A 71,108-nucleotide genomic window follows, 5' to 3' on the forward strand; every position below is an offset into this window, starting at 1 on the left:
CTCGTACAGAAATGAATAAATCCTCGAAACGTAGGAAATCGTATAACATTTTGCGGTCACAAGACCGAATTTGGTATTGGTCTATTTGCTCCATAGTCAACTGGTTCGTGCGACTCCTTCTTAATAAGTCAGTCTAAATGCCTTTCTTTATACTCAACCTCAAAGTTGTGTGTTAAATAGGTTACTCTATTAATCAAGGGCTTCCGCGTACTTTATGCAGTCTGTTATAGGCAATAGACCTACACAGCTTGAGAGATCAACGAAAATAAATTGCTGTTCGGTTTAACATATAAAGCTATTATACATACACTGTATTGCCGAAAATACACAACTACAACGAGTGCAGGGAAGAGACAAAATAGTCTCCCGTACTCGATTAAAACGTTACTTTCTATTTTTTGAGCAAGTTGTAACACCGTTAAATTGTGTTAGATATAACTACCACGATTGCCTTCTCGGTACCGGAAACGTACATGCTTACAGAGTCGCTGGTTAAGTCAGTACAATAATAGCTTTTTGGTTGACATGAAACAACACGACACGACAGAATAATCAAGATGATTATCTGAGTTATCGTAAATCGCTTTTATGTCAACATATTGATGTAAAATGTTAAATTGCGAGATAGTACTACGACGAGACTACTAAAAGACGGTTTTATAAGAAAATTGACATTTGAAAGAAAATGCTGAGTACGGAAACCAAAACGACGATTTGTGCTCACCAGTCCTTGTTGCTAAGAATCATTTATAGAAAGTTCCAACAATTTTTGGCTTATCGAGATATTCAAACTTTAACACGGCCACTTATAGTAAAGCAAAGTCCCATATAGCATAATAGTGGCCTTCGATAAAACCTGGTGATAGAGCTATACGTATATTTACAGTTCAATACAGTCTACAATTACGCTATTTACCAGTGATATTGTGACTGATCATCAACATTTAAACTTGAGCAACGGAAATCTAGACATGGGGGTCGACAGTGATTGCAAAACAGTAATCAGCAAAAGAAAAATCTTTACATATTTACTTTCTTCTCAGGGTGAAACACTTTTGCACGTTGTTTCATGAATAGAAATGCTGATATTTTCTACGCGTGACTGTTTTGAATATGGGCAGCATAAGGTTTTCTTTATGAGTAGCACAACGGCTCGCCTAAATGAAGAGTTCATTACGCTGTAGATGATGAAGTTCCAGAAACTGTTTGATGCTACAAAGCACGATGCCAGTCTCTCGATCCAGTCGGCTGCATCCTCAGAGTCTTTACCAGATTTCAGGTAAAACAAAATTAAGCCTCCATAAGGTGCCCATGATATCGCAAAGGCAGTTGTTACTGCGATAAATATTTTGACTGCTTTCAAGTTTTTCGCATCTGCGGTGTTATTTCCGGTGGACCGTCCGTTTTCTTGACGCTTTGGTACATGATTGCCGATTCGTTTGATCTGGTTTCTTGCGATAACAAGTATTCGGGCGTAGAGCACAATAATAACTCCGAATGGGACAACCTTACACATGATGGCGGTGAGTATCACCATATCATGGCCACTGTAAAGGGGTATGCATATATAGGTTGGGGTGTGGTATTCATAAAAGTCGCTACCGATGATGAATCTCAGAGAAATCGCATACAACGCCAGGAAAATCCAACCAGCCAGAGCCATCACCACTGCTCTCTTCTTTGTCATCAAGATGGGATACCGAAGAGGCCATTGTATGGCAAGGAATCTGTCCACAGCAATGAGTGTCAAAGACATGGTAGATGCCGTCACAGCTGTGTGATACAAAGCGCCTAATGCAGCACATACTGGGCGGACAGAATCGATTAGAGGCTCCTGTGTCACGCAGCCGACAAGAGATGTAAGAAACAAAATCCCCATTATGAGATCGGCAGTGGCGAGAGAAATCGCGAAACATCGACCTCCAATTGGAAAAATCTTGTCATTTTTGCTGAAAACGGCGATGTTCAACACATTACTGATGATAATTAGAACTGCAATGACAGAAATTGGCATCGCCTGTGTGACGATAAGAATAAGATCAATGTCCCGCCTTCTGATGTTCACTGTTGAGTTCATGTTGCCGCAACTGTGGTGTCGTTCTCAAGTTACTCTGGGGCTCACGGTATTACAATAAATATAAGGTAGGACATTCACAAACACTATTGGCTGTAATGGTGTAAAGAGTGTCGTGTGCAGAGCGTATTGATAATGCAAATTTGTGTTAATCTTATAATCCGAAATGAGTTTACGATATGCATATACTCATAAGCTAATTAAAAGCGCTAAGTTTTATTCCTGTCAGGACAATGCCACATGTAATGAGATCAGTTATTGAGGTATTAACGTGGTTTCTTTAATTTTTATTGAAGTATTTCAAGCATTCGGAAACAAATGGACGCATTATCAAAGGTATGAAAATTTGCATTCCGCATTCGGAGAATAATGCGATCATACAATTGACAAGTTCCAAATCTCTCCTGTGTCAATTCCTTCTGTAAGACAAGCAAATTATACGATAAATATGCAAATTAATAATAAATTTGCATGACATTGCTAAGAGTCTTTGTACACTATAATGAGACAGTGTGCTAATTATCTCTACCAAGTTTCATGAAATTTGCTGCAATATTACAAAAAATCATGAAATGTACAAATTAGCAATTAATTGATGCAATACTGATGTATCTCATACTATGTTATAACAGCTCTGTGTGACGAACATTTTTACAAAGTTTCATTTAAATTAGTGCAGCCGCTATAGAACATAGCTCTTTCTCAAAAAGCCGTTGACAATGACAAAATCCCCGCTTAGTTAATAAAATGGCCGTCGCACGACCATATTGGATCAGATTACAAACAAATCGACGTGCATATGTATAACATAGGGAGTAATATTTGTACTGAATTTGAATGAAATCGCTTCAGGAATCTCTGAGATATCTGCGTGAACGGACGGACGTACGTACTCAGGGACGCACGGACGAACCGACGAACGGACATGACCGAACCTATAAGTCCCCACGTACATCGTCTCAATGGAGTCGAAGTGTCAAACTGAATCATATTTACATACAGACAGACATACGTACGTACGTACGTAGATAGATACATAGATAGATAGATAGATAGATAGATAGATAGATAGATAGATAGATAGATAGATAGATAGATACATACATACATACATACATACATACATACATACATACATACATACATACATACATACATACATACATACATACATACATACATACATACATACATACATACATATTACATACATACATACATACATACATACATACATACATACATACATACATACATACATACATACATACATACATACATACATACATACATACATACATACATACATACATACATACATACATACATACATACATACAGATTCGATGGGAGCTATTCAGCTAGAGATCACACTTTCCGTACACCAGTAAAAATTATACATTTGTACACCAGTAAAATTATACATAATCTGTTAAAACTCTGACAATCGCGTCTGCAAAGCTGATAGCCGTTGGTCATACATTTTCAATCATCGATTCACATCCATATAACCTAGAGCAAGGTCCATGTTCTGCGAGTATTTACGGATTCGAGGATTGATATTGAAACTGGTGTATTTTTCATTTTTCAGACTTTTTGTTCGAAGTGTAATATATAAAAACGCAGAAAATGTATATTCGGAAAACGCGCAATACGCAAAAAGTGGGTGTAAAAGGTCGCCTGTGACAGAGATCAGTGTGGCTAGGTTATAATTATCCACGCCGCACTACAATCTCTGTATGGAGACTGGTATTCATACACATACACTGGCATCTGCACGTATTCACGTGTATTCACATACAGACAAACCATATACCCTCTAGAAAAACGCTTTCTCGAGGGTCTATGGACAAACACACAAACAACGGTAAATGCGTCAAAAAGACAAACACGTATCACGGTCCCACCCAGAGGGAACTTGCAGTATAAGGGACTGGTCAGTTTCTTCGGCCTGGGGGGCGGTGGATTCATGGGGGTCACCCTGTTTTTGACTTTGGTGATAGGGGGGTCATCATGTTTTTGAAATGCCCAATAGGGGGGGGGGTCAGTGTGTTTTTGAATTTCGACACAGGCTCATCATTGCCTAAAATGCATCGTGTCAGCCACAAATTTCATCATTCAGTTGCATTTTTCGGCGCGCCCTTCGGGCGTGTAACTTTAATAATCAGACATATTTTTCAGCACGCCCAACTTTAACATATCAGGCATACATATATCAGAGATATCTGTATGTTCAATAGTTTTCAGCGTGCTCTTCGAACGCATTACTTAAATATATCAGACATTTTTCAGCACGCCCTTCCTGTGCATGACTTTAATATACAAGACATATATATCAGAGATATCAGGATGTTTCATATTTTTCTCCGCGCCCTTCGGGCGCCGTACGTTAATAAATCAGAGATATATGCCAGAGATATCTTGATGCTTGCTAAGTGAAAGTGTACCGTTATGAAATCTGCATTCATATGAAAAGCATGACAAATTCCTGATACTTTTCTGTTCTCTCTATGAGAATTCAGTATGAGAAAGCAACATGCACAAATATTCACAATATACAGTTGATACAGTGACTTATTTAAGAGATAGAAAAATGGCAAGATATCTTTCGTTCTCATTGGTGCAACTGTTTTCCTTTGTGGTCTCAGGTTTCTGTAGAATGATGTTTTTTATGACCAAAATAACAGTTAAAAAAGGCAGTTTTTGTCATTATTAGCTGTGCTTTTAAGGTTTCAGTGTTACAAGAAAAGGTCATCTCAGACACTGCACACATCAGATTTGGCTAAAATGCCTCTCTATGGCTCCTCAGGAGATTTAATTGGATGGCTGGCAAGTCTTAACACCCATCAAAGTTTTTGATTTACTGCTTTTTCCTCTTTGATATTAATGATTAGCATTCATTTCTGTACAACAGTTCAGGACATCTGGTTCAGCATAGAAAGTGTGAAATACATTCACAGCTCATTCAAAATGTACTGTATTCAAACTTTAAGATTAACACTTTGAAATTCCTATCATACAACTGACATGTCAATCATTTCATTAAAACACAGAATGACTGTTAAAATATAAATGTATGTAAAATAATATATATATATATATATATATATATATATATATATATATATATATATATATATATATATATATATATATATATATATATATATATATATATATATATATATATATATATATATATGTATATATATATATGTAGAATCCCGCGGGATCCGTAGGTTGAAAGGTTAGGTGATGAGTTTAGCCGCCTTACTCACCATCAACGCACAACGAATGAAAAGCCCCATCTAAGAGTCAGGACCGCCCACATTGGACCGACTGATCCATTAGCTCAGTTGGTAGAGCATCCGTAATGTCTACGGGGGGTGTGGGTTCGAGTCCCGCATGGGTCACTTTTCATTCACCACTGTATTTCATATAAAAAAATCGTATGGTGAGTCATTTCAAATTTACCCTTCTCTGGCTTTGCATCATTCATAAGATTGATCCTCATTACCAATAACTGATTCCTAAGTTGGTGACTTGTGTGCGAGGCCCTGTAGAATCCCGCGGGATCCTTAGGTTGAAAGGTTAGGTGATGAGTTTAGCCGCCTTACTCACCATCAACGCACAACGAATGAAAAGCCCCATCTAAGAGTCAGGACCGCCCACATTGGACGACTGATCCATTAGCTCAGTTGGTAGAGCATCCGTAATGTCTACGGGGGGTGTGGGTTCGAGTCCCGCATGGGTCACTTTTCATTCACCACTGTATTTCATATAAAAAAATCGTATGGTGAGTCATTTCAAATTTACCCTTCTCTGGCTTTGCATCATTCATAAGATTGATCCTCATTACAATAACTGATTCCTAAGTTGGTGACTTGTGTGCGAGGCCCTGTAGAATCCCGCGGGATCCTTAGGTTGAAAGGTTAGGTGATGAGTTTAGCCGCCTTACTCACCATCAACGCACAACGAATGAAAATTGAATTCCACATTGGACCGACTGATCCATTAGCTCAGTTGGTAGAGCATCCGTAATGTCTACGGGGGTGTGGGTTCGAGTCCCGCATGGGTCACTTTTCATTCACCACTGTATTTTATATATATATATATATATATATATATATATATATATATATATATATATATATATATATATATATATATATATATATATATATATATATATATATATATATATATATATATATATATATATATATGTCCACCTTTTGTTTTACAGTTGTCGCATACGGGGGGGGTCACCCTGTTTTCGAAATTTGGAATAGGGGTCACCCTTTTTTCAAAATTTGGAATACGGGGTCAGCCACTTTTTGACGTTGGCAAAAAATAATCACCCCCCCCCCGCCGAAGAAACTGACCAGTCCCTAAGTGCCACGGAGATGGAATAGCATGTTCCGTTACAGCGATGTGTAATATGTTCCGTAACAGCGACGTGTAAGAGTGTGATTTCTCAAACACACGAGTGAGTTTAGTTTCACCATACATTGTGTATGATCCGCGACTGACATGTCAAAACACTTACATGTATCACTGACATTGATCGCGCGTCCGTTGAAATAGCGACGATTACGAGTAAGATTCTCAAACACACGAGTGATCAAACACACTAGTGAGAAAGCCTTTTAGTGTTGTAAGTAAAAATACATGTTTCCAAATCGTTCAAGCAACTTTCGATCTGTTTGGTCATTGCCAGAAAAATTTGACGACTTTTTATCGGTTGCTGGCGTTCTTTTCTGGCGAGGTATATTGACTGCAAACATTGTTTGGCATCAATTTCATTCACAGATAACAAAGATGCAAGGCTATTTGTCAGTTTCCTCTTTTGGCAAAACACGCGTTTGACATTAAGCCTTACTGATATGAAGACTTGTCAAGCATAAGTAATCGTGAAATATACATTAGCAATTCCACACAACGAACGATTTTGCGTGCCACACTTTGAACATGTTATTAACCAAAAGGACAATGCCTTGAGAAATTAAAAAGTTACTCATTGAATTCGACGACACTCTTATCGGATGCCATTCGCATTGCTAAATGATAACCAGAGACAAACTCAAGAGCTATTTAGGAGTATTATATTCGTGATATTTCCTACTCCTTTAGAAATCAATGTTTGCCTTCCGTGCAAATAAATTATGCACAACCACGGATGGCAGCCACAACGTTTACAATTTAACGTCGTATGTTAATTATAGGTGATTTGATAGGGAATCGTATACATTGAACAGTTTATTAACATTTAATCGGTGAAAAAACCAACAAGATTGTGGAGCGTCACAAACTTGCCACTCGAACCAGTTTCAATCACTGAAGACTTCGAGATGTCAACGGTTACAGGGAAAGGCTATGCAAGGTCCACGTAGAATAACCAGTTAAGCAGACAGGCATGCACAAGAGTGGGCTGTACGTAACTCTTGACGCGTAATAAAGTAAAGCACAATTTTAAAAGTTCAATCCTGTTTTTCGTTTAGACTTAATGTGGTCAATTGAATAGTGCGTATAGGTGCAGAACTCAAGTCATTCCTTTTTAAGCTGACGCACTAGAAACGTAAACTAGGAGCCTTGGCGAATAGGGATATTTGCCCCTATTGTTTTACAGGAGATCAGATTTCTACTATTTCAACTTTTTCTTCCATAAATTCTTTGCCCTTCTAGAACTCAAAAACCGCTGCATGTAACTATTTCAATCTTGCAGGGCTTATTGAGACTTATGAATACTCATGCCCATGATCTTCTTTCAATTAGGTAGGTCATGTGACTTAGCTGCCATCATGGGTTAAATAGTCTCGTTCCCTGAAACATTTCTACTGCTGACTGCGCTGCTTAAAAAATAGAGTCAGGTATGGCCTATCGTAAGTATGGCTATCATTGGTCAATAGTACGAGCGCAGTGATTGCATTCAATTTATTTCCAACTTAGAGCTCCCTTCGAATTTAGATTTCGTATGCCCATGGAGTCATTTTACCTCCATAGCTTCCCGAACCAAGCATCCTATGTCGAAATTGAATGTCGGAAAAGAATGAAAAACGGAAAATCATTTATTTTTGAGCCATTGGCGTACGTGGTTTTATATTTCGGCCACGCGTACGTTAGTCCATAGTGTTAGAGAGTTCTTTTCAACCTCCATGGTTAGTCGCTCTCTACGACATGGAGCCAGGAGCGGAGCTAGCACCTCCTTGCTATACGGCAAGCATCGTGGAATACCTTGGTCATTACTTGCTCACAGTGTTTCGAATGTTGTTAGTTTTCCATAGTTTTCCCTGTTTGATGAACATTAGTATCGTATTTGAAGGGAAATTCGGGAAGGCAACAAATTTGTCTTGCTTTATTCGGAATCGTGACTGTCTTACAAAGAGAAATCTTAATTCACTGAACACACGTGGGGGATTTCAATCTGATGTAATAGCCATTCCCCAGATTTCCAATCGAAATGAGTGTCTGCATACACAAGAAAAGTAAACTCATGAATTGTAATAGACGTGGTGGGTATGACCTATTTGCCCCAAATAGGCCATACCCACCACGTCTAAATCTGTGTGGGAAAAAGCTGCCATGTGTGAAACTTTGAAAGCAGAGCTAAATTCGTTTTAATGAATTCCAAAACAGTTTTAAAACACAAACTTAGAAAAAACCTATTATAAATTTAAACGTCTGTCTCTCCAATGTCGAAACCCCCGGTCCCAAAAAAACAAAAACAATGCTAATATGTCGGCCTGCAGTTCGTGTATTCCTGACCTCTGAAGCAACAATCGATAACTCTCGTTGATGAAAAAAGAACGCGAAAAACTGCGGAGAGTCTGGCACAACCGTCGATCGTAACGCAACAAACTCTTGCCACATGACGTCACTTGTTTTGACCCTACCCAGCAGATGGTCGCCCCAATCTTGTGTGCTCAACTTAACTGTGATGGATCACTTGGAACCTCAAATCCTGATAATCACAGCAAAATTTAGTCTACATTCACTCAGAAAACTGTGTAATTTAATCAGGGAACTCTCGCCACCACCTCCATGAAGTAATCGAGCAATGGTGCAGAGTTCTCCGACCTTAAATTAAAAAGTCAGCGTTGGCAACTATGGCATACTTCCAGGGAAAGTTGTTTTTTCTCTGTTGATTTCTCTTTTTGGCACCAAGGTTTTAGGAAAGACTGTGTCAAAGTCATCGCAAATGCAGTTTGTGTGAAGTCTGAAACTCAGTGCCAATGGTGGCCTATCTGCACTCGGCAAACAGGAAATATACTGAGGTCAAGCACATGCCCATCTCATTGCACAGAGCTTGCTGAGGTCAGATTTATCCACACACTATGTGTGTGTTTTGCCGTTCTGCGAAAACGGAAGTTTAGTGCAGAATGAATTTCAAACGTATTCCGCTTTGAATAAACTCCTATTCATCTTGGGTCAAAAGCTAAAACAGACAAGGCCAATACAGACGCCGAGCGGACAAGAACCTTACTGTGAAGACACAATTTGACTGCGCGCCTCCATCATTTGAATGTGATATCATTACGCGCAGAGTGCCGTCTTTTAGTTCGCCTATTATTGATGGGAAATTACTGACACCAATCATTGTAATGATGCTCGATTTTGCAGTCCAATACCTCTGTAGAGCTGCAAGAACCTTACTTAAAAAGTTACATTTGCGGAGCTATCCTTTACTTTGAAGCGATAAGTTCGATGAGTGTCAAAATTTATTTTGATGCCTGATGTATCTTAGTCCTTCTTTAGGCATAAACCAGGCACCACCTAAAAAGGAAGCAGAACCAATGGAGGAATTAGATAACGAAATACGTTGCCGAAACTTTCGGCCATCATTGACTGTATGTAACGGATATTACTAGTGTTCTTCAACTACGTCAAAGGTCGTGGCATTTCAATATTTGACTACACAGCCAACAACTTCCGCTTGGAAAGTCTGAGCGTTGCTTACGAATGAAGATGGCGGTGTGGCAGCGCGTTCAGGGAACAGCTGTTTTACACCTCTGTGACTGTAGTACTCCCCGCTTCACACATACAAGCCAGTTTTATGTTAATTTTAGACATTGCTTGCCGACTATTGTACGTCTTGGTGTTTTGTTGACACCTTGCTTGCGCTTCGGTACTCGAGTTGGCACGCGTCTAGTGACGTCCATCTCGACCGTAATGTAAGTATTACAATAAAGATACGCTGTTATGATTTATAAGTATAAATCTTTAATCTGTATTTCACCTTTTCATTTTACCTGAATTTCGCAAAGCACGACATCAATTATGGTCCTGACAGGAATAATATCGAAGCACAAAAAAAGTAAAATACGTCATGATGGCTTTTGACTATGCCGCACTCAAACAGTCCGAAAATGTTGTTTCGCGTATTAATTGCAAGGTTATGATTCTCATAAATTCTCACAAATATGATCATGGCACTGGATTGACGTAAAAGAATGTAGCAATTTTTCATAGCAAAAAACAATACAGTAAGCATTATTTTCATACAGATAGTTTATGTTACACTCCATTCGTTTGTCATGGCGATGGCGTAACAATAGTAGACTGTCGATCATACTCGAATTATTCGGAAAGGAGCCCAGGATTGATTGGTCGTCTCACTTCGACCGTCCATGATATACGCCTGTGGCTTATACAGCCATTTCATTGACAAAGATTTTCAATACGCGGATGATCGTGTCTTGTCAAACTTTTTCAAACAAAATCGACGATGATGTAAATCGTGTCCGATTTCAAAACTAGGCGGCTGCTTCTTTGATGTATTTACGATATAGACGACGATTCGCGGGCCCTCACTATCTCCCTTGAATGCGCGACTTTGCATTAAAAAGAGTTCGATTTTCAATGTCAAGCACCGAAATTCTGTCCAGTATCGAAGACTTCCCACATATTTGTGCATTTAATGCCAGACAAACGTTGACTCTGGGCAACAATCGATATACATCGGCGATTTTCTGTCTTTAATATTGATACTAGAGTAGACTTGTAGACTTTTAGGAGGATGTAACCCTATCATCAACTTACACTTGCTCTTTCAAAAGCTTGGAGGTGTGAATATCACGATAATTCGCTTGCCTACATGATAAAAGATGCCAGCGTATGCCATGTGTTTGTACAGTTACAGAAACTTTGCCACACTTTGTCGAATTTCTAAGGTAAATTCAATGCAGAGTATAAAACACAAAATGGCACAAAGAGATGAACGTATTTTTTCGGTCACTGGTGATGAATCAAATCACGATATCGTGAAGGATCTTTCCTCCACCTTATATATTAGAATGCATGCGAGGTATTCAAGATCGTGTTTCATCGAAATACCGTACAGCGAGGCCTACCTCAGGGTAAGACACAGCTGGCGGAAGGCGAAGGGGAGATAGGGTGAACGGTATTCATACTTGAAGGGATAGCGAATCGTAAACAATATCGGAGTGGTTCTTCTAAACAACTTTACGGTGTTATACAAAAAGGGGGCCTGTCCCATTGTCACTATGATTGAAAATGGGAAACACTTATTTACATTCACATTGATATTGGGTCGACCTTCGGTCGATCTTCGGTAAGTTGAAAAAGTCGACAGGTCTAACGTGACAAATTTCAGGTCTTTTTTATTTAATAGCGAGCAAAGGCTTGTAATAAATGACCGCCAAAATGAACATTGCATCCGGGAAAAACAAACTGGAAGGGATCCTTATATCTTTTTGAAAACAATTTTATACCCTTTCCTTATATATCTACATTCTAACGTGACCGATTTTGAAAATCTCCCATCCAGCACGAACGTTAACGATGAAAGTTCGTTTCGCTTAAAGTGAGTGCGTTATTTCCGACGGATTGACCAGGCACGCTCTCTCAAATTATCTGACCCTGTATTACCGCTTTTCAAACATGACGTGTGATTTTACCAACATTTTCAGTTTTTGAAGGGTCATGATCAAGTAACACTGATATAAAAACGCCTAAGGTTGCGTTTATTCTCTCATTTCACACAACGAATAGCCGAAGCTGGGTTTGTTAATCGTGTTTGGCCAGAATGTGCGCATGCTTTCATGTATTAAATTTCCCGAGTAAGTGGTGGCACATTTAATGGGTTTGATGGGTCATGAACTGATTGTTTCGATTATGTTCAGTCAATCACAAGAGTGTTGATATCAGGCCAATCTGATTGAAACCAGCTGCAGGATATGGTCATTTTCCATAGCAGTATTTGCTTTGATGTCTGCTTTTGTCGAAAGTTGTACCCCAGATCGGCTACCCTACATTTGAACCTGCACCCTTGGAAATCACATGACTCCCGTGTTTTAAATTGCTAATCAGAAAGTTCGTCAGATATATTCTTATTTCCTAAGAAATAAAGTACAACATAAGGAGGAAATACTCAAGAATACCGATACGGCTGATTACTGTGTAAAATAAATAAGAATTTCAGAGTGATATGAATGTATGAGAGAGAGAGAGAGAGAGAGAGAGAGAGAGAGAGAGAGAGAGAGAGAGTGTATGTGTGTATGTGTGTGTTTTGATGTATGTCAGACGAAGAGTGGACGTGCATTGATAGATGACTTCATGTAGATTTTGTTTTCGTATGAGATGTGGTCACTGTTGATTGTCGAATTATAAAAGAATCAATGGCAAATGATAAGTAACGTTTAGTGATAATAGGGTGAAGACGATCATTCTTCACCGCTGAAGATAATAAAATAACATTAACCGTTTTGGCGTCAAAAAGACAAAAATCGTCTAATTTGCAAGTGGAGGACACTCTGCAAATTAATTTTATGAAGTAAAAGCAATACGCATTGCATAGGGGATCTTTCATAGCTTCCTGTATGAACTTGACCTTGTTTTTTTTTGTAAATTTGACTAGTTTACTCTTCGTTCTTGTAATTGATGGATTTTACAAATCGTCTTAGCAATTTTTACCACAGAGCTACCTTTCTTCGGAGCTACTGGTAAGATATTTATGATAGAAATGGGTAAAGTATCGGTTTTCAATACGTGATATACCTTGCAACAGGTTTCTTTGCACACATGAAATCGTCGTGAAGGTAGTATGCGCCTCGAAAGTGTAATACTTAAACTTTTAAAACTTTTACTCCAAGTATCTTTCAAACACCTCTCTTTCACAATCAAGACTAAAAATCGAGGGTCACTGTGCAAATGCTGATACAGTAGAAACGAATTAACAAAGATTTACTGATATGTAAAATTCAAAATGGCCACCATCCCTGTCTAACTCTATTGAGAAAAATATTTGTTTTTTTCGATTTTCGAAAAACTAAGAAAGTGAAAACGTTTCTTGCGCAGAGAGTTTTAAAATGAGCCCTCACAAGTGGTAGATCAAAGAAGAATTTTAGAAGTTTGAGAGTCAAAACAGTTGTCCCAGAAGTTTATTCTACCTTAACAGCCAAGCAGTAACTTTATTCTTATGCAGCTTAAAATGTATCACCAACCTTCACAGTTGACCCCGCTAAGCCTTGGATATAACTCTAAACTGGTTTTCAATGGTCATTAAATTTTATTGTTGCTTTCAATGTTTCGGTCATGGTACGGTGGGAGAAATCACCAACGGAGACACGAACAATTTCCGTCACCGGATAAATCAATCAAATTATATTTAAATGTTAACATGTCATCATACGTAAACATACTTCGTATAAGTTAAAGAATCGACGCTTAACCCACAGAGAGTTCCGCGTCACGGCGGAAGATGGATCACTTGTTGCTTGCCTTGCTTCTCCTATCTGTTTGTGTGTTTGAATCTGTTGACGCTGCTCCCACAGAGACAGGAGATCGTGCATCAACAAGCAGTTTTGAGGGAACGATAGCGGATATAGAATATCTAGAAGACTTTACTCTGGTAAGTGTATCAAATCAGCTGTAACAGTGAACAATAAATAGGTGCCTTCGCATTAAAAGCATGACAAGTTTTTTATACTTCTCATGTTATGATTATTCGGTAGAGAATTTCCAATAAAAAGATTTAATTTCTTGAGCATTTCACAAGCCCAACCCTGATACAACCAGCGAAGTTGATTACGTTTTGACTTCGCTGTGTTTCATTCATCTTCGATGAAAAGTTCGTTTGAAGAAACCATGGTCGACGTTACCCGGCCATGTATCCAGCCATTACACCTCTAAGTGACAGAAATTCTTCTCTTCGATTTAATTATTACCCCTCGCTTGAGAGAATTTTACTATCGTCATCCGTACAGTTACAGTGGAGGTGAAAATAACCTATTACGCTCTACATCGAGACATGCACATTGAAATTTCGGTGATACCTGACAGCGAAAGTCAAATAGTTTATCACACACTTTGCTAAGAAAAAATAATTTTTTTGCACATGTTGTGAGCCATGAAGCCTGTGACGTACATTCAGACGATGTAGTTGTGTGGAGGGGAAAGGTTACCTGTTTAACATAGTTTGGAAAAAAGCAGCTAAGTTACTGTCGCAAATGTGTCGCGGTAACAGAAAAAAAAGCAATACATTTTATTAACGTAGAATACGCAGATATTCGGACTCTCAAACCTTTACAATTATTTCTGATCTAACACTTCAAGGAGCTCATTTTTAACTCTTTGTATAAGAAAACTTTTCAACGGCTTAGTTATTTGATAATTGAAACTTGTATTTGTCTCCATAGAGTTAACACAGGGGTGGCAACAATTTTAAATATCACATATCGCTACATCTTGGGTAATTTGTTTCGCTAGTACCAAAATGCGCACGATCATCCCCGATTTTTATCTTCGATCTTGAAAGAGGATGGTTGAAATATTCTTTGAAGAAACTTTGAGGAAAAGTTTAAGATTTTACTTTCGACGCACATAATACCTTAACTCTTAAAATGAATTTCAGGTGACCAATGGGAGAACTGTGCCAGTGATGAATATCAATGCGACAACGATGAATGTATTCCTTCAATCTATAAATGTGATGGAGTAAATGACTGTGAAGACACTTCAGATGAATTGCATTGTGGTAAGTAGATAATAGGTAGAAAGAGACATATATGTATCCGTGTATGTAATATTTATGTACGTCTCTCTGTCTGTCTGTTTGTACATGTATGTATGTATGTATGTATGTATGTATGTATGTATGTATGTAGGTCTATGTATGTATGTATGTATGTATGTATGTATGTTGGACCCTTATTTTCTTCAGTATTATATTATTTTTCAGTGTTGGAAACTATTACAAATCAGTAAAAAATACATGTTTCCAAATCCTTAAAGCAACTTTCGATCTGTTTGGTCATTGCCAGAAAAAATTGAAATAAATGACGACTTTTATCGGTTGCTGTCGTTCTTTTCTGTCGAGGTATATTGACTGCAAACATTGTTTGGCATCAATTTCATTCACAGATAACAAAGATGCAAGGCTATTTGTCAGTTTCCCTTTTTACAAAACACGTATTTGATATTAAGCCTTACTGATATGAAGACTTGTCAAGCATAAGTAATCGTGAAATATACATTAGCAATTGCACACAACGAACAGAATTTGGGTGCCACACTTTGAACATGTGATAAACAAAATGGGCTGTTCAAGGGTCATGATGCAAAGTTTGCTACCAGGAAAATTCTCTAACATTCATAGATCTTGAAATTCAAAGTGGCAACCATTTATGTTTTAAATCTCAGGGGAAAGGTGAACGTTTCAGTTTTTGAAAAGCTAGGACGGTCATTTTTTTTCTCACTATAAAAGAGCTTTTAAATGACGCCCAGCAACTGTAGGCCAGAACTGTCTTGACATAATACAGAGTCGTGAATCTGTTCCCGAGGGTTACTCTACCTGAAGGGCAGTAGATGTGGGATAGATATGGTACACATTGCCACGAAGATGGTTCAGGTGGAAGTTAGTTCCGACCTTTAGTTTTAATATCTTCATTGATGCTTGTTTGGTTTAAATTTTGATTTGAAGTTTTTTGGGCAAAGAATTGTCTGCTCGAATTAAAATGCAATGTGTCGTGATTCTGTGGTGTTATTCTGTGGCCCATGGAAATCATAGCAATTAGTATGAATTTCTGCAAAACACCACTGAGGGCGCTGTTTTCGTGACTGACTCTAAACTACCGTGGACTTGCCCACACGAAACTTCATCAGTGGTCAGGCTGGCATTGACCTAACACCTGTCAAGAGGATTTGTGCCGCTGAATGTTTTAAAATAGGAAAATTGAGCTCAACGCTACTGTGATAGCCTATGGGAGATCAATTAGTAGTCTTGTGCCATATACCAATGCCACCAAGGCTGTCAAATCTAGAATTTTGTTTCTCTCACTTGTGGATAATTAACCTTAAAAATCTTTTTGAAATGCATGATAGACGAAGACTTGTGGCAATCAGAAGTTATAGAATGATGGTATATCCGACACAGCAAAGTTGTGTAGATAAGGTGCAACGCGCGTCCATAGAGTGTGAAAATTTCTTGCCGAAACTAACAACCATTCTCTTTCATATGTAAACGGTGGTCAACGCACTGTACACAGTTTTGGACTAGAGAAACAAATGAACGTAAATTCACCGATATTTGGAATTACAAATGGCGATGTACGTTGTGTCAACTCTATGAGGGAAATTTTTAGATTTCGTCTTTTTGTGTAAACTCTTAGTCAACGGGCTTCAAAGTAAGTCTACACAAGAAGTTTTGTAAAAAAAAAACACGTGTTCCCAAAAGCTTTCCCCGGGGCACATTCTACCTTAAATGTCGAATAACACGACAAAACATGCTGAACAAAAACATTCGGATACCATCCGATACATTGTTTGGCATCAATTTCATTCACAGATAAAAAAGATGCAAGGCTATTTGTCAGTTTCCCTTTTTACAAACACGCTTTTGATATTAAGCCTTACTGATATGAAGACTTGTCAAACATAAGTAATCGTGGAATATACATTAGCAATTCCACACAACGAGCAGAATTTGGGTGCCACACTTTGAACATGTGATAAACAAAATGGAAAATGCCTTGAGATATTTAAAAGTTACTCATTGAATTCGACGACACTCTTATCGGATGCCGTTCGCATTGCTAAATGATAACCAGAGACAAACTCAAGAGCTAGTTTGAAGTATTATATTCGTGATATTTCCCTCCTTTAGAAATCATTGTCTGCCTTCTGTGCAAATAAATTATGCACAACCACGGATGGCAGCCACAACGTTTACAATTTAATCTCGTATGTTCATTATAGGTGATTTGATATTGAATCCTAAATTCACTTTATTAGCATTTAATTGGTGAAATAACCAGAAAGCTTCTGGAGCGTCACAAACTTGCCACTCGACCCAGTTGCAATCACCGAAGACTTCGAGATGTCAACGGATACAGGGAAAGTCTATGCAAGGCCCACGTAGAATAATCAGTTAAAGGGAAATTTACCCTGAAAATTAATTTTGGAATATTAAACTGATATGGTCATTGAAAGGCTTTCGAGTCGATTTTATTCACTGTCACTCACTCGCTAACAAACAGCAGTGTTCTAAAATATCGGAAGTGACATCGTAAACTTGATCATTGAAGCAGTCGACGTGTGCAACTGGAATGGCTACAGAATATAGGGGCCAAGCACTCGGTGTCGATGTTTAAGTCGAGCAGAAATAAAGTTTTCTGCGAATACCACTTTGAGGAGGGCTGCTTTTAGCGAAAGTTGCAAGTCCAACTACTGAACTACAAGCCTAAAAGAAAATTGCCCGGGCCATATTCAACCCCAAGTGCTTTGCTTGTACACATAGGACTGTACGTACACTCAGGCACTATAATCGGAACGCTGTAGACAGGACCGCTGGTTCTAGACTAATCATGGCAACATCAGGGTGTTCTGTAACACATTAAAAATGCTTGCACTTTTAGAATTAATGTCGATCTCTTTAGAGCATTGGCATTACTTCGGTGTCGGCATGATTTCACAACGAGTGGGTTGACAACGACAGGCATGATTGATCGCCGAGAGTAATTTGAACTTCGTCATCGGAGCTAGAATAGTCACTTTCCGAAATCGAGTCACTGTAACTTTCTGACGATGTCAGTCTTGGATCATCGATTGCTCGTTCAGGTTTGAAGTTAGTACCGATTATCTTCGCATTATGATTTTCAGTTGAGCGCTGAGGTTTGCGTACAGCGTACGCGTAGTAAACAGGTGCAGCCAATGAACAATGCACTTTTAAAAAGGTCCTTACTATGATAAGATATATTGTGCATGACAAATAATGTGAACTGACTAATTTTAAGTCAAGAGGGTAATTAATTAGCTGTTCATAATTTGCCTTCCCACAGAAATTTTTCGACTTACCCTCCCACACTCAAACTTCATTTTTACCCACTCCCCACTTATTTTTGCCTGTTTCCCCTCCCCACTGTGAATTTTTGAAGCTCCCTCGCCTCCGGCGGAAAAAAACTTGCCAATTTCCCCTGCCCTGGAAACAATTCCCCTCAAAAAGTTTTTCGCCAAGCCCTGTCCCCAGGACAATCAACCGATATCCGCCCTGCCCTACAAAAAAACTGAAATTTGCTCCCCTACCACCTAAAAACATGTCCCCTGCCCTAGCAAAATTAAAATTTCCCCAGCCCTCAAAATTGCTCCTGGAATAGCTTTTTCGATGAATAGCTCCGTTGGCTGCACCTGAGTAAACTTGGCGTAGAAGAGCTTGGTATAAGTGACCTCGCTTTGAACCCGCTGTGACTAGCAAGTTTGATACGTCACTTCCGGTTTCCGTGCGTTCCGCTTGTGGCTACTGCGCTAATACGCGCAAGTGAAAGTGAATGAAACCAACGCTATTTTGTTTATTTTTCACTGAATAACGACCTGATTACCTAAGAAAGTCTTGGTAAATTTCCCCTTTAAACAGACAGGCATGCACAAGCGTCTTACTGGTTTCTTCATTACTCTTGACGCGTAATAAAGTAAAGCACAATTTTATAAGTTCAATCCCTTTTTTCATTTAGACTTAATTTGGTGAATTGAATAGTGTGTATAGGTTCACAACCCAAGTCATCCCTTTTAAAGCTGACGCACAAGAAACGAAAACTAGAAAAAAGGGGACTTTTGCCCTATTGTTTTACAGGAGAACAGATTTCTACTTTTTCAACTTTTTCTTCCATAAATTCTTTGCCCTTCTGGAACTCAAAAACCGTTGCATGTAACTATGTATTATATTCTTTATTTCAGTACTCTTGGCCTCCGGCCATAAGGTACAAACATTAGCGATATATTGTAAGGATCGCTAGTAAATAACGTTATATACAACATTACAAACACTGGAAAAGTTACAGATTGTTTCCCTGATTAAGCAGGGTATTCTCCCTGAGTTGTGTGGCATAGAAAATATATCTGCTTAACTTTTTTGCATATTTGTCAATTTGCCATACATACTTCACAATGGGCGTTCTAACATTTGTATTTTTGTAGTCATCAATAGTGTTCAAAGCAACATTGCTGCAATCTGACTGATATTGCTGAGGCATATTCACATTAGAATCGAAAACAAGAGGTTGATGGTCTGATTTTATTTTGATATCTACATAAAATTTGACGATATTACAAAAATGACATGGCTGAGCAAGGAGAAAATCAATGACACTTGATCCTCTATCAGTTATAAATGTGAAATCACCACTACCCAGTTCTTTAAACAACCTACCATTAACAATACGTAAATTTGCAGTTTTACTGAATTCGAGAAATCTTTTTCCAGCAGAATTACAAGTATTATCTCTGTAAATACGAACAGGAATATTTGCATCACAATCAGTCAATATTGCATTTTCAGGACATACAAGTTTTATTACACAATCATTTGGGAGTGTCGGGTTCGTTGTCTGTACGGGCATTAAAATCGCCCACAACATAACTGAGCATGAGGAAATTCATAGACAAATCATCTAGCCAACTCTTGCTCTAAAATCTCAAAAGTACATTGCAATCTGTTATTTCTTGTATTATCTGGAGAAATATTCACAACGGCTAGCATTATTGTAGGTATATTTACAGAAATCGCATTATATAAAGACATCCAAATATTATCAGAAATACTCGGGATAGTTAACCACCAATAAAGAAAGTGACTCTTTGTAAAAAATAGAAATTCCTCCAGAACGTCTCCCATATTTACATTTTTTTAACCGGGCTTTGTGAAATGATCTGAAACCCGCTAGGTCATAATTGCAATCTATGCCCATCCAAGTTTCTGTTATCAAAATCAAATCGAAGTTTTGTACATGAAAAATGAAATCTACATCACACATTTTAGATGTCAAACCATGTATATTCCAAGAAATACAATGAATACGTACAGAATTGGTTTCCTGTGCCAAATCAGAATGTTTGTCTGAATAAGAGGTGTTCGGAATTTTGTTACTAGTGCTGCTTTCAAACTCGGCCTGGCCTTCATCCTATCTGTTGCGGGTCGACCTGCCGACAAAGGACGGATATTATCACGTGCGTTATCGTAAATCTACGTCGTGCCGTCGATTTTGATTTTGTCGTACGATAGGAATTCCCGCTTTCCCTCTGCTCTCGCCACTGCCAGATGGTGTCCGAGTTTTCGTCGTATGTTCTCACTCTTTTAGTAAAATATTCAGTTACCTTGAACTCGGTATCTTTCAAACCTTGGCTGCTTCATAAACCTGTTTTCGTTGTTGGTAACGGTTGAATTTCGCGATAATCGGTTGTGGGCGAGAGCAAGCACTTGTAAGCCGATGGACGCGATCAAACTCAATATTTTGGCCGTTAATACAAAGTTTCTCAGAGATAACAGATCTAACATTTTCTTCGGATTGGTCCCATGATTCGTCTTCATCTTGCTCGATACCTTTGAAAATCAAATTGTCCTGTTTCATCTGGCCCCTCATGAAGTTCGTTGTTCAGATCATCATCTTGTTAGGTCAATACCTTGTTCTCGTCAGCTAACCGAGCGATTTCTTCTCGTGCTTCTGTAAGTTCTTGATTTATTTCGTGAATACCGTCAACAAGGCTGTCTATTTTTCTGATCAGGTCTGCTGCAATCTTGTCCATTTTCTTGCTCAAGTCACATTTACGTGGCTCACGTAAGACATCTCCGAGTTCAGGATTTTCGCTGTTTGTAGAAGGCTTGGCTCCAAATAACGTAGTCTGCCTAGTCTGCGTTTTATCAGAGGACTGTTGACTGCTTTGGTTTGGACCAGGGTTTGTATCCACATCACCAGATAACAGTAACGTAGCAAACATTACTAGCCGTAGGGCTAAGCAAACGGCACCAACACTGACATCGCAATCATGGCAAAGCCTGTCCCGCTGGATGGAAGGCTGAACGTACAATTCTGGCTCTCCAGACGTTTATAGGGACTCCCAACTCCAAAATTACATATCGGAGGATGGCACTACCGCTTTAACTGTTGCAAAAAGTCTCTGTGGTTGAAAAAACTAACAAATATTCGGGACACGATGTGACAGTTAAGTGCCTTCACCGACGCCCTCTAGCGATATCGTATGTATGTATGTATGTATGTATGTATGTATGTATGTATGTATGTATGTATGTGTGTGTGTGTGTGTGTGTGTGTGTGTGTGTGTGTGTGTGTGTGTGTGTGTGTGTATGTATGTATGTATGTATGTATGTATGTATGTATGTATGTAAATATGGTTCAGTTTGTCACTTCGATTCCATTGAAACGATGCCCGCGGGGACTTATAGGTATTGGTCTCGTTCGTGCGTCCGTGAGTGCGTACGTCTGTGCGTGTGTCCGTCCGTTCACGCAGATATCTCAGAGATTCCTGAAGCGATTTCATTCACACTCAGTACAAATATTACTCCCTATGTTATACATATGCACGTCGATGTATGTATGTATGTATGTATGTATGTATGTATGTATGTATGTATGTATGTATGTACGTATGTACGTATGTACGTATGTACGTATGTATGTATGTATGTATGTATGTATGTATGTATGTATGTATGTATGTATGTATGTATGTATGTATGTATGTATGTATGTATGTATGTCTGTATGTATGTATGTATGTATGTATGTATGTATGTATGTATGTATGTATGTATGTATGTATGTATGTATGTATGTATGTATGTATGTATGTATGTATGTATGTATGTATGTATGTAAATGTGGTTCAGTTTGTCACTTCGATTCCATTGAAACGATGCCCGCGGGGACTTATAGGTATTGGTCTCGTTCGTGCGTCCGTGAGTGCGTACGTCTCTGCGTGTGCCCGTCCGTTCACGCAGATATCTCAGAGATTCCTGAAGCGATTTCATTCACACTCAGTCCAAATATTACTCCCTATGTTATACATATGCACGTCGATGTATGTATGTATGTATGTATGTATGTATGTATGTATGTATGTATGTATGTATGTATGTATGTATGTATGTATGTATGTATGTATGTATGTATGTATGTATGTATGTATGTATGTATGTATGTGTGTGTGTGTGTGTGTGTGTGTGTGTGTGTGTGTGTGTGTATGTGCGTGCGTGCGTGCGTGCGTGCGTAGGTAGGTAGGTAGGTAGGTAGGTAGGTAGGTAGGTAGGTAGGTAGGTATGTATGTATGTATGTATGTATGTATGTATGTATGTATGTATGTATGTATTTATGTGTATATGTTAATGGGTGGATCTATTTATCTTCTATCTATCTATATATCTATCTACTTATTTACTTATCTACTTATCTATCTATCTATCTATCTATCTATCTATCTATCTATCTATCTATCTATCTACCTATCTATCTCTTTGTATCCGTTAATAGACGAATGTATTTACCTATGTACATGTATATCTCGTTTGCATGTGATCTTAATCTGCAGATCCAGTTACGGCAACAACCGGCGAATCTTCAACTATGAACAATCTTTTGCAAACAACGGAAGTCACAGAAGACTTCACGTTTCGTAAGTGTACATTTAGTCATTTTAAATAGGGTTCAGGGTACTTGTTCGTCGATGTGTCGGTCTTACGTGAAGAAAGTTTGGTATAGCTTTCTGAAGTAATGGAAAATACATTATTCAGTCACACGACCTACTTATTTAAAGTTTGAAACTCTTTTACAAAGCCCCGGGTTTTGTTCATACATATCCATTTATTTCATATTATATTACAATGCCCTGTCCGTCGCATTTTAATTGGTCGAGCTGAGCCATATGACCGACCACAAATAAATTCGCAATAACGGTTTGTTTTTGTGCCCGTGAATATGAATAATATCGTAAACATCGTAACTTTTCAGCTGACTCGTAAATTGTAATTTGTACAAAGATCATAGTCAATCACAAAATAAATGGAGCACTTGTGGACCAAGTTTTGACTTTTTTTGAAAAAATTCCGGATTTTCAAAATTTTTACAGCGCGCACACTACTTACTGACAAGTTCTGGGGCCCCGTTGTCGTTCGCGTGGAAAATTTTCGTAAATTTTGACTGTTTTCGAGGTTCGTTGATAATATAATGGAAATAACAGACTCCGCGCTGACCATCAACGTTTATGGGCGCGGGCAAGAGGAAAGCCAAAATTAACGGACTCGGCAAGTCTCGCCCGTTAATTTTTGGCTTTCCTCTTGCCCTTGCCGATAAGTGAACATTAATGGTCAATGCGTCGCCCGTTATTTCTATAATACAATCAGTATATTGGCAACTGTGAAATTTGTTTCATTTTTTGGATATTACCTTTTCGTATGTATGCATATCATTGGGTTTACTCGGATGTGATCGTATGTAGACGCAAGTTAGCTATTTTTCTCTCTGTTCCATGTATTGTAGACCTTGTTGGATTAACATGTTCCGATTTTTATGCTATAGTGTGACTTATATATACCGAATGCATTTGATATTATACAAACATACTGTACTCTGATATAATATGCCAGTTTGTTTTTCAGTCATTGCACCAAATGCAATCAATAACTCACAAAAGTCAATACAGCGATAAAAAACGGAAAAGGGGCATTTAATAGTATGGAGACTATGACATAAACTCTATTAATACAATTCAGTATTTCTGAAAATGAATTAAGCTACATCCGTTCAATTTTCATCTTCAAATTTTGTCGGCGCGACAAAGTTGACACGCTCATTTGACACAAAATATAATGCCGACAAACGTAGTTTATAAATAAAGATCTTGTAATAATAGCTACAAAACGATTGGAACTAATTTGGGATAATTGGATCTTCATGTTTTTCAACTTTCTCAAAAGTGTTGGGTGCCATATAGCTGAATGTTGCAATATAACAAATTACTCATAAAAACAAGTGTATAATTTAAAAAGAACAGCAGATGAGCTTTAATTGCAGATTAACACGGCGCTACTTCACCATCCAAATATCCCAAATTAGTTCCAATCGTGTTCTACATTAATCTGATACCAGCGTCGACGTCACAGCCTAACATAGGTGTCTGTGCTTAAAAGATGATAGGCAAATTATGCAATTAGTGGCTAAATTTGCAGAAACTAAATTTGCTGCAAATAAATCGGATGGATAGAGTTTGTGAATAAAAGAAGACATGCATGATGCACAATGGCAAATGCTAAATAAATTCAGAAAAGATGTTTTTGTCATACTACTATAGCTATTTCTAAACTGACATTCGTTTACCACAGAATCTACTGAAGCGCCATGTGGTTAATGAGACTACAGGGCAAAGGCAGACGTCAAACTGTACTACAAGGTTCAATTTATCAGCAGGCGATGAAATGATACTAACTACCCCAAACTATCCGAATCACTATGACAGCTTGCTTAGCTGTCTCTGGGAAGTTTCTGTGCCTGATGACGTCTTTATAAGCGTCGAGTTCCGTAGCTTTCAAACCGAAACAAAATACGACGTCATGTCGGCCGGACACGGGCTCGGAACAGAGACTGGAAGCACAGAAATCTCACGGCACTCCGGCGGTGAATTACCAAGGTCATTTTCTGGATCACCAAATGTATGGATAAGTTTTACATCTGACGGATCGATAGAAGATGTCGGATTCTCAGCAAGTATTTCTGCGTACCAAGGTAGGCCTGTGATTTCATTAACTGCCCAAAAATTAAATGACTCTTCCGGCAAAACTTCAAAATACTTATAAGCGTTTGCACCTTTGTATGTTGGATTTTAAGGTATTGTAAAATTGATTGAAAAAACTTGTTTCGCTCTACGGTAATTGCACCAAATACACACAAGAACTTTCGATCAATACAGGAACCAAGCAATCCTTAAAGAATTGTGCGGTGACCCCTATTTTTTTCGTTTGATTCGAAATCTATATATTGTTGGGCTTAATTTACGAGAGTTAAAGAAAACGGTGATTTCAGATCATGACATTTGTAATGAAAATATAAAAAATTAGGCCAAACTTTGCTCTTTTTATAAAAGCACTATTCATGGAAACGTTTTATTTTCTGATGTTTTCAAAAGTAGATCACAAAACTAATATATTACAATACAAGGACTTGTGTTGATAAAATCTGTCAAACTGTTTTTACTATATTTCAGTTTTATTATTCAATAACACTAGTCAATCGAATAATACAACATTTTAATCAATTTCAGGTAAATGTTTCCGCGGGACAATATAAAGGGCGCCTTATCTCCAAAATTTACATGGGGACCCCATCTTTTTTTCTTATTTTTTAACATTTCATCTCATCCCAGACATCACCTGAAAGTTTCAGAAAAATCCTGATTAAAGTCACTGTTAGCCGCAATCTACCTTAAGTGAACATTCTGTATTCATGGATTGCATTCATTCGATTGTTCATAAATAGAAGGACCCACCTTGTCCAAGGTTGACTGTTTTGTTACTTACATACCCATCGTTAAGCGTACCATGAACATCTTGTAGCTTTGAGGCAAACGTAGAAGGTAATCAAGTCACTTATATTTGATTTACTGCTGCGTGTCTAGTGTAACATGTGCGATATAGTGATCATTACTAAATTTGCCCTGATATTTTTGTAATTGGCAGATGTATTTGAAGGACGATGCGACAAATAAATGGAATATTAATTAAAAGACAAATGAATGCAATACATCAAAGTTCACGAGCGGTATCAAAAATAACACAATATAAATATATTTGGAAAAAATATATTTTGAATATCGGTAGTCAATCCTTTTTTCCTCTTTCGTTTTTCATAGTATCTACGCAAGCTTCAACGGTTATCGAGACAACAATGCGAAGACAGACCTCAAACTGTACTAGACGATTCAATATAACAGCAGGTGACACAATGTCACTAACCACTCCTAACTTTCCCAACAACTATGATAGTCTGCTACGCTGTCTTTGGACAATTTCCGCACCAGATAACGTCATTATCAGGGTAGCTTTCCTTAGCTTTCAAACTGAAACCTTATATGATGTCATGTCGGCCGGTATTGGACTAGGACCAGAGACTGGAAGAACAGTAATCTCAAGACATTCTGGTGATGAATTACCGATGTCATTCTCTTGGCCATCGAATGTATGGATCAGTTTCACATCTGACGGATCGGTAGAAGATGTCGGATTCTCAGCACGTATATCTGCGTACATAGGTAGGCTTGTCGCTTTATTAACTGCTTTAGATTTAGTGTGTCCTTCTTTGGGCGGAAGTAAAGTAATTTTAAAAGTTTCACAACTGAAAACGGAGCTGATAGGAATTGAGAAACAACATGCCAACAGGCCCAGTAGCTGAGGACATACCTGTCACATAAGATTGATCTAGTCAACGCCTCTTACATAATCCGTACACAAAATTAACTTTTATTTAGATATCCATTCTCTAACTTCCGGCACCGACCAAGAAAATTCTACCATCGATGTTTCTCAAGAAGCTTAGGGATAGCTATGCGCAAGTGTACGAGGAGACATTATTTGGTTGTTTAGCAAAATAGCCCGTGTTAGTATTGTTTGCAGTCGGTGAATAGGGCTATTCATTGTAATCGATTTCACGTCTCCAGCGGTGACTTAGATGTGCTTATGTGGATTGGCATACACTTACGAATAAGTTCTGGTCAAAATACGATGCATTATTAGTTCCATAACTGTCATAATTTTTTTCCACGCAGACCTATCCACACCCTAAACGATAGATCACGTCGATCATTTGGACCACCATTATGTTCACACGTAAACTCCTTTTCGTGCATTACAAGTGATAAACCTTCAAATCAGCTCTTAAATCACGTTTACAAACTCAATTATCGAACGGTGGAATGTGTGTTGTAATGAACGGACCTTTGTCTTAAAAGAAATATTGTATCGATATAGACTTAAGTGACGTTCACGCGTTATAGCGGAATAACGTTGGCATAAGGGTAAACCATAAAATACGTGGACGTAATTTCTATATAGTCGCGCTTGGATTTACCATTGAAACTTGGTTGTCTATTAACCTACAAAAATAGTAATTTTTCTCATACTTGTTGATAAAGTTGTAGGAAATATTAATTTATACTTTTTATAAAACCAACGCGCCACGGTAATATAATTCACCCAGTCGAAATCCCTGCTACTGGGCTGTCCAACTGATTACTCTACGACATGCGGTGGCAAACGTATCTAGAACTTTCAGTCACATTTCTTATCGAAGATACAATTTCACTTCAGCAATTATATTGCAAAAGCAGTGTCTTTATTTTAAATGGCGCATGCCTGGCCTTGCTGAGTCAATGAATACCCACAGTGACTTTTTTTTTTCAATTTTACAGAAAGGGTGAGCCAAGCAACTTGTTATTCGCTCTAGGAATGAGTTTGTTACGCCCTTAAACAGAAACTAAAAGAAGATTATCTCTTGTCTGTTAATTGATAACCTTATCAATTGTACTTTGATGTGGAATTTTAAGAACCTCTAAAAAGCACGATTTAAAACGCCGAAAACCCATATATCATGGAAGGGACTGGACTTAAGATGTATGGCAGATTAATGCACAGCTCCTTTACCTGTCAAACAAAACTGATTACATAGTGTGAATGAAATTATGAATAGTTTAAAAACTGATTATTTTCATCAAAATTGACGTTCATTTAATAGAGAGGAGTTATTTTGTTTGTGAAAAATATTTATATGTATCAATGGGCGCAAACTTTAATATTTTTTGGTTTTCTTTGTCGTAGAATCAACAGCAGCATCACCGGTTACCGGGGCAACAGGGCAGAACTCAGACTGTAATAGAAGGTTCGATTTATCAGCAGGCGGAACCTTGACACTGACCACACCAAACTTTCCTAACTACTACGACAGCTTGCTTAACTGTCTCTGGACAATTTCCGTTCCTGATGACGTCATTATCAATGTAGACTTCCGTAGCTTTGAAACCGAAGCAACATACGACGTCATGTCGGCCGGACTTGGACTAGGACCAGAGACTGGAAGCACAGTAATCTCACGGCATTCTGGCGGTGAACTACCAAGTTCATTCTCTGGGTCACCGAGTATTGGATACGTTTTACATCTGATGGATCGATAGAAGGTTTAGGATTTTCAGCAAACATATCTGCCTATCAAGGTAGACCTGTTACTTATTTACTACATTTGATTTGAAAATTTTCCTCTTTGGAAAAAGGAAATTTGAGACTTTCAAACTTTGTAGGTGTATTTTTGATGTTTTTTTTCATACGAATTGAATTAAATGTATGCCAAATGTATAAGTATACTTCTTACACAAACAGGAAAATTCAATCAAACAGTTATTGACAAATTCTTAAAGAATCGGATTCGGTTGGCACATGTGTGTTGTAATAAAAGGACCTTTGTCTAAAAAGAAATATTGTATCGATATAGGCTTTATTGACGTTCACGCGTTATAGCGGAATAACGTTGGCATAAGGGTAAACCATAAAATACGTGGACGTAATTTATATATAGTTGCGCTTGGATTTACCATTGGAACTTGGTTGTCTATTAACCTACAAAAATAGTAATTTTTCTCATACTTGTTGATAAAGTTGTAGGAAATATTAATTTATACTTTTTATAAAGCCAACGCGCCATGGTAATATAATTCACCCAGTCGAAATCCCTGCTATTGGGCTGTCCTATTGATTACTCTACGACATGCGGCGGCAAACGTATCTAGAACTTTCAGTCACATTTCTTATTATTATATTGCAAAAGCAGTGTCTTTATTTGAAATGGCGCATGTTTGGCCTTGCTGAGTTAATGAATACCCACAGTGACTTTTTTAAATTTGATGACAAATTTTCCCACACAGACTTAGACGGGGTGGCTGTGACCAATCTGGCTTGAAATTGGTCATAGCCACCCCGTCTATTAAAATTAATGAGTTTACTTTTCTTGTTTACGTACATACTTATATCAGATGGAAATCTGAGGATTTGCGATTACATCAGGTTGACAACCCCCCACACAAGAGCAATGAATGTAAAAAGTGTGAAAGAGGCTCCCACCTAACTATCCAAAATGTTTTTGTGTCGAGTTTGTCTTTGATTCATTTCGAAAATGTGTTCCTACATTCTTATCCGATTGTTTGTGTAACAAAAATGTTTGTTTCGCCTCGGATATTTGTAGGGAAGTTTGGATCAGTGTGTACGGTTATGTTTTGTTTGTGTGGGGAAAGCTTATGGCGAGACGCAGCCGGACCAATTGTGTTACAGAGTTGATAGAGTGGCCCTTTGACGCTTATGTTTCGAAACCCGAGCTTGGTTTCTCATCAGTCGCAGTGTAGATTCTTTCCTTAGTTTGTGTTGTGAAAAATTATTTTAATGCATTTTAGTGGTCTTGCTCTTCGAGTAGCGAGGCAAGTATATTAATGTTTGGGTCTCGTTGTGAGTCCGTTTGGTGGTTCAGTTTGTTTGTTCTATGTTTCTTTACTTCAGTAAATTTTGTTTTGAATAGTGTGTCTTTTAGAATTTTGCCGAGGTTTGTGAATTTTTAGGCAATAAGTACCACTGCGGGGTACGGATTTTATGTTTTCTGGATCAAGATACTTACAAGTATCATGATCGATGTGTTTGTTCTCGTACATTTTGTTTAATAGTTCGTGTACTTTGTTTACTGTTTGTTCTGTGTCGTCACTGGCTAGTTGTGTATAATACTTAGTGTTGCGTAATTGCCTTTCGCATTCGTGTACGTAATCTTTTGTGTTGACAAAGACAAAACCCGACCCTTGTCGAAGGGTTTTTATGGTAATTTGTCTACTGTTTGCAAGCTGGTTTATCGCGATTCTTTTGGCACGCGACATGTTTTGTTTCCTTGTTTGAAAGGGTATCTCTAGAAGTGCGAGTTTAGCAGCTTCAGATAGCTTTCAGGTTTTTGTATTTTTTGCTGTTCGTGGAGTCCAATTTGACTTTTCTTTGAATTGGTGTTGTTGCGATTGTTCGTGTCTCATGATGTCTCCGGTGTTTGGCTTAATTGCTAATGAAACTTTTAATGTTATTGTTTTCCAAGTCAACTATCCAAGCAATTTTAAGAGGGGTGATCAAAAGGCCAGAACAGCCAATTTTGACCAACCGGGTTCAAGAACCCGGGAAAGGTGTTTAAAGTGTGCGATAGATGTGTTTACGACATAAACATTACGAACAGTAGGATTAAGAAAGGTATGAATAATCCAAACTGCCCAGTTTCTGTGTGGGAAAAAGTTGGATTGTTACAGAAAGGGTCAGCCAAGCAACTTGTTATTCGCTCTAGGAATGAGTTTGTTACGCCCAGAACCTCTAAAAAGCACGATTTACAACGCCGAAAAACCATATATCATGGAAGGGACTGGACTTAAGATGTATGGCAGATTAATGCACAGCTCCTTTACCTGTCAAACAAAACATAGTGTGAATGAAAGCATGAATAGTTTAAAAACGGGTTTTTTTTTTAATCACAATTGACGTTCATTTAATAGAGAAGAGTTATTTTGTTTGTGAAAATTATTTATTTGTATCAATGGGCGCAAACTGTAATAATTTTTGGTTTTCTTTGTCGTAGAAATCATCAGCAGCAGCACCGGTTACCGAGGCAACAGGGCAGAACTCAGACTGTAATAGAAGGCTCGATTTATCAGCAGGCAGAACCTTGACTTTGACCACACCAAACTTTCCTAACTACTACGACAGCTTGCTTAACTGTCTCTGGACAATTTCCGTTCCTGATGACGTCATTATAAATGTAGACTTCCGTAGCTTTGAAACCAAGCAACATACGACGTATTGTCGGCCGGACTTGGACTAGACCAGAGACTGGAAGCACAGTAATCCACGCATTCTGGTGACGAACTACCAAGTTCATTCTCTGGGTCACCGAGTATATGGATCAGTTTTACATCTGATGGATCGATCGAAGGTTTAGGATTTTCAGCAAACATATCTGCTTATCAAGGTAGACCTGTTACTTTATTTACTACGTTTGATTTGAAAATTTTCCTGTTTGAAAGAAGGAAACTTAAGACTTTCAAACTTTGTAGGTGTATTTTTTTGATATTTTTTTTCATACGAATTTAAGGAAATGTATGCCAAATGTGTAAGTAAACTTTTGTCACCCTGCGGTAATTGCACCTTATACAAACAAGAAAATTCAATCAAAACAGTTATTGACAAGTTCTCAAAGAATCGGATTCGGTTGGCACTCTGCATTTAATTATTACTTGCATTCGATGATCCATAAAAAGAGGAAGCCATCTAGTCCAAGTATGACGGTTTTGTTATTTACATGTGTTACGATTGTAAGGCGTATCATGTACATCTTTATAGCTTAGATATCTATTTGATTCATATATCCATATATTTGATTAACCGTTGCATTAAGTCCAGTGTAACATTTACAATATGATGTTAATTACTAAATTTTTTTCGATACTGTTGTGATTGATTTGTGTGTTTGAAGGACAGGACAAATAAGCTAAAGTGGGATTATTGATGAAAGAATCAATGCAGGAATAGGTGGATACAAATATTCTCAAAGTACCACAAACAACGCTAAGTAAATTCGAAAGAAATTAATTTTGTCAAACATTTTAGACACTTTAAATAGCTGTAACATACTGTTTTTCTTCTTTCTTTTAATACAGCGTCTACGCAAGCTTCAACGGTTATCGAGACAACGATGCAAAGACAGACCCCAAGTTGTACTGCACGTTTCAGTATATCAGCAGGTGACACAATGTCACTGACCACTCCCAACTTTCCAAACCACTACGACCGATTGCTCAGCTGCCTGTGGACAATATCCGCACCCGATAACGTCATTATCAATGTAGATTTTCTTAGCTTTGAAACCGAAGCAAGATACGATGTCATGTCGGCCGGACACGGGCTTGGACCAGAGACCGGAAGCACTGTGATCTCACGGCATTCCGGCGGTGAATTACCAATGTCCTTCTCTGGTTCACGAAATGTATGGATAAGTTTTGCATCAGATGGATCAGTAGAAGCGTATGGATTCACCGCTAATATAACCGCATACCAAGGTAAACCTGTCACCTTATTTGCTTCTTTACATTCAAAAATAGTCCGCTCCTAGCTAAAATCATAGGTAGATGCATGTATGCTTACACATACATACATACATACATACATACATACATACATACATACATACATACATACATACATACATACATACATACATACATACATACATACATACATACATACATACATACATACATACATACATACATACATACATACATACGTGTAAAAGACTAGCTTGATTTCATGAATAATCACAGACTTTTTCTGGTTTTTTTGATAGAACCTTCCGAAGCTTCAGTTGTATCAACAAATTCAGGTATTTATACATCTTTATGAGGTGCTTTGGTTTCGTTTATCCTCTTGACGCGTAAATTAGGAATGTTCAAATGTTTTCAACTGTAATTCTGAAAACCTTTTGATTGTTCATATATTGATTTATAAACAATTAACTTTCAGAAGGCTTCATAAGGACAGTCCAGTGTTTTAGGAGACATACTTTCCGCTCTATGCTAAATCAGCTTGTTTCAGTTTCAAAAAATTATTATTAAGCTAAGGCATACATAGTTTAGAGCTGAGCTTGCATTTCGCAATATCATGAACAGTCACACATACAGTCTAAAGCAGAGAGAGCATTTTCGATGTGCCTAAAAGAATGAGTTCGCATGAAAAATCACAGTGTCTCGTTTTGAAGCTCTCCTGTTCACACACGTGAGCTAATGTAGTAGCAGTATCTGTCTGTCTGCCTGTCCCACTTACTGCATGTGTAAATAATCGCAATCATACCAATCCATAATCCAATGACAGTAGGTCAGAATTCGCAAGACAATAGTTGTAAACATGGACACAAACAGCACAGAACAGACAGTAAATAGACGGTACACAAACAAAGTCATAATTATGAAAGAAAGATATATGGACCTCTGGCCAGAAGACCAAGAAGCGATGTCAGGTGTTTCGAAAATAGTAAGCGCATCCTGCCCCACATGTGGCACCCGCCATATATCAATCTATAAGTCGGATAGGTAGTGGTCGCTAACTAAGCCCAATGTCACCGATGCCATCAGTGATCATTTGTCGAAGAGAGATATTGTATTTATCTACCAGCTTGCGATACCTGCCAAAAAGCGTTTGTATGTAGAGACAGGTCTTGCTCTGGTGTAACCTTGATTTAACAGTTTGGAAGAGAGATGGCCATGTCTCTCTACAAAATCACCATATGAACTGCATGCTCTAGCATATCGAATAAGCTGGGAAATGTATACCCCATAAGCTGGTGAGAGTGGAATATTACTTATGAGGTGTGGAAAATTGATGATACTAAAGTTGAAATCATCTCTCTTGTCATATAGCCTAGTAGAAAGGTGACCATTAGAGTCAAATCCAGTAAAATGTCCAGATATGAAGCAGAAAAGGCCGTTTCTGTAGTTTCTTTAATCTCCAATTCTGGAGGATAAATCATAGCGAGATATTTACTGAATTCAGAGTTATTCATAGAAATAACATCGTCTATGTATCTATATGTTAGATTGAAAGTTCGAGCTACAGAGACCTTTTTCTGTTTAATTAAGTTCTGGATAAATTCTGCCTCATATGAGAACAGAAACAAGTCTGCAAGCAAGGGAGCACAGTTAGTGCCCATAGGAATTCCTATACACTGTTGGAAAATGTGTCCTCCAAATTCTACAAATATGTTGTCGATGAGGAAATCAAGCATACTGATAATGTCTTTCTCGGTATAAAACACTTTAGCGTTAGTAGTATTTTTAACAAATATGTAGAATTATACCCTAATACTACATATTTGTAACGGCGTGAACCGTTTTTGTAGAAAAATGCTTGGTTGATGATGTTTTTCAAGCGCTCTTTCAATTTATCATGTGGTATTGTGGTATACAATGTGGAAAAACGAAAGTTTAATAGATGTTATTTTTGAAACAGATCTTGATTTCAAATTTTCCAAGAGTTTCTTCGAATTTTTTAATATCCACATTTGATTTATACCACTCCGAGAAAAGACAACATCACAGTATGCTTGAAGTCCCCGTTTAACAGTACAAAGAACAGAAGTCAGTATCTTCGATAACTCTGTTGTTGAACATTTTGAAGATCCTGCGATAAACCTAGCTTTGTAAGGTGTTTTGTGGAGCTTGGTATCCAGTATAAACTAGGCAACTTATTATGGTCATCCTTTATTGTAACATTAAAATTATCCATGAATGACTTATGGTTTGCCAAAATTTCAGATTTGTTGAACATTGATTGTCTGTAAGTGGAGTTGGTGGAGGTCTTAGTTACACCAAGTTCGTCTATAAGACATTCAAAATAAACTTCTTACAGACAAATACAATGTTATTGGCAGCTTTATCAGCAGAACGACAACATATTTGTCATGGATATCATTCAAACACTTAACAGCATCAGGATCTTTAAATACAGAATAGGGTCTTCTGCAAACATGTGATCTTAGTCGACCAATACGGCCACGAACTATTTTCCTCACAGATTTGACCCATTCTGACAGTGTGTCCAACTCTACATCTTCCCTTTTAGCCCATTTCCTGGCATATTCTTCAACAGAGTCCATAACGATCTTAAAATTATGGTTCCAGTTGATCCTGCGAGGTTTTCTGAACTTGGGTCCACAAGATAATATCTTACGAAGGTGATGATGTTCAACCAAGTTCAGATCACCAGTGATGACATGGCCAACTGGAGTATATTTGAAGGGAGATGTAGAGCAGTCACAGGATACTGGTGTTTGAAGGAATTCATCAATTTTTAAGTGCCGCAATGCCTTATTGTAATTGAATATTTTTTGGAGATGTCTTGGTGTATTGATATGACAGAATAGGTACAGACTGGTTCTTAAAGTATACAGGTATAGTTGATGTAACCTTTTTGTTGTGAAGTATATTGCTGATATTAATGGCATCAATTCCTTTGTTATTAAATGGAAGATGTAGAAATGACGATGATCATCAGTCATAGGTTCAGCACGAACAGGCTGTATAGTCTGTATAGTGCAATATCAGCAATAATACTGACCAGTCTGTACGGTTGTTCGTTCGGATCTGTCAAAGACAATCCCAATGCATAGGCATGCAACCTTCTCAAGTCCTTGATGGAAAGAGCAAATAATGAAGTATGAATGTGATGGAGACCTAAATGCTTCTGTAATAAAAGAAGCAGTTCATGAAATGTGTCATGGCAGTTGGAGGTAGATGTATCCAATTTAGGCCGATGGTAACGCCTATGTCCATGACTACGTCTTCTACGGACAGAAGACTCAAATAGGCCCATCACATTCACTTCTGAACAACCAGGACTTGAGAGATTGCCTATATCTTTGATGTTGTCATTACAACCATAAGGCATTGCGGTACCTAACTGTCTAATCCAGTGGTATTCTCTCTGTCTACGGAATGGTGAACTAAGTGTGGGGCTGTTGGTTGGATGGTATATTTTTTCAAGAATACGGACACGCATAGACAAAGTGGAGTGATCGTCCTGGTTAAAATGCTTATAAAGTTGCACATCCAAAGATCGATTCACTCCACTGCGATGTCCGTTCATTCTAGATCGTAAGCTGTTTCCTGTTTAACCAACATAAATGAGCCCACACAATGAACACTCAATTCCATAGATTACGTTTTTGTAGTGCAATGCAGAAGTTTCAGACATTTGGTAGAATAGGTCTTCCCTGTCAAACTACTACTGAACTGTTCTGTAGTGATGAGCATACTACATGTTTTGCAGTTTTTAATACCACACTTTGTAATAGAACCTGTATAATGACAAGCAGGAGATGACTTTAAACAGTCCGTCAGTAGCAATTTGCATGGTTTAATTATCTGGTAGCTTTCTCCATTTCTGTGATAAAAATTGCCCTCTGATTGCCCGTATGAGGTCTTAATAACATCCCGAAGGATAATCCGAGGGACACACGGTTTTTGAGCTACTGTGTCCCGTGTAGCTGGTCGGGACCTTGTTAACCCGGGCGACGTCCCAGCCGGTATGAATATATCTCTTATACAGTCTTTCATTATAATGTACAAGTACCAGGTGGATGATGCCCTCGGGGACAATATGTCCACCAGCAGAAGCATCGACCTGGTCGTAGTAAAATAATCGCAATCATACCAATCCATAATCCAATGACAGTAGGTCAGAATTCGCAAGACAACGTTATAGTTGTAAACATAAACACAAAATAGCACAGAACAGACAGTAAATAGACGGTACATAAACAACGTCATAATATGAAAGAAAGATATATGGACCTCTGGCCAGAAGACCAAGAAGTATGTATCTGTCTATTTGTGTGTTTACACGATAACTCAAGATCGCCTGAACGGATTCATGTACGATTTGGTAGACAGGTACCATATGCGAATGGCAAAAACATATAGGATTTAAGTTAGTTGGGCTTGCAAATTGACGAACTTATGATAAATCATTTTTTCCATGTAATGATTATCTATGGAGAGATTAATGACAGTGTTAATATATATCAAAAATTGCCGACTAAAATTCATGAAACTTTTCATAGACGACAATTTCAGAACATTATGATGATACTGTGCTTGTCATGTCAATTATCTGCTCATTTGCATATTTAACAAACTTTTTGTAATTAGTGATATAACTCCGAAATTCTCACACCAAATTTGATGATACTTGGTATAAATATTGATCAGCTAGACATCTAATTGTATTGAGAAGCATTGAGAAGTGTTAAGTTAATAAACAGCTTTATTGCATATTTCATGACCTTTGTGATTAGTGATATAACTTTGAAATGCTTGCACCAAATTTGATGAAAAATGCTACAGATATTGATCTCATAAATATCTAATTATTGCATGAACCACTGAGTAGTGTTCAAGTAAATTAAGGGTTCATTTGCATATTTAATGAACTTTGTAATCACTGATGTGTCTCCACAATTAGAGCATTACATTTGTTGAAACGTGTTAATTGGCAGATATTTTTAATTTGAAGGACAATGCGACAAATAAATGAAATAATTAAAAGACAAATGAATGCAATACATCAAAGTTCCCGAGCGGCATCAAAAGTAACACAATATAAATATATTTGGAAAAAATATATTTTGTCAAACATTATAGATATAAAAATTTGAATATCGGCAGTCAATCCTTTTTTCCTCTTTCGTTTTTCATAGTATCTACGCAAGCTCCAACGGTTATCGAGACAACAATGCGAAGACAGACCTCAAACTGTACTAGACGATTCAATTTAACAGCAGGTGACACAATGTCACTAACCACTCCTAACTTTCCAAACAACTATGATAGCCTGCTACGCTGTCTTTGGACAATTTCTGCACCAGATAACGTCATTATCAGGGTAGCTTTCCTTAGCTTTCAAACTGAAACCTTATATGATGTCATGTCGGCCGGTATTGGACTAGGACCAGAGACTGGAAGAACAGTAATCTCAAGACATTCTGGTGATGAATTACCGATGTCATTCTCTTGGCCATCGAATGTATGGATCAGTTTCACATCTGACGGATCGGTAGAAGATGTCGGATTCTCAGCACGTATATCTGCGTACCTAGGTAGGCTTGTCGCTTTATTAACTGCTTTATATTTTAGTGTGTCCTTCTTTGGGCGGAAGTTCAGTAATTTTAAAAGTTTCATCACTGAAAGCGGAGCTGATAGGAATTGAGAAACAACATGCCAACAGGCCCAGTAGCTGAGGACATACCTGTCACATAAGATTGATTTAGTCAACGCCTTTGAGATAATCCGTACACAAAATAAACTTTTATTTAGATATCCATTCTCTAACTTCCGGCACCGACCAGGAAAAATTCTACCATCGATGTTTCTCAAGAAGCTTAGGGATAGCTATGCCCAAGTGTACGAGGAGACATTATTTGGTTGTTTAGCAAAATAGCCCGTGTTAGTATTGTTTGCAGTCGGTGAATAGGGCTATTTATTGTAATCGATTTCACGTCTCGAGCGGTGACTTAGACATGCTTATGTGGATTGGCATACACTTACGAATAAGTTCTGGTCAAAATACGATACGTCCATAACTGTCATAAGTTTTTCCACGCAGACCTAGCCGCACCCCAAACGACAGATCACATCGATCATTTGGACCACCATTATGTTCACACGTAAACTCCTTTTCGTGCATTACAAGTGATAAACCTTCAAATCAGCTCTTAAATCACGTTTACAAACTCAATTATCGAACGGTGGAATGTGTGTTGTAATGAACGGACCTTTGTCTTAAAAGAAATATTGTATCGATATAGACTTAAGTGACGTTCACGCGTTATAGCAGAATAACGTTGGCATAAGGGTAAACCATAAAATACGTGGACGTAATTTCTATATAGTCGCGCTTGGATTTACCATTGAAACTTGGTTGTCTATAACCTACAAAAATAGTAATATTTCTCATACTTGTTGATAAAGTTGTAGGAAATATTAATTCATACTTTTTATAAAACCACCGAGGCACGGTAATATAATTCACCCAGTCGGAATCCCTGCTACTGGGCTGTCCAACTGATTACTCTACGACATGCGGTGGCAAACGTATCTAGAACTTTCATTCACATTTCTTATCGAAGAAACAATTGCACTTCAGCAATTATATTTCAAAAGCAGTGTCTTTATTTTAAATGGCGCATGCCTGGCCTTGCTAAGTTTATGAATACCCACAGTGACATTTTTTAAAATTTTACGGAAAGGGTCAGGCAAGCAACTTCTTATTCGCTCTAGGAATGAGTTTGTTACGCCCCTTAAACAGAAACTAAAAGAAGATAATCTCTTGTCTGTTAATTGATAACCTTATCAATTGTACTTTGATGTGGAATTTAAGAACCTTTAAAAATCACGATTTACAATGCCGAGAACCCATATCTCATGGAAGGGACTGGACTTAAGACATATGGCAGATTACATATAGACATTTAGAGATGCACAGCTCCTTCACCTGTCAACAAAACATAATGTGAATAAAAGCATGAATAATTTAAAAACGGATTATTTTCATCAAAATTGACGTATATTTAATAGAGAGGAGTTATTTTGTTTTTGAAAAATATTTATTTTGTCAATGGGCGCAAACTCTAATATTTTTTTGTTTTCTTTGTCTTAGAATCAACAGCAGCATCACCGGTTACCGAGGCAACAGGGCAGAACTCAGACTGTAATAGAAGGTTCGATTTATCAGCAGGCAGAACCTTGATACTGACAACACCAAACTTTCCTAATTACTACGACAGCTTGCTTAACTGTCTCTGGACAATTTCCGTTCCTGATGACGTCATTATCAATGTAAACTTCCGTAGCTTTGAAACCGAAGCAGCATACGACGTATTGTCGGCCGGACTTGGACTAGAACCAGAGACTGGAAGTACAGTAATCTCACGGCATTCTGGTGACGAATTACCAAGTTCATTCTCTGGGTCACCGAGTATATGGATACGTTTTACATCTGATGGATCGATCGAAGGTTTAGGATTTTCAGCAAACATATCTGCTTATCAAGGTAGACCTGTTACTTCATTTACTACCTTTGATTTGAGAATGTTCCTCTTTGAAAAAGGAAACTTAAGACTTTCAAACTTTGTAGGTGTATTTTTTGATATTTTTTTACATACGAATTGAAGGAAATGTATTCCAAATGTGTAAGTAAACTTCTGTCACCCTGCGGTAATTGCACCTTATACAAACAAGAAAATTCAATCAAAACAGTAATTGACAAGTTCTCGAAGAATCCGATTCGGTTGGCACTCTTCATTTAATTATTACTTGCATTCGATGATCCATAAAAAGAGGAAGCCATCTAGTCCAAGTATGACGGTTTTGTTATATACATGTGTTACGATTGTAAGGCGTATCATGTACATCTTTATAGCTTAGATATCTATTTGATTCATATATCCATATATTTGATGAACTGTTGCATTAAGTCCAGTGTAACATTTACGATATAATGTTAATTACTAATTTTTTTTCGATACTTTTGTGATTGATTGGTGTGTTTGCATACAGGACAAATAAGCTAAAGTGGGATTATTGATGAAAGAATCAATGCAGGAATAGGTGGATACAAATATTCTCAAAGTACCACAAACAACGCTAAGTAAATTCGAAAGAAATTAATTTTGTCAAACATTTTAGACACTTTAAATAGCTGTAACAAACTGTTTTTCTTCTTTCTTTTAATACAGCGTCTACGCAAGCTTCAACGGTTATCGAGACAACGATGCAAAGACAGAGCCCAAGTTGTACTGCACGTTTCAGTATATCAGCAGGTAACACAATGTCACTGACCACTCCCAACTTTCCAAACCACTACGACAGATTGGTCAGCTGCCTGTGGACAATATCCGCACCCGATAACGTCATTATCAATGTAGATTTTCTTAGCTTTGAAACCGAAGCAAGATACGATGTTATGTCGGCCGGACACGGACTTGGACCAGAGACCGGAAGCACTGTGATCTCACGGCATTCCGGCGGTGAATTACCAATGTCCTTCTCTGGTTCACGAAATGTATGGATAAGTTTTGCATCAGATGGATCAGTAGAAGCGTATGGATTCACCGCTAATGTAACCGCATACCAAGGTAAACCTGTCACCTTATTTGCTTCTTTACATTCAAAAATAGTCCGCTCCTAGCTAAAATCATAGGTTGATGTATGTATGCTTACACATACATACATACATACATACATACATACATACATACATACATACATACATACATACATACATACATACATACATACATACATACATACATACATACATACATACATACATACATACATACATACATACATACATACGTGTAAAAGACTAGCTTGATTTCATGAATAATCACAGACTTTTTCTGTTTTTTCATAGAACCTTCCGAAGCTTCAGTTGTATCAACAAATTCAGGTATTTATACATCTTTATGAGGTGCTTTGGTTTCGTTTAATCCTCTTGAAGCGTAAATTAGAAAATGTTCAAATGTTTTAAACTCTAATTCTGAAAACTTTTTGATTGTTAATAAATTAATTTATAAACAATTAACTTTCAGAAGGCTTCATATAAGGACAGTCCAGTGTTTTAGGAGACATACTTTCGCACTATGCTAAATCAGCTAGTTTCAGTTTCAAAAATTATTATTAAGCTAAGGCATTCGTAGTTTAGTGCTGAGCTTGCATTTAGCAATGTCATGAACAGTCATACATACAGTCTAAAGTAGAGAGAGCATTTTCGATGTGCCTAAAAGAATGAGTTCGCATGACAAATCACAGTGTCTCGTTTGTTTTAAGCTCTCCTGTTCACACACGTGAGCTAATGTAGTAGCGATATCTGTCTGTCTGCCTGTCTCACTCAGTGTATGTGTGTATGTGTCTGTCTATCTGTGTGTTTACACGATAACTCAAGATCGCCTGAACGGATTCATGTACGATTTGGTAGACAGGTACCATATGCTAATGGCAAAAACTTATAGGATTAAGGTTAGTTGGGCTTGCAAATTAGCGAACTTATGATAAATCATTTTTTCCATATAATGGTTATCTATGGAGAACATTATGATGATACTGTGCTTGTCATGTCAATTATCTGCTCATTTGCATATTTAACAAACTTTTTGTAATTAGTGATATAACTCCGAAATTCTCACACCAAATTTGATGATACCTGGTACAAATATTGATCAGCTAGACATCTAATTGTACTGAGAAGCATTGAGAAGTGTTAAATTAATAAACAGCTTTATTGCATATTTCATGAACTTTGTGATTAGTGATATAACTTTGAAATGCTGGCACCAAATTTGATGAAACCTGCTACAGATATTAATATGATAAATATCTAAGTATTGCATGAACCACTGAGTAGTGTCAAGTTAATTAAGAGTTCATTTGCATATTTAATGAACTTTGTAATCACTGATGTGTCTCCATAATTAGAGCATTACATTTGATGAAACGTGCTAGAGATGTTGATCTTATAGGTATCTAATTGTCCAATGAAGCATTCAGCTGTGGCAAGTTAATAAACCGGTCATTTGCATATTAACCGTAGTTTTGTAGTTAGTGATGTAACTCCGAAACTACTGTGCGAAAGTTGATGAAACCTTCAACAGTTATTGATCTGACGAATATCTGATTGTTCGTGAACCGTACTGCTATGTAATGAATCTGTTGTTAACAACTCGAGCACATTCAGTTCACATCTGGTTTTATTAACCTTGTCTATCGAATGGACACAACTTTAAAGAGAGTTCAATTCTCCTTGTAAAGAAATCAACTAAAACGTCCTTGTCGTTCTTAACTACATATGCGCTTTACTACAATGATTTACGATATTGTCATTGACTTATTTGAAATGAACGTGCTCGCGTGATTAACAACAGGTTAATTACATATTTGATTCCTGGACGTGAAATCGAAGTAACGCAGATCTAACATATCTTGTTGTTATCGAAAGTAGTTCAGGACCCATATCTACCACAAGGAGAATTGTACAAGCAGTGGTGGAAAACTACAAACGTATAGTTTTTCTCTTTAGATATTTCTATAGCTGCAGATATTGCACTATTTGCTGAAAGGAAAACATTTGCTGAAGCACAAACTTCCTGTCTAGAAAACGGAATGGTGTTGTTCAAAGTTCCTAGCGAATCAGTACACACGGAATTGGTCTCGCTACTCAACAGTCTTGGATACAGCAATATAGACGTCTGGATAAACGGCTATCAGAGAAGTGAAAATACGTGGATAACAACCGATGGCGATGATTTGACTGGCTATAACCTCTGGGCGCCAGGAGAACCTAATGGAAGCGGTCGATGTCTCCAACTTTGGTAAGCTAGTATTAATGGAGATCAGTAGATGAAAAAAGTTAAGGCATATCACTGAGATAGATACAAAGTATCTTTACTTGCTTTAGATGTTCACCAAAACGTAATATACAAGCTATTTGTCACTCTGTCAAAATTCTTAAGTCTTAAACGTGTTTATCAATTTGTATTGCCATAAAGTGTACATTTCGTAGTGCTTCTCCTTAACATTTTCAGCAATGTCGTATCCTGAACATGGAGTTTTCCTGTCATATCAAACATTAAAGGAGCAAAATAGATGATCTTTCCTGATTCTGATTCCTTTTAATGATTTCAAATACCCTAAATTAGACAAGTGCATTGGTATTTTCATGTTGATTACTCTAGCAGAAAAAAAAAACAAAAACAAAAATTCAAAAATTGGAACCTTATCAGCGGATGGCGATGTGTTGTGATGATGTATTTCTCTTTATGTAGGGCCGCTTTAGGGCATCGATGGGATGACACTCCTTGCAGTATGATGAAAGCTTACATCTGTCAGTCTGCAGGTAATATCCTGTCAGGTTTTTTAAATAGACTTAGCAAGGCAATTTAAAGTTCCACAGCTTGATAGGCTCAAATTTGGAATTGCACAAAGCAAAAAAAACCTCTGTCTACCCATAGGAGCTATGCTAAATCTTGTTCCTATAAAAGTTTCTCATGGTAATGAACTATGAATCAAATGTAGTGATTGACTATTTACGCGTATTTTTTGTAATTAAATAAAATGCATACAAAGACCAAATAGAATCGAAAAAGCGTGACAGAGGTGTTCTTCGTCATACGCTATTTGGTTTTAATGATGAGAGCAATGAAAATTCACCATTGAACGAAGAAAACTATTCGGAAATACTATACTTATCACATGCACATGCAGGGAATTCGTGAATATTTGCAACATAAATGTACATTCCTCAGGATTAACCTTTAAAAACTAATGTTGGAATAATAATGTTTACCGAGGTTTTGGATCGCAGCCTTTAATGCACTGTGCCACTATTTTGAGTCTTTTTATTCCAACACGCAACGCCTAGCTATTTATTTATTCTGAAACTTCTTGAAGTCTGAATCCCAACAGATAGAATATCCATAGCCTTTCTCTGAAAGGTAACGATCGATGCCGCGTTGACAGCTGATTGAAGTACCGGGTTTGTACTCACCGCGATTTCCATCACTGACTATGCATGGTGGTCGTCCGAATTTCTGTGAGGCCAAAAATGAGACTCCTCGACCTGACTGCATTCCGTGGCATTCAAAACAGCTGCTTTACTAATGTGCTTATGTATTAACTATGTTTTTCGCGTCAATTAACGATAAATCACTCAAAATTTTCTTCGCTGACATAAGATGACGCTGCTCCCTTAGCGACATTTTCTGTTGTCTACCTGATCACTAAAAGTGACAGCAGACTATAATTTTGTAAAAATATACTATCAACCGTATTTTTTATTTACGTATATATTTTAATTGCCCGTTATATCCCCGTCCTTCAATACGCTCGCACTTTCGCGTTTCAACAATTTTGAATAAGAGGCATTTTAATATTGCCTATATCATGATATTAATCACTTTTTGAGTCAATCTTTCAACCCCAACCGTTTTAGGATGGGCATAGATAATGCAATTAGAGCCGTTTTTGATACATGCATTACATTAAATTATATTCATAAAATAGTGTCCAGCTTATAACTTAAATTATTTATCATTTATACCAAAATTTAGGTTTTCTTCTCAAATATATTCCTCCTTCATCCGTCCAATAAACACTTGCTACCTTACTAAACTTCTCTGCTACTTTTGTCTGCTACTTTTGTAATATACTGTGTTAGGGGCTCATGTCATCCTGGATGAGAAATATGTCTTTGAAACAAATGATGATATTAAACTTGTATATAACTTATGTGTAAGAGTCAAGATTTTGTATAATTCTTTTGAGAAGCCTGGCATGTTATATAAGAATTAACATTAAATATCTGCAATCGTTCTGTGTCCATTGTAGCGGTATTTTATATAAGATCATAACAAACAACATTTCATTCCCCTATAAACGGTAGATCCTACAGAAGCTTCAGCGGTTTCCAACACAACATCACAAAGGCAGGCATTAAACTGTACTGGAAGATTCAATTTTTCGACAGTTGACACAATGATACTGACTACTCCAAATTTTCCGGATCAGTATTATAGCAGCCTTGATTGCCTCTGGACCTTTTCGGCGCCTGATGACGTCATTATCAGTGTCGAGTTCAGTAGCTTTACAACCGAAGAAGGCCACGATGTCGTGTCGGCCGGTCTTGGACTAGGGCCAGAGACCGGAACAACGGTAATCTATAGGCATTCTGGTGATGATTTACCAAGGTCATTCTTTGGGTCACCAAGTGTATGGATTCAATTTACGTCCGATTGGTCGATAGAAGATTGGGGGTTCTCAGCCCGAGTATCTGTATCACAAGTAATTTAGCCACTTGATTATATGTTGCAGTACTTTTTTAGTGAAAAAGGTATTTCCCTTGAAGCAAAAAATCATTAAAGTTTATATAATCTTGGGACACGAAACAATAACTTATACTGCAATATTACGACAATCTATAATAAATAATTTCAATAAATCGGACCAAAAAATGCTCTCGAATTGAGAGAGAATGCATTGAGGTTTATGACGAGAATAAGCTGCGATCGAATGTTGAATCTTTCTTTAACCAGATACAACACTGCACATTTCAAGCAGAAATGAATTAAGTTTTATTTAAAATGTATGTATGTATGTATGTATGTATGTATGTATGTATGTATGTATGTATGTATGTATGTATGTATGTATGTATGTATGTATGTGTGTGTATGTATGTATGTATGTATACCCCCTAACCTATCTCTCATATACCTTTCCGTATTTTGTATTTTTGAACGTATTTAAATGAACTTCACTTGTTTCACTCATTGCTTACATTTAGCTAGAGTGCGATTGATGGAATTCAGAACTCACTTCCAAGCAACTGCTTCTGTTTCCAAGTCGAAAGTAGTCCTTAACCAAATTGCCCTTCATATAACATAATTATAAAATCTATGATAGAAAACTACTCATTACGTTCTTTTCCTTCACAATGTTCATAGCTGCGGATATCGTACTGTTTGCTGTGAGGAAAGACTTCTTTGCTGCACAAGTTTCCTGCAGAGAAAACGGCATGATATTGGTGAAAGATCTGAGAGAATCAATACACTCACAAATAATCTCACTACTCAGCAGTCATGGATACAGCAATACAGACGTCTGGATAAACGGCTATCAGAATAATGACAACACGTGGGTAACAACCGATGGCGATGATTTGACTGGCTATAACCACTGGGCGCCGGGAGAACCTAATGGAAGTGGTCGATGTCTCCAACTTTGGTAAGCTAGAATAAAGATTAATAGATTGAAGAATTGAAGCATGATCTTCAGAGTGATACAGTTTTGCTAAATCGTCCAGTATCATTTAGTTATAAATCGCAGAAAGCGCAGTGTGCAAGCAACTTTTCTTGGTCGAGCGAACCTTTTCACGGAATTAAATTTACTAGCATTTTTCATTTTACAAAATGCATCTTGTTACATTGCCACATAATGTTTGCAGTTTCTGGTTAGTAAATATATTCTGAGTTTCTAAGATGAAAGAGAGGAGCAAAATCTTCTTTGAACTCTTGGGGATGATTGTTACATGTCTAAACTTTCAACAATAACATCTCGGTGTCTGCACATGAATTTCACTGGTAACAAGTACAACAGTGAAGAATCATATCAGAGAAAACTAATGTCATAATTTATTTTTTGTTATTAAGGGCTGCCTTGGAGCACGCATGGGACGACACTCCCTGCAGTTATACCAAGCCTTACATCTGTGGGCCTGCAGGTGAGTACCTGTAAAAATTAAAGTTATCATTGGAAAGTCCATGTAGCAAAATTAACGTCTGTCTAATTTATGGAACCCAAAAAGATGTCAGCACAATGGAAAACAGGATCACCATATCGAAGACAGAGATCTATGTGAATATATTTGAGCCAACAAACCGAAATTGGGAATTGGATTGGGAATTGATAGTCACTGTTATAATCATAGCAAGCAAAAGGGTAAGACATTGTTATAATCCAAAGCAATAATGGTGAAATTTCTTCAGTTCAATTGTTTTTAAAAACACAAATGGTAAAACAGTTTCATAATGAAATCCAATTGGATGCATGTATGCAAGTACGCATGCAATCCTGAATGTATGCATGCATGCATGCTTCTATCTATCTATCTATCTATCTATCTATCTATCTATCTATCTGTCTGTCTGTCTGTCTGTCTGTCTGTCTGTCTGTCTGTCTGTCTGTCTGTCTGATAGTTTACCGTCTAGTTCAGTTCTAATTTTCTATTGACATATAAAATTTACGAGAGAGTAATATTTGGCATTCAATGGTAGCGGTAACACAGAGCTTTGTTCTAATTACAATAATCACGCTGAGGTGGACGTAGTCGATAGTTGGCCCTACCTGAGTATGAGCGCGTGTTTGTGTTTTTAGCTCATTTGTTCACACACACGAGCTAATGTTATAGCGATGTCTGTCTGTCTGTCCGTATGTGTGTGGGTGTGTACGTGTCTGTCTGTCTGTCTGGTTGTTTACACGATAACTCAAGAACGCTTGAACAGATTTGGTAGACAGGTACCATATGGTACTTGCAAGAACTGATAAGATTTTGCTTAGTGTTGATTGCATATTAATGAAGTTATGCAATATCGTTTTTTTATTAAAAATGGTTTCCCTATGAAGACAGTAATGACAGTGTCGACATATATAAAGAAATACTGTTCACAATTTCATGAAACTTCTCAAAGATGACACGCTCAGAACATTATAATGGTTCTGTGAGTGTCATGTCACGTATCTGCTCATTTGCATATTTAATGAATTTTTGTATTTAGTGACATAACTCTGAAATGCTTGCGTCAAATGTGATGATACATGCAACAAATATTGATCTGTTGCATGTCTATTTGTACTTAGAAGCATTTGGCAGTGTCAAGTTAATAAATAGCTCATTTGTATATTTTATGAAGTTTTGTAATAAGTCATATAACTCCGAAATAACTGCACTAAAATGATAAAATATCTTGCAAATACTGACCCGACTGATATTTAACTTTGGTGTAAGGCATTTAGTAGAGTGAAGTTAATTAAGGGTTCATTTGCAGATTTAATGAACTTTGTAATTATGTAACTATAAATTACGGCACCCGATTCGGTGAAACCTGCTACAGATATTGATCTGATAAATATCTAATTGTGCTATAAAACATTGAAAATTGTCAAGTTAATTAAGGGTTCATTTGCATATTAATGAACTTTGGAATTAGTGATATTACTCCAAAATTACAGCATTAAATTTGATGAAACGGGCAACAGATTTTGATAGTGTAGATATCTCATTGTACTGAGAAGTATTGAGCAGCTTATTTGCGAATTAAATGAATTTTTGTAATAAGTGATTTAACCCTGAGAGTATTGTGTGAAAATTGATTTAACCTGCTACATATAGTGATGTAACAGACAACTTGCTGTTCTTTGAAGCGTACTACTGTTAATGAAACTGTTGTAAAACACGTGATAACATTCAGTTCACATCTGGTTTAAGTTGCTTTGGGGATCAGTGTGTGTCGGTTTATGCATATGTTGGTTAGCGTGATAGTATGTTGTTATAAACTGTTCTATTGGTGAGAAGGAATTGTAAATTTGTCATAATCTACATTCAATAAGTTAATTTTAGTGAGCCTATATGCATCATGATCATTTATGTGGCAGCATAAATCACTTGCAGACAGGCTAATATGCATAGGCGATGTTTTGTTTACTTTTCAGATAGCATCACAAGCATTTCGCCGCCAAATAGGCTGTCCTCTAACAGTTATCCAGGTGAGAATACGTATTCCTTATTAGAATGTTATGTAGGCGGGATGTTGCCGTCGTTTAATTCCACGAAAAATTGTTTTTGCTTTGCTGGCCGATAAAAATTAGGGATCCATAAGCAACGACAATTGCGCAACAAAACGGTCATGCGTCGTAACCTAAAGAGCTACTTAAATTGTTAACCGTTGATGTTTGATCGAAATGAGATGTTGATTTCATGTCTGCTTTTCTATTTACGAAAGTTGAAACGGACAACATGTCGAGACGTAAATAAGAATCGAGACACTTGTCCTGTTCGTCATCTTATGTACTGACATGTCACTTTACTTCGATAGGCACGACATGTCAATATACCTCAAATACTCAATGCGTCGTTGCTTTTCGCAGTATATCAAAGCAGAAGATACAATATAAATTATAAGTAATGTTGAGCTACCACCTATCAAGCACATAACCCATGCACTGTAATTGTAGATTGTAGAGGAGGTTAAGCGATGCTTAAAGTGACGGGACTAACATACATCACAAAGTTCCTTCCAGCTGACTGAATTATAGATCGAATTGTTTTGTGATTCAATTTTTTGTTTGCTTCTTTCGAAGGGACACATGTGCCCCCATCATACTTACCAAGTGTATCATCAAAACTACCTGAAGGTTTAGTTCAGTGGCTCTCTCCTGCAACCTCCGTCGTCATCGAGTCACCAAATTACCCAAATCCGTATGACAATAACCTTGAACGTACCTGGGCGGTATCCACAGCCGAAGGCTACATGCTACATAATTCATTCAGCTCGTTTGACACTGAAGACAAATACGACACACTCACGGTGTGGGAGGGACTAAGCCCTGAAGATGGAATCCGACTCTTCCAATTTTCAGGATCAAACCTACCTAATGATTTTACAGTCATGTCATCCAGCATGCACATCACCTTTAAATCTGACTTTTCGGTCAACAGGCCCGGATTTCAACTGACTATAACATCTGTTCAGGACTAACGTGATTACATCATAAAAACCATTACACTAAGTATATGTACTTCCAATATCTTGAGTTCAAACCTTTCACGACAATGCTTTGGCCCGAAGCAATGGCTATGAATGGTCAATGTAGACCTATCTACAGCGATACTAGGGTTGAGCAGATTAATACTTTTGTATGTTTTAGTAAACAAGGCAACACTTGCTCCACCAGCGACAGTGAAATTGGAATTATTGTTCCTAGTGTTCACAATGTAACATGTGTGCGCATCCATATTGATATAACTTGTGAGCATTGAATACCGCTGAAGTCCTTACAGTAAAATATGTGCACCATGCCAAATGTAGAGAGAGTAGTTTTACAAGTAATCAGTTGCATTCATGGAATTTTATTTTCAATCGTCTTTTTACTTTACATTTTATAATATACACAATCATACTGTTGAAATTATATTCTTTTTGTGTTATGCAGAAACTATACGCTTGATCGAGTATTTCTAATGGAACGACTGTGAGCCCTTATATAGCACAACTTTGAATTTTTTTAAATTTTGCCTTACCTTATGTACGCAATGTATCAGTATGTAACGAATTTATTTTCAGCGTTTTATATTCTTGAATTTTGCATGATGAAATGCACCTTATATGGATAACTTTTGCACAGCAAAATATATATGAATAAATATTATTTGCTTGAAAGATAGAAAAAGCTATTTGGTATTAAGATTGTAATAGTTGGTCTATTTCTTTACAGTAATCCGTGCAATAAACTTTTTGTCCTAGCAAGCATGAGTGCTAGCAGTTAAAAGGATGAATAGGACATAAGTGATATATCGGCATTTTCTCTTTAATATACAATGTGTTCTATATCCTCTCTGTAATTGCATTATTGCATCTAGATTTTGTCGACCTAAAATTCACGATACGAATACATTTAGGTTTTATCCATAGGAAAAGAATTCTTGTGAAAATATTACTCCGCAACATTGTTCAGCCTTGTGTGATGTAACAGCACGAGATCGACCCCTCGAACTGTCTCTAGGTCATTGAATGATGACAGTTAATAGAATACGCAGCATTTTGACCAATTTCACCAAAATTGCTTAGACTGATCATATAGAGGGCGCACTATCTCCTGCTTTTTATTTTATTATTATTTCCTTCTACCCGAACTTAACATTTGCACAAATCATCAAGAAAATTAATTATAACATTTTCGTGAGCAGCGACACTCCTTAATGTTGACGGAACACAAATATAGTGTTTCCCATGATAAATTTTCTTTAATTTTTGTCCAAGCGAGTCGAAAGTACAGTGTAGACGGAAATAATTAATCTGATGACTGGAATTATTTCAATAGCTTAGTTACAGACCAAATGAATTTCACTCCAACGAGAAAATTGTACCTAAAACACAATTTGTACATTTTATACCTAAAATAATGGTCCCGCGACAAACACTGCGTCAAGTACAGGAACCAGTTTCCGGTACAACATTATGCCTAATGATCGCATAGTACAATCAGAACCAACCAAAACAACTAACAAACCTGTCATAGCTTCCGCAGATAATCCGAATGGACAAAGATATCGTGAAAATTGCATCAGAAGAACCTCTGAGGGGACGCAAATACGGCCAATTGTTTCAAAAATATTTAAATATTTGTGACAATTAAGAAAAAAAACCGCTGGGGTTAAAAAACGAAGGGGGCGGGTCATGCAAGTTAAAAAATCGCAAGGGTAAATGAAAAGGGAGAGGGTACTGTGGTAGACAGAGAAAAAATCGCCGGGGTTAATAGAAAAGGGGGAGCACATCCGGAAAAAAATCTGGGGTATTGAAAAATGAAGGAGCGGAGTGGGGTAACATCCTGAGAAAAATTGCGACGGTAAAAAACAGGGGGTACTATTGTTGTGGTAGGTGAGAGAATAGAGATGTAAAATTATTTTAGATATTTGTGGTGATTCGGAAAAAGGGATTGGGCAAATAAAATTGGGAAAATAGCAACCTATATCTTGATTTTCCCATCAAACAAGTACTCCACATTTTCAACAAGCACTGCTCGTTTTTTCTCAGTATCCTTTTTATATCTCTTCTTTTTTCCTGACATTCATAAAGCCACTGAAACGTTTTGCATCATGATACGCTCGTATTTTTCCCAAAGTCACTGGTGATAAACTCTGTTTTTTCTCACCCCGGTGTTTTTTCCGGATCTTCCCAATTTTAATTGCCCCAACCATTTTTAAAATTGTATTCTCCCACCCTTCACTTTTTTTTCTGATCCTCACAAATATCTAACCAACCCATTTTTCATTTACACCAGCCCTAACCCTCCCTCATGTTTTTAATGATACAAACGATTTTCTTCAATTTTTATCTACCACTACAATAGCACCCCACTGTTTTTTCCAAGCGATTTTTTTTTCTGGATGTTATCCCCCCTCCATCGTTTTTTCAATACCCCGGATATATATGTACCCTTTTTTGTAAACCCCGACTATTTTTTCTCTATCTATCACAGTACCCTCTCCGTTTTTATTTACCCCTAGCTATTTTTTTTATTTTGGATGACCACCCCACCCCTTTCATTTTTTTAACCCCTACGATTTTTTTCTTGATCCTCTCTAATTTTAAAAATAATTTGGAAACAATCGGTGTGCCGTAGTCTTCAACTTACAAAGCAAGTTTCACCAATTTTGATTGACTTGATACAGTTATAAATCCCTAATTAGCAAACTTTATTAAATGTGCAAATTAGGAATTGGATGAAATAAAAATGCACAATGACTTTCACCAAATATTTAAATTAGCAGTTAACTTTCATGTCACCCCTTTGTGTCTTTCATTGCAGGTAAATTCTGATGCGATCAACATTTGCAGCAAATCTCATCCGGTTGTGTGCTGCCGTTTTCAATTTATTTCTCTTTTATCAAAGTCATTAATTATGCAAATGAGCACAAAATTGGAAGTCTTACCTACCAAAACTATTCACTTCTTTTAATTTGCAAACACAATCTATGATTCCAGATTTGAATCTGATCCAATAAGCCGTTCCTGAGATATCGCGCAGACGGACAGACAGACAGACATCGCTGCGACATTTGCTCACACTTGTAAACACGTTAGCTAATGGATATAAATTTTCTACAACATACAGAAGAGGCTTTGCGAAGTCAAGAGGAGTTTTAAGTGCAATTTGAAAAGGGAAAGGAAAGCCGAAGCACTCGTAACCATGAAAGGAGTCCTGCGGGAAACGCGTCAACTGCGTGATCATGACTCAAAGTCTCCCTATAGCATTGTTGTATTACAACACCACGTGAATGGTGTCCAATCCATGCGAAACCTACTATTATGAGCTTATTTTTTCAATACTACAACTCACCCTTCGATTCTCAATTCAACTTTACAATATTTACTCACCCTTCGATTCTCAATTCAACTTTACAACTCAACATTCAATGTAATACAGTGTACATTTTTTGCCCAACAATTACCCTCTTTTCAGAAAGCCTACTCCTTTATTTGTTTAGAGACAGAAACCTTGCATTGCTTTGCTCCCTGTGAGGCCACAATGGCGTGATAATCTGATGCATTAACAGTAATAATCAGGGGTATGACGTCACAAAATTCACTTGCATTGGCAAAGCTCTAGTAAAATAGAATGTACTCGAAGAACGACCTTGTGACAGTTTTCAACCTTTGCGGATATTTGATTTGTATGTTTACAACAAACCGAATATTAGATAGAGGTGAACTAATGGTATCACACAACACAAATTACAATAGCTTTTTGCCGGAAAGGTGAAAATATCTTAGTCAACACACTGAATCTATGCAGAAAAATACTGTTACAGATACCCTGGTGACGTGATAATAGGAGATCACACTTGACGATGGCTATGTCGTTCACACCCCATTATTGACATACTTAATGAATGCAGGACACGCGTTATACAATGCGCACATATACGAAGCGTGCTGACAAAGAGAAGACATGACACAGAACGATCTGTCTATTTGTCTAAAAATATATAATACTTATTATCACATGAACTGCCCGTATCTCCACCCGTGTGACGTACACCAGCACAGATAAGAAATCCATGTTATCCCTGTTGTACGTCATCAACTGGAATTGTTACACACCTCATCCGCAGTCTGTGTTCTAATTCGCCAATTGACAGTCACGTGCACGGGATGCGTTCTTTTTGTGCTGATCCACGTAAACGACGTCATCAGGCATCATTTGTCGGAACTGTTGCCTGCCTGCCGAAAAATGATGCCCGCTGACGTCAAAAAAAAAACATTAGCGCATGCGCGAACTGGAATGTAAAAAAAGATGTCGTCTGCGGCCGAGCGAAACGATAGTCGAGAAATTTCTCGGTTTATCCTACTTTCTGAAGAAGAACTGAATGCTCTGGTTTCAAACAAGGACTCGAAACGAACGAAGACGATAATCAAAGGTGCATTGAACGTTTTGCAGAAGTATTGCGACCCTGTCGGGAAAAACTTTTTCTGCTGAACCACTCCAACATATTACATCATAAGCTTACATGCCACAACTTTTGTGTATGGTACGTTCTTATGTATGACTACGGATGAGGTGTGTTACAAAACACATATTGACTGGCCATTAGGGCAACAGCCTACGGCCTCGGGAAACAGTCTGTTTTTGGGGGTGACTCACAGTCCCTCGGGGTACAGACGTATGCTGTTGCCCTCATGGCCAGTCAATATGTGTATACTGTTTTCCTGCAATGGTACGTTCATACCTGCACGTCGCGACGGACACAGACCGATTTGTCGTGATCGATGCCGTGCTGTCATGACATTTTTACAAAAAGGTGACCCGACAAATCCACACATGGAAACATAGAAGGCATGTCCAACGAAATTTCGAGTCGCTAAAACTATAGCTATTCCCGAGAATCGAATGGGGATACCGTCGATCGTTTTATTTTAATGGCTCAGTAACGTCGCGGCTAGGCTCCAGTCGAGTCGTAAGGCAAGGCTCAATGTGGACGTCGTACCTGGCGATAAACCCGAAACCTACACCTCAACATAAGTTCAACTGAATAAATGAGTACAGTGTAATCTTCGGGAAAACGACATGGGAGGCAAAAGCATAAAGTCATTCGACTAACAACGATAAATGTCCTTCATCACACAAAAAGTTCCGTAAATTCTCGCTTGGAATCAAACCTGCAGCGTAAGGCTGTAGCGAAGACAGCTGTCAAGCTGTAATTTTAACTCTGCAGTGCAGCGCTGTGGAATCCGATGTATTTCGAAAGTTGACTCAGACAACACTCACAACAGAACAGAGTTTCCGTCAAGTAACAAAATTAGGATGTATCTACGGGCGAGATATGTGTCACTGCAAACATAAAAGTCCGTCAGAAGAAAACATTGACGAGAGATCGGGATCCGAGTTGACACCGGCGGAGACCGGTGACGGCAGCGTTGTGGCCACAAACAAACATGCAATGTGGCCTAATATGTGTGTCATCGAACTAAATCTTTCGCGCTCGCCAAGGTCGAAAACTTGTGTGATATTTTCAAAAGCCACGGCATCCCTAAGAATGAGAATTACTGTTTCGATCATGTCGTTGCATTTTACTTCATAAATCTATTCGTAAATATTCTAAATCACTATGGCTATCCGTCGCTAGCGAGGTGAAAGCTATGTCCACCGATAGCCGACTTGCCTTGGCATCGACAGCGCGAGACAATGATTGACACGTTCACGTGACCGAGTCCGTATATCTGAGTGGTAAAGATACCGTTCCATGTATCAAATTTTCGACTTAATGGGATTTATGAATGAAAGTATCTCCTGGGTGACGGGCCGCTTTACCCGTTAAATGAAAGTACTCCGCGTAAATAAACACAAATCGCGACGAAATTCATGCAATTTGTGACATGTAGTTTTTTTCCGAAAGAGCCCGATGAAAATTACTGTAAAGTAATTCGGCCGCTCAATAAATGTGTATAAATAAAAAATAAATAAATAAATAAATAATTTTGATCCATCTACGTCAAAAGAAAAATAAGAAGACGTTCATGTGATAAATATATAATCCCATGGAATTTTACCATGGGATTATATATAATTATATAATGTAACAAACAACAACCGCGAAATTCAAAAACATCACTAACGTTGATGTATCAAACTTTGAATTCTCCATTAATCGCCAATCACCATGTTCGTGCATGTATATGAATGGCAAACCATTTAGTATACGTAAAGTTTCGCCGTGACGAAGCCTATTTTGATGTGCCCAACCGCAATTATGATCGATATTTCTACATCAGGCAATCATTATTTTAGACTGTTAACAGATTTCAATATTTACGCTCTTTGAATGCCTCTTGAATGCATTTGGAAAGTTTCCAGGGTGAGGGGTAGATGGATCATGACCCGATTGTTTCAAAACGTTTCGAGTCAATTACAAGAGTGTACATATCAGGCCAATGTAATCGAAACCAGCTGCAGGATATGGCTTGTTTTGTAGTCCAATACTTCCTTTGACGTCTGCTTTTGTAGAAAATTGTACCCTAGATTGGCTACCCTTCTGTCTGAAGGATGCATGAAACCTAAGTAAAAGATTTCATTTCTTTATACTTGAAGTAATTTGTGTTATTATTTATAATGCTTTGCTCAGCATCGAACACTGTTATATTCCACGAGGACATCTGTACTTCGATATATATATATATATATATATATATATATATATATATATATATATATATATATATATATATATATATATATATATTATATGTAATATATGTAATATATATATATATATATATATATATATATATATATATATATAATATATATATATATATATATATATATATATATATATATATATATATATATATATATATATATATTGACAGGATAGGTCAAGCAGCACCAACTCTAGGACACAGTGTTCTTCACTACAAACTAAATTTTTTGTCCGACGTTTCGTGGGCTTAATCCCACTTCATCAGGGTTAAAATTGTTGACTGTCAAGATGGATATGATATATATATATATATATATATATATATATATATATATATATATATATATATATATATATATATATATATATATATATATATATATATATATATATATATATATGTAATATCGATTTTCAAAACGCAGTAAATTTATTTCTAAACATATAGCAGCGATGTTAAGTGCAAAGTAACTTGATCCCTATGCATGTTAAAATGTAGCATCAACAGCCTGCGTGGTCGACCCCCGCTAGCTCTTGAATATGACACCGAACTGGTTTCACTGGTCATATATATTTTATTATTGTTTTTAATGTTTTGGTCATAATACGATAGTACCTCCGGAAATCCTGAAACTTTTCCTGCTCAGAAATATCAAACTGTATTTAAATTTTACATCTTATCATTTGAAACATACTTCGTTTAAGTTAAGGAATCGACGCTTAAGCGACAGAGAATCCTGCGTCACGGCGGAAGATGGATCACTTGTTGCTTGCCTTGGTTCTCCTATCTGTTTGTGTGTTTGAACCTGTTGACGCTGCTCCCACAGAGACACAAGATCGTGCATCAACAAGCAGGTTTGAGGGCACGATAGCGGATATAGAATATCTAGAAGACTCTACCTCCGGTAAGTATATCTTATCAGCCGTTGCACAAGAAATGGAATCCGTCGCGACCAAATGGGTTCTAAAATTATGTACAATATAACATCATCGTGTGCATTTTCTTATCCACGTTTGCATAAATCAGATAAAGCACAATGTTCGTGTTACTTGAAATATAATCCGAATAATTAAGATAACTTCATCTGCTGAAGGGACGGGTGTACTTGATCGTAAATATTTCCACCATGTAATGCCCGAGTTTTGACAACTATTGCTGGTTTCACGTTTAAAATATATAAAAGTTGTAAAGAGTCATTGTTTTATGCTGTGATAATCAATGCAACACATAATTTCGAACGGAAACGTTAACTTTTTTATTATTTTATTTTAGCATTTAACACTCCATACTCTCTTACAACCTGTTAAATTGGACAAGTTTTGTTCATCTTCGTTAAAAAATTTGTGACACAGAATGATGGCCGACGTTAAACCTGCCGTACACGAGAGAAATTAGCCGAACAAAATTTTGTTCGGGGCTGTTAGCTCAGCAATTTTACTCTCTTATGTGGGCGATTTTTCGTTAGATTTTATCCGTTCGAGTCGTTGGGCAAAAAAATCAACATGCTTGATAATTTTTTTTTTTGCCTCGCGAGGCAAAATACTCACCGTGTGCGCCAGAGAAAGTGATTTTCCCCAGCGCCGATTTCACTAAGTGCGCTTCTGGAGATCGCATGACAAGAGCAAAATGACCACTGTAGCCCGGCCCATATTACAGAACTCTTGTGGTGCGATACTAGGCAAAGGCCGTAAAGCTACATAGCAGACAAGATAGGTTGGTATGGCTTTCTAATGCTTACAGCGCCTTCGCCGTGTATTGAATATCAGCCGACTTTGTATTCAATGCTCACGAAAATTTTCCCTTGCCTAAGAGTAAAACAGTCTTGAATGTAATTTAGCTGAGCTAATTTCTCTCATGTGCGGCAGGCCTTACCCCAACATATCCGGCCATTACGCTTTTGTATGAAGCCTGCACATAGAGCGTAGACAAACACATTTTGATGTTTATTTCACTCGTGTCATTTTTAGAGTCTCGTTACCGAATTTATTAATTATTTCGCCTCAATTGAGACAACTTTACTGTTGCCATCTGTTATAAGAAATTTAACTGCAAGAGTAGCAACCTTACCGAAGAATCTGTAAAGCAAACCAGCCGACATCCACATCGAGACATACAATACAAACTTTGGTGATACGTGGCAGTGGATGTCAAAAAATTCATCTCACACTTTTGCTGTAAGAACATAAAGTTTTGCATCTGAAATCAGCAGCATTTATTAAGCGCGCGACGTGCCTTCTGCGATATATTTGACTAGAGTGCAATGATGTCACGTTCAACTAGTACAATTGTCAGAGACAATAGCTACATCACTGCAGTAGAAAAAATGTCATGGTAGCAGTAGTAAATTGAACAATCTCTTGATATAAATTTCAGGTGACCAGTGGGAGAACTGTGACAGTGAAGAATACCAATGCGATAACGACGAATGCATTCCTTCAAGCTATAAATGCGATGGAGTAAATGACTGTGAAGACAATTCCGATGAATTGGATTGTGGTGGTGAGTAGATGATAGGTTGATGAACATTGTTAAGTAGGTCATTATCTACCTGCCATGACCTGAGTTAAATTAGTCTAGAACATTTTGAAGGTCATGATAAGGGTCATTCTCTTCCATGACCCTGAATTAAATTACATATTTGTTGAAATTTCTAGAGGTCATGTTTACTACAAGTGAAGATATTTTTAGAATGGTATTCGTCATATCAACAAAAATTCTAGTTTTTGTTCTGATATCTTCGGAATGGAATCATTTTAGTATAAATACTGGACGGTAAGAGTTAGATTAGACTTTGGGGATCACTTCAGATTAGAACTTGAGAAGTTTGAATTGAAAATGAAAGACAATGGATTACAAATGCAAATGGAAGAAAGACAGAGAGAAAAAAGAATTACAAATATTAGTAAGACAGAAAAGAAATGAAAGACTGGAAAAGTTAAAAATAGATTGAACAAAGACAGAGAGAGAAAGAGAGGGAAAGGAAAAAGGGGAACGACAAGAAAAAAAGTAAGATTATAGAACTGCAACGATGCAGACTCATTTGTGCAGACATAGTATACTCTTGTAGCGAAATACTTTGTACTGCACCGAAGAATTATTTCTCTATCCAGAGCTTTTGACAACTATCCAGCCGTCTTTAGCAATGGTGTTCATTAGCACCACTGCGCATGCGTGATCTTAAAATATTATCCCTGGATTCGAAGAATGGATATTATCCCAGATTTGAGGATGGCGGAGGGTATCAACGTCCTCGAATCTGGGATAACGATGATCACGCATGCGCAGTGGTGCTAATCAACACCATTGATAAAGACGGCTGGATAGTTGTGGAAAGCTCTGGATAGGGAAATAATTCTCCGGTGCAGTACAAAGTATTTAGCTGAAAAGTATAGAACTGCAACGACTACATATAGAAGTAAAACGTTTAGAGCTTCTAAACCTAGGAAAAATTTCCTCTTCAGACAAGTTTGACATCACTTTACTATTCAGGATAGTAGCACGCTTTCAAGAAACGAATGTCGGCAAATATTTTCCTCATTTTTAGAAAATTGCATAGAGTCCGGAATTGCTCAAAGGTCATGGTCTATTCTCTTGTAGAGTGCTTTTGTGGGTAAAGCCAGAGCAATTTACATTTAGTTGTCAGTAGAACGGGCTTCAGATTATGAATTTATTCTCACGGGGTATGAGTTTGTGTCGGAAGCTTATCATCACAAATTTATGGACTTTCAAAAAGTGAAAGATCAACCTTATGTTCAATTTGCTCGAACAAAGGAACAACTGTTTAACCGTTGGTATTCTTCTGAGAGCGTTTGTCAAGATCATTCAAAGTTACGGCAGATCATTTTCATTGAGGAATTTAAAAGGTGGATTCAAAGTGACGTCAAAACATTTATCGATGAACAAATGACAGGTAATTTAGAGGCTGCTGCATGTTTGACTGATGATTATCCATTGACCAATGAAACTTTATTTGTCAGCAAACCGGGAAACCATCTCAGTTCTTTTCATACCGAAATAGTGCAGGGAAATTCAACTCCTCCTCTCCATCCAAGAATTTCTCAAAGGAGAGTAGAAAATAAAATTATAACAGTTCACAGAATTCAAGTAACACTCCCATGTCATCAGATCCAAATTCTCAATCTCCTTCTCACAAACAAGTTTGTACTCCTTTTTGTCATCCGGCCAATTAATATCAGATTGTCTCCAATTGAAAAAAAATGAAGATCAGAGTGGTCAGGGTGGATCTTCGCCCACCAGCTTTCATCTCAAGTAGTGTCTAATAATGTGTGCAACACATTTTCTTTCGTTAAACCCCTCTGATCCCAAATCAATGAGGTCAAAGTCAGTTTTTCTCCAGATAGCATTAGGGACTCGTCAGTTTCTTCGGCCTGGGGGGCGGTGGATTCATGGGGAGGGGTCACCCTGTTTTTGACTTTGGTGATAGGGGGGTCACCGTATTTTTGAAATGCCCAATGGGGGGGGGGGTCAGTAAGTTTTTGAATTTTGACACAGGCTCATACTTGCCTAAATGCATCGTGCAAGCCACAAATTTCATCATTCAGTTGCATTTTGGCGCTCCCTTTGGGCGCATAACTTTAATAATGATAAGACATAATTTTCAGAGCCAATCCAAGCTAGAACCTTTAATATATCAGACATATATATATATCAAATTTTTCGGCGCGCCCTTTGGGCGCATTACTTTAAAGTATCAACATAGTTTTCATACCCTTCATCCGCATGACGTTCATATATGAGATATATATCAGAGATATCTGGATGTTTGATATTATTCGGCGCGCCCTTCGGGCGTAGTATTTTAATGTATCACAGATATATGTAAGAAATATCTTGAAGTCTTTAAGTTCAAAGTCCCTTTTGCAAAGTGTACTAATCATTATGAAATGTGCAGTTCATATGAAAAGCATGATACGTTCCTGATACTTTTCTGTTTCTCTATGATAATTCAGTATCAGAAGCAACATGCACTAAAATTTCACAATCACATTGTTCTTATTAATGGTTCATTAAAATCCATTAGCTGTAACTTTGGTCATTTTTATTTTGTTTGTTTCTGTGTATCATCTGCAGTTTCTCGTGTGAATTTATGAACCATGGAGGAATTCCTAATATTTAGCTCATAAATATACCTTATATGCGTATAATCTGCATTGTTATTGTTTAAAGTTTGTATTCAGGTCCGGACTAGAATACATTTATCAACAATAACAATGGTCATTTCACATATACAGGCTGTGTTGACAAGCAAGACACCGGGCATTGGTCATGATGATGGGATTATAGTAAAATTATGCCGTTGATACATTGAAACAGAGTAGTGAAAAATTAGTCAACAGATACAGCTAATGTCCCTTTAAAAGAGTGAGACATCTTGTCCATAGGGACTGTTGTTATGCATACCATGTAATACTTTCACTTGTACCTTGGAAACGAACATCGAAGGTAATCAAGTTTCATATATATATTATCGTAAAATTTCCGAGCCTCATCAACAATTACGCTGAAAAAATATTTTGTCAAATATTATTGATATTTTGAATAAAGGTACTTAACCATTTTTCTTCATTTTTTTTCATAGCTTCAACGGTTATCGAGACAACCATACAAAGAGAAACCCCTGACTGTACCAGACCGTTCCATTTATCAGCAGGTGACACAATGTCACTAACCACTCCAAACTTTCCAAGGAACTATGAAAGCTATCTCAACTGTCTTTGGACAATTTCCGCACCAGATAACGTCATTATCAGGGTAGCTTTCCTTAGCTTTCAAACTGAAACCTTATTTGATGTCGTGTCGGCCGGTAGTGGACTAGGACCAGTTACTGGAAGAACAGTAATCTCACGGCATTCTGGTGATGAATTACCAAGGTCATTCTCTGGGTCACCGAATGTATGGATAAGCTTTACATCTGATGGATCGATAGAGGATGTAGGATTTTCAGCACTCATATCTGCACACGAAGGTAGACCTGTCACTTTATAAGCTGCTTTAAATTTTAGAATGTTCTCCTTTGAGCGAAAACGAAGAATGTTCAAAAGTTTTAATTGGTAAACGTCACGGTAGAAGCATTGACACGTTTCTCGACATTAATAGGAATTAAAAAACAACATGCCAAGAGACCTTAGTAGCTTTTGGCCTGCCTGTCACATACAACTGATTTAGTCACCGCTTAATTTATGTGCTGTTTTGAAGGTCTATTAACAGCTCAACATAAGTATTCTCCAGCGAGTGCTCTACCCTGTGATATAATCCAAACACAAAAAAATACCTCACATGTTAGTAATATCATATAGATTTTAGCCTCTGGTGCCGCGTCATAAGATAGCATTAGAAACTTCATTTCGGTTTGAAGATGCACAGTCGACGCTTACATGGTCAATTATTGTATTCAACCAAGATATATAGTAAGTAATAAGAAAAAATAAAATAGAAAATTCATTGTTACTTGATATATACATTAGTACGACGATTCCGTATAGCGTGAACAATAAATTCACACCCAGTTTACCCTATTATGAAGACAGATAACACACGCTTTGTCACACCTGTGAAGGTACAGATTTTCTGTTTAATCTGTCAAAAGATAGGACCTAAGTTTGCATTTCATACCATGATAGCATCCCATTGTGTTTAATAAGGGACGTATTGTGCCATCATTGTTGTTGCAACTGTAATGCCTAATTTCCGATTTCAAGCTGAAAACCAGTGTTCCGTTTATTATAAAAACTCGCAATTTAAGCATCAAGATGTAGATAGAGAGGGCGCCCTTATAAATTCGATCCTTGCATTCCTGGCGTGTATCCTAATCATATGCACGACAACTTTCTCTCTCTATTCTAATTTTAGGCGTAGTGGTAACGATATCGTGTATTGGTTAAGAGGAGCGGAATAATATTTGCTGGCTTATGGCAGTGATATATTTTATTAATGGCGTGTTAAAAATAATACTTCGCAAGTTTCGTATTTACTTCTTTATAAACTCTCAAATAACGCCGGCGCCCAACATATTTGGTCGAGTATACTCCCGGTTATTCGAATAGTATATTAACCGGCGCATGTGTAGTCAGTAAGCCGCTGGTGCGACTATTAATTATCTTACTTCCTGCATAGATAAGTCAAATTTAAATAATTTAAAAGGAGTTTTTCAAGAAACTTGGGGACAGTTTTGCCCCAGTGGTTGTACGAGGAGACATCATTTGGTTCTTTAGCCACTAACCTGTGTGTGCACTGTTTACGATAAGATCCGATATGCAGTGGTTTACTATGTCTTTTATGTCTTGAGCTGTGACTTAGACATGCTTCGGCCGGCTATTTGCAAAGTTTTTCAGGAGCAAGCTCTGACTAATAGAGAGTACTCTGATATGCACGCAGTATAGCAGAATGACGTTGACATATATAGTAAGCCATTTAATTAATACAAGCAATTGCTATATGGTCGCGCTTGAATTGCCGTTGAAACTTTATTGCCTATGAATTTACGAAAATAATGAATTTTCTCAAAGTTATTGATAAAGTTGTCGGACAACTATCGGATACTATTCATTGAACAACACGTCATGGTGACGCAATTCACCTAGTCGGGATCCTGACTTCTGGGCAGCCACACTGGTTATTGCCCCGACATCCCGCGATGAAAGTATTTCAAAACTTCAGTGACATATCCTATCGAAGAAATTATTGCACTTAAGTAATTTTCTTATGAAATTGTATATTTGCATTGCAACGACGCATAAATAGCCTCGTCACTTCATGAATACACTCACAGCGACACTTCACTATCACTGGGCAAAATGCTTGATATACATCAATATATACACATATACTGATTCTGTACATGTGTCAAATACGTTAAGTATACACGTACGTATACTAATAAAATGCAAAACTACAGTGTACACTTAGTGTGCAAAGATCTGCATTACGTATACTCATGATCTGCATAGATATACGCTACGCATATCAACGTATTGGAATGTTCCATATACAAAGATATACGTTACGTATGCAATTAATATTTTGTTCCATATACGTCAATATACGTAAGAGAACTAAACGTATATCAAGCATTTTACCCAATGCTAGTGCGACTTTGTCCCGAACAAAACCGCAGTATACACTCTATGAACTTTTCAGGTTGGGGTATATAATACCCCTAAGATATCAAAACAATTTCAGTCTTTTCTGGTCAGAAATTGATAGTACTGCGAATTTATGTGGTCTAGTACAGAAGTACCGACTAAGCACTTCCAGAACAGTTGTAGGAATGGGTTTGCAACACCTTAAACAGAAACTGTCACATATAAAAAATATCTCGGCTAAACTTAAGTCGTTTGCCATATTCCCCGAATGTTCCATAATCTATTCAAAAGTAGAGTGAATGAAAGAATGGATGGATGAATGAATGCATGAGTAAATGGATAAATGAAGGTATGAATTAATGAATGATCGAATGGAAGCATTAATATGTCAATGAATAAATAACTCATATATTTTAATGAAAATTGATGGTAATCTAATTCAGAGAAGTTTTGATTTGTTAAAATGTTATTGATATTTGTGTTAATGGCCACAAACATACTACTGTTTTTCTTCCTTTGTAACAGAGTCAACGGAAGCATCAATGGCCACCAACTCAACAATCCAGACATCAGATTGTCATGGCAGGTTCCATTTATCTGTAGGAAGCACATTGAAACTGACCACACCAAATTTTCCTGACCACTACGACAGCTTGCTCAGCTGTCTCTGGACTATTTCCGTACCCGAAGACGTCATTATCCGAGTAAACTTCCACAACTTTCAAACCGAATACGTATACGATGTCATGTCGGCCGGACTTGGACTTAAACACGAGACTGGAACCACAGTAATCTCACGGCATTCTGGTGATGAATTACCAAGGTCATTCTCTGGGTCACCGAATGTATGGATAAACTTTACATCTGATCAAGCGATAGAAGCGTACGGTTTCTCTGCTACCATAACTGCATACAAGGTAGACATGTAAATTTATTTACATTTAAAAGTGGTCTTACTTTGGTACAATGAAATGCAGAAAGACACATACACAGAGTACAAGCTAATACTATAAATATACCAAATACATACATAGATACATAGATACATAGATACATACATACACACATACATACATACATACATACATACATACATACATACATACATACATACATACATACATACATACATACATACATACATACATACATACATACATACATACATACATACATACATACATACATACATACAACAAACATACATACATACAACAAACATACATACATACATATATATATACATACATATTCATATACATACATACATACATACATACATACATACATACATACATACATACATACATACATACATACATACATACATACATACATACATACATACATACATACATACATACATACATACATACATACATACATACATACATACATACATACATACGTACGTACATACATAAATACATACATACATACATACATACATACATACATACATACATACATACATACATACATACATACATACATACATACATACATACATACATACATACATACATACATACATACATACATACATACATACATACATACATACATACATACATACATACATACATACACACATACATACATACATACGTACGTACGTACGTACGTACGTACGTACATACATACACACACATACATACATACATACATACATACATACATACATACATACATACATACATACATACATACATACATACATACATACATACATACATACATACATACATACATACATACATACATACATACATACATACATACATACGTACGTACGTACGTACGTACGTACGTACGTACGTACGTACGTACGTACGTATGTATGTATGTATGTATGTATGTATACATACATACATACATACATACATACATACATACATACATACATACATACATACATACATACATACATACATACATACATACATACATACATACATACATACATACATACATACATACATACATACATACATACATACATACATACATACATACATACATACATACATACATACACACACATATACATACATACGTACATACATACGTACATACACACACACACACACATACATAAATACATACATACATACATACATACATACATACATACATACATACATACATACATACATACATACATACATACATACATACATACATACATACATACATACATACATACATACATACATACATACATACATACATACATACATACATACATACATACACACAAACATACATACGTACGTACGTACGTACGTACGTACGTACATACATACATACACACACACATACATACATACATACATACATACATACATACATACATACATACATACACACACACATAAATACATACATACACACACACAAGTTTAAAGAGACTTCGATATTCTTTGAAGAAATAAATCCCGAAACTGTTGCTATTGTTCGTAATTACACATAAGTTTTAGTTTTAGGTTTTACGCTGTTCTTCATTAACACCCCTAGTTTAGTGTTTTTCATTGAACGTTGTGCTGGAGCCATATCCAGCACAAAGTGTAAGCAGTGATGGAAAACTACAAACGTACATTTTTTTGGTAGAAATTTGTTTAGCTGAGAATACGGTGCTATTTGATGAAAGGAAAATGTTCGCTGAAGCACAAGCTTCCTGCAGGGAAAACGGAATGGTATTGGTGAAAGATCTTAGCGAATCGATACACACGCAATTGGTCTCGCTACTCAACAGTCATGGATACAGCAATACAGACATCTGGATAAACGGCTATCAAAATAGTGACAACATGTGGGTAACAACCGATGGCGATGATTTGACTGGCTATAACCCCTGGGCGCCAGGAGAATCTAATGGAAGTGGTCGATGTCTCCAACTTTGGTAAGCTAGTATACAGATCAACAGATCAAAACGTAGAAACATATCCCTGAGATGGATATACCGTATTCTTACCCGTTTTCATACCTTTATATGTTTGCGAAAATATAATCTAAAAGCGGTGTTACTGAAAAACAAAACCTTGTCAGAACATTAAGTCTCGAACGTGTTGATACATTTTTATAGCCAGAATTTGTACATACAGTAGCAGCATTGCTCCATCGTATTTTAAGCAATTTCTTATCCTGAACATTGAGTTTGGCTGTAATGCACTACGTCGAAGGAGCAAGGAAGTTAATCCTCCCTGATCCCAACTCCCTGAAATGATTATACGTGGCCTCGATGGATAATACCAAACGCCTTGAGAGTTGAAAGTTGATAACTCTGGTAAAAAAGCAAACAAAAACCTACAAAAAGGGAGCCTTATCAGCAGATGGAAATGTGGTATAATATTGTAATTCTCTTTATGTAGGGCCGCTTTAGGGCATCGATGGGATGACACTCCTTGCAGTGTGATGAAACCTTACATCTGCGGCCTGCAGGTAGTGTGCCATTAAAATTCAAAAATAAAATCTTAAGAGGCAATGAAAAGGTCCACACCTGAATAGGCTTACATGTTGACTTGGGCAAGGCGAAAGAAATCTCTGGCGACCAAGAAGAGTTGTTCTAAATCTTGGTCGTATAAACGTTTCTCGAAGTAATGGCAGTAATGGATTGCGGATCAAAACATATGACATACCATGTTAGATAGAATAATTATTAGAAATAATATACTCACTTATCACATGCACAAGCCATTTGCAATAATTCGTTATTTTCCTAAGTACTCACTCGCTGACATTACCTAACGCTGCTCCGTTGTCGACATTATCAATGCCTTGTTCACCTCATCGCCAAAAGTGACAGCAGACTACACTTTTTCCCACCGCATAAAGATACATAAACAAATTAGTAACGACCGTATTTGTATTCTACACATATATCCTCATACCCATATTTCCCTAATACGCTCACAGTTTTGCGTTCCACGAACAAAAAATAGATCAATTTAAAAAACTGATTTTGTAAAGTTGTTTACATTAAAGGTAGTCCGGGTCCCGTATGACCACATGTGGAGTATGATATATCGTAGTCGCACACCAATAGTGTGACGTTATACTATGGTAACAGGAACACTGCATTGATGATAAAGTTAAAACAATGACTAAAAGTATGCTGGTGTATGTAAATGTAAATGATTTTTGAGAATGTCAGGTTTCGATCGCGGGACACATACAATCCAAACAATATTTGTTTATGCTGATAAGCACATCAATAACCGACCTAAGACAGTTTCGACACAACAAAACTGATGATATGGACGGGGAATTCGTAATATGGAGTGGCCAGGAGATAATCGCGGTTTTAATGTCAAGAGAAGGTGAACTTGGCTTGTGCAAATGGCAATTACAGTTTATAAAAGAAGTCGACCAAATATAGTATGACTCGCATCTGACATCATAGTAAAAACCAAAATAGTTAATTGCAATCGTTTCATTTTCATTTTACGATAATTTGAGTAATACCATAACAAACATTGTTTCTTTCTTTTACTATGGTAGAGTCTAGAGAAGCTTCAGTGGTCTTCAACACAACTACACAAAGGCAGGCATTCAACTACTCAAAAAGATTAAATTTACTGCCAGGTGACTCATACATGGTCACCACTCCAATTTTCCCGAATCAGTATTGCAGCTGCCTGAATTATTTCTTGACTTTGTCGGCGCCTTATGACGTCATTTTAAAAGTCGCCTTCATTAGCTTTACAGGCAAAGCAGGCAAAGAATTCATGTCGGCCGGACATGGACTTGGGCCAGAGACGGGGACAACAGTAATCTATAGGCATTCTGGTGATGAATTACCGAGGCCCTTCTGTGGGTCACCGAATGCATGGATACAGTTTACGTCCGATAGGTCGATAGAATGTATTGGATTCTTAGCACGTGTATCTGCATACAAGCCTGAAGGTAAATCAGTCACTTTATAAGTGCTTAAATGTGTATATATTTTGAGCCAATGTTTTGTAAACTTGCTGTTTAGCTGGATTATTTTGAACATTAGCTCACTAGACTTTCAATCATAGTCATAAGTATGACGCAATAAAGGGGTTCTGACCGACAGTCGTTAGTAATGTCAACTCTTCCATGTACCTTCTTAAAGAAACCTATTGAGGAAAGCTCACTTGTTTTCTTTAGCAAACCCATTTTAAGAGATCTCGCAACGAGTAAACGAGTAAACCAAACATGCAAAGGTTCGTCTGTATGGGAAAACGAAGTATATTTATTTTGTCGGGCTTTTCCTCTTCCCACTAAAGAAATGGTTTCGTGAAATCGCATATTCGCTAGAAGATTGATACTAACTGTGTAAGCATGACAAGCTAAAGGCGCAAAAGGGACGCAATATGCTTATTACCAAAACAGTGATGGTGACATGTCTACACGTCTAATTGTTTTAAAAACACACGCGCGAAATCTTCTTTAAAATTAAATCAAATTAAATGCATGTATGCAATTTTGTGTGTGCATGCATGCCTGTGGGCGTCTATCTATCTATCTATCTATTTATCTGTCTGTCTGTCTGTCTGTCTGTATGTCTGTCTGTCTGTCTGTCCATTCATGCATGGATGTGAGAATGCAAGCATGTCTTTTTTGCATCTACACCGTCAGTTTTATTGCTCTTTTACTTTCTAGTTTACTTTCCAATTTCAAGTGACATTTAAAATTTGTTACAAAGTTATTGCTATTTGAATGAACGCGATACGACACAGAACTAGATTATATTTATTAATAACTGTTATTAGCTGAGGTAAATGTAATTTATCGTCGGATGTACGTCAGTATGAGCATGTGTGTGTGTTTTAAGAAGTTTTGGGAAGTATTAGTGTACGTTGGTATATGTTGGTAAGCGTGTTTGAATGTTGCTATGTACTGTCATCTTGGTAAGGAGGAGAAATGAACGTTTCATAATCTATATTCCATAAGCCAGGTTTAGAGAGCCTATATGCATTGTTAGCATTTGTGTAGCACTATAAAATACTTTAAAACACATTAATTCATTGTGTTTTGTTT

At 37.3% G+C, this 71,108-nt stretch overlaps 3 protein-coding genes across 3 annotated transcripts; all 3 read left to right on the forward strand.

Annotated features, from left to right (window-relative positions):
- The first annotated feature begins 24,718 nt into the window (after nucleotides 1-24,718).
- LOC139126025 (tolloid-like protein 2) lies at nucleotides 24,719-28,564 on the forward strand. The gene is made up of 3 exons (XM_070692092.1): nucleotides 24,719-25,095; nucleotides 26,219-26,617; nucleotides 28,179-28,564. Exons 1-3 carry the CDS (start codon nucleotides 24,789-24,791, stop codon nucleotides 28,529-28,531), a joined length of 1,059 nt encoding a protein of 352 aa, XP_070548193.1. The 5' UTR covers nucleotides 24,719-24,788; the 3' UTR covers nucleotides 28,532-28,564.
- A 2,712-nt stretch (nucleotides 28,565-31,276) lies between these two features.
- Nucleotides 31,277-50,955, forward strand: LOC139126116 (CUB and sushi domain-containing protein 1-like). Its single transcript, XM_070692167.1, has 11 exons — nucleotides 31,277-31,389; nucleotides 32,078-32,476; nucleotides 32,764-32,799; nucleotides 37,669-38,067; nucleotides 39,627-40,019; nucleotides 40,705-41,103; nucleotides 41,385-41,420; nucleotides 43,059-43,338; nucleotides 43,792-43,862; nucleotides 49,232-49,285; nucleotides 49,880-50,955. Exons 2-11 carry the CDS (start codon nucleotides 32,113-32,115, stop codon nucleotides 50,275-50,277), a joined length of 2,430 nt encoding a protein of 809 aa, XP_070548268.1. The 5' UTR covers nucleotides 31,277-31,389; nucleotides 32,078-32,112; the 3' UTR covers nucleotides 50,278-50,955.
- Nucleotides 50,956-57,658: 6,703 nt separating this feature from the next.
- On the forward strand, nucleotides 57,659-59,525 carry LOC139126118 (low-density lipoprotein receptor-like). The gene is made up of 2 exons (XM_070692170.1): nucleotides 57,659-57,904; nucleotides 59,374-59,525. Exons 1-2 carry the CDS (start codon nucleotides 57,754-57,756, stop codon nucleotides 59,505-59,507), a joined length of 285 nt encoding a protein of 94 aa, XP_070548271.1. The 5' UTR covers nucleotides 57,659-57,753; the 3' UTR covers nucleotides 59,508-59,525.
- Nucleotides 59,526-71,108: the final 11,583 nt, after the last annotated feature.

The sequence above is a fragment of the Ptychodera flava genome (genome assembly GCF_041260155.1).
Source record: "Ptychodera flava strain L36383 chromosome 3 unlocalized genomic scaffold, AS_Pfla_20210202 Scaffold_26__1_contigs__length_13983176_pilon, whole genome shotgun sequence".
Lineage (NCBI taxonomy): Eukaryota > Metazoa > Hemichordata > Enteropneusta > Ptychoderidae > Ptychodera > Ptychodera flava.

Coding starts and splice junctions, on each gene's coding strand:
- LOC139126025 (XM_070692092.1), top strand. CDS start 24,789: ATGATACTAACTACCCCAAACTATCCGAATCACTATGACAGCTTGCTT. Junction 25,096..26,218: donor AAGTATTTCTGCGTACCAAG/GTAGGCCTGTGA, acceptor CGTTTTTCATAG/TATCTACGCAAGCTTCAACG. Junction 26,618..28,178: donor ACGTATATCTGCGTACATAG/GTAGGCTTGTCG, acceptor TCTTTGTCGTAG/AATCAACAGCAGCATCACCG.
- LOC139126116 (XM_070692167.1), top strand. CDS start 32,113: ATGCAAAGACAGACCCCAAGTTGTACTGCACGTTTCAGTATATCAGCA. Junction 32,800..37,668: donor AGTTGTATCAACAAATTCAG/GTATTTATACAT, acceptor CGTTTTTCATAG/TATCTACGCAAGCTCCAACG. Junction 41,421..43,058: donor AGTTGTATCAACAAATTCAG/GTATTTATACAT, acceptor ATATTTCTATAG/CTGCAGATATTGCACTATTT.
- LOC139126118 (XM_070692170.1), top strand. CDS start 57,754: ATGGATCACTTGTTGCTTGCCTTGGTTCTCCTATCTGTTTGTGTGTTT. Junction 57,905..59,373: donor TCTAGAAGACTCTACCTCCG/GTAAGTATATCT, acceptor TATAAATTTCAG/GTGACCAGTGGGAGAACTGT.